The sequence below is a fragment of the Lactuca serriola genome, chromosome 1 (genome assembly GCF_051521515.1).
Source record: "Lactuca serriola cultivar US96UC23 chromosome 1, Lser_US96UC23_V15, whole genome shotgun sequence".
Taxonomy (NCBI): Eukaryota; Viridiplantae; Streptophyta; class Magnoliopsida; order Asterales; family Asteraceae; genus Lactuca; species Lactuca serriola.
The window spans coordinates 81,896,599-81,968,687 of NC_136408.1; the positions used below are offsets into that span (position 1 = coordinate 81,896,599).

The 72,089-nt window shown below is 33.9% G+C and overlaps 4 protein-coding genes across 7 annotated transcripts; all 4 read left to right on the forward strand.

The window, feature by feature from the left end:
* Positions 1 to 12,483: 12,483 nt before the first annotated feature.
* On the forward strand, positions 12,484 to 22,136 carry LOC145093415 (uncharacterized). Of its 4 annotated transcripts, none has more exons than XM_079031544.1 (13): positions 12,484 to 12,684; positions 13,178 to 13,696; positions 14,058 to 14,364; positions 15,262 to 15,349; positions 15,454 to 15,663; positions 17,431 to 17,601; positions 17,689 to 18,580; positions 18,655 to 18,746; positions 18,823 to 18,927; positions 19,007 to 20,197; positions 20,303 to 20,722; positions 20,799 to 21,021; positions 21,104 to 22,136. In XM_079031544.1, the coding sequence occupies exons 2-13, from the start codon at positions 13,186 to 13,188 to the stop codon at positions 21,907 to 21,909; spliced, it is 5,016 nt and encodes a 1,671-aa protein (XP_078887670.1). In that variant the 5' UTR covers positions 12,484 to 12,684; positions 13,178 to 13,185; the 3' UTR covers positions 21,910 to 22,136. The 4 variants fall into 4 exon arrangements, with proteins under 4 accessions (XP_078887670.1, XP_078887684.1, XP_078887677.1 ...); XM_079031558.1 differs by having other exon boundaries at positions 14,061 to 14,364; XM_079031551.1 differs by having other exon boundaries at positions 12,484 to 12,648.
* A 3,004-nt stretch (positions 22,137 to 25,140) lies between these two features.
* On the forward strand, positions 25,141 to 27,361 carry LOC145093445 (vacuolar protein-sorting-associated protein 37 homolog 1-like). Its single transcript, XM_079031577.1, has 7 exons — positions 25,141 to 25,330; positions 25,771 to 25,983; positions 26,079 to 26,166; positions 26,399 to 26,438; positions 26,525 to 26,571; positions 26,807 to 26,924; positions 27,016 to 27,361. The coding sequence occupies exons 1-7, from the start codon at positions 25,317 to 25,319 to the stop codon at positions 27,177 to 27,179; spliced, it is 684 nt and encodes a 227-aa protein (XP_078887703.1). The 5' UTR covers positions 25,141 to 25,316; the 3' UTR covers positions 27,180 to 27,361.
* A 2,348-nt stretch (positions 27,362 to 29,709) lies between these two features.
* LOC145069686 (uncharacterized) lies at positions 29,710 to 33,187 on the forward strand. Its single transcript, XM_079016637.1, has 14 exons — positions 29,710 to 29,965; positions 30,532 to 30,687; positions 30,770 to 30,881; positions 30,944 to 31,162; positions 31,258 to 31,341; positions 31,412 to 31,527; positions 31,612 to 31,713; positions 31,799 to 31,912; positions 32,016 to 32,072; positions 32,158 to 32,224; positions 32,419 to 32,472; positions 32,624 to 32,698; positions 32,778 to 32,813; positions 32,923 to 33,187. Exons 2-14 carry the CDS (start codon positions 30,668 to 30,670, stop codon positions 33,013 to 33,015), a joined length of 1,149 nt encoding a protein of 382 aa, XP_078872763.1. The 5' UTR covers positions 29,710 to 29,965; positions 30,532 to 30,667; the 3' UTR covers positions 33,016 to 33,187.
* Positions 33,188 to 43,759: 10,572 nt separating this feature from the next.
* Positions 43,760 to 49,051, forward strand: LOC145093453 (protein ENHANCED DISEASE RESISTANCE 2-like). Its single transcript, XM_079031586.1, has 16 exons — positions 43,760 to 44,001; positions 44,364 to 44,438; positions 44,540 to 44,593; positions 44,673 to 44,738; positions 44,819 to 44,909; positions 44,999 to 45,140; positions 45,262 to 45,357; positions 45,460 to 45,524; positions 46,414 to 46,485; positions 46,661 to 46,810; positions 46,904 to 47,223; positions 47,319 to 47,471; positions 47,559 to 47,702; positions 48,030 to 48,122; positions 48,324 to 48,425; positions 48,675 to 49,051. Exons 1-16 carry the CDS (start codon positions 43,840 to 43,842, stop codon positions 48,765 to 48,767), a joined length of 1,878 nt encoding a protein of 625 aa, XP_078887712.1. The 5' UTR covers positions 43,760 to 43,839; the 3' UTR covers positions 48,768 to 49,051.
* The last annotated feature ends 23,038 nt before the right edge of the window (positions 49,052 to 72,089 follow it).

Below are 72,089 nucleotides of genomic sequence, written 5' to 3' on the forward strand. Positions count from 1 at the left end.
TTATTTCACAATTGGAATATTCTAAGCTTATTGGTAGCTTGATGTATACAATGACAAGTACGAGGCCTATTATTGCTTATGTAGTGGGAAAGTTGAGCAAGTACACTAGTAATCCTAGTGCTCAACATTGGCAAGCGGTGTAACACCTCGAATTCAGAAGACCTAAAAAGGAAAGAAAAACCTCAAAATCAGGAAGTGACTCGTCGAGTTGATGGGATGACTCGACGAGTAGGAGCGTGTTTTGGGTCGCGGGTAAAGTGACCTACTCAACGAGTTAGAGGACTGACTCGGCGAGTTGGTCAAGGTTTGGGAAACCCTAAATACGGTCCTTGTACTCTATTTAAAGGACATTATAACACTCAATCAACCTCCTTAATGCTCTCTTAAGACCAAAATGGAACCCTAGTGCCTTCCATGAGTTTGTGAGCCATTGTGAGAATTTTTGAGTGTTGTGAAGCTTGAAGAAGAAGGTGAAGCCTTGGGGATATAAGAAGAGATTAGTAGATCCAAAAACCTCTTGCATTCTCCTCCATTTTCTGGTAAGAAAGCTTCCACCTTGATCATTATGCATGTAGATCTCTTCTTTGTCACTTTTGGGGTTTTTTGGTCCAAGAACCCTAGCATGAGAGGAATGGACGTCCCAAGGGTTTGAGTTTTTAGATCTAACACCACTAAGGGTTGTTATGGCATAAAGGTGCAAGCTTTATGCCATAGGAATCCCCATGCAGGTATATGAGGTGTTATTTTGGCCTTTTTAGCTCAAAAGGCCATGAATGGAGGAAAAAGGCAGTAACTTTGCATGGTTATGAGGTGGTTGGGTCCAGATCTATGTTTTGGATGCTTTGAGACCCTCAGAAATCATCTGAATAGATTGGGACGTAGAGGGACTCGGCGAGTCACTTATGGGACTCGGCGAGTCAGACCGTTTTCTTGCCCCAAAACCCTTATGTTAAAGCATATGAGTTGAGTTCGTAAGGACTCAGCCAATCTGGGTCCATAGTGGACATGAAAATCATCATACTCGACGAGTTCAAGGAGGAACTCGGCGAGTCTAAGGAAATCTCCTTAATTTATGAAGGTGGACTCAACAAGTTCAAAGAGGAACTCAACGAGTCAGATGAAGGAGGGTCCCGATGTGCTGAAGGTGCACTCGACGAGTTCATGGAGAACTCAACGCGTAGGATCGAAGTCCAGAGCTTTGTGTGGACTGCGGGACTCGGCGAGTTGGTGGGTCAACTCGGCGAGTTGGGTTAACTCGGAGCATTGACTTTGACCAAGTTTAATATGGTTTGACTTTTGAGGGTATTGTGGTCTAAGTGTTATTTTGGGTATTGACAGTTCGGGAAGCCGAAGGATCAATAGTTCAGGAGTTGTCGGATAGCAGTCAGAAGTGCTCAACTAGTCTTCAACAGTGCAAGGTGAGTCTCCTCACTATTTGTATGGGTCTGAGGCACCAATTGATGGGTTTTGGTCATAAGACATCCTATGTGCTCATACAAACCCTAAAGCTCGGATCTAGGTTTCTCTATTGTACATGCTTTGAATCCAAGACTATAAACCCTAATTCTAGCATATGGAAATCAGAATTCACATGTAAATAGGTTTAAGAACATACGTTGATTGTTATATAGCAATAACAATCCAATTCCTCCTTGAATTGACCTTGGAAAGCTGAGAGTCACAAGTGTCACTCCTCTAATGGCTTACAAACACCATAAGCAAGTGGAGAAGGTATAAAGAGAGAGGATGGAGGTTAGAATTCGTCCTTAGATCCTCTTGGGAAGAAGTACACGAATTCTAAGGCCTTGGGGGTCTTTATATAGGGTTAGAATTAGGTTTTCAGTCCTTATCCTTATCTAGTTGCTTGTCCACCAAGCAACCATAAGATAACTCTTAGAAACCCTTATCCTAGTCGAATTCTAAGTGATTATCACCTCAAATTCGTTCACCATATATAAGATAATCCTTACCTTATTTTGTAACTATCACATAATTACAATTCAGCCCTCTAGTTTAATTAATTACACTTGATCACAAAATTAATTCTTAATTAATTATTGACCAATATTAATTAAACAAATATGATTTCTCCTTTAATATATTATTCTTATAACATATTAATAAATCATAATAACCTCTCTCTCTTTATTTATTTCTCTAATCAAGTTTCTTTGGTGAAGGCAACCCAAAAGGACCATGCACCATCGGGTCAAGTACATACCAAAATAGTTATGGACTTAGACATTAATCCAACAGTCTCCCACTTGGATAAGTCTAATAACTATTCTGCGTATGACTTCGGATCCCGATCTGCAATCGTAGCTTTCCAAAGCCGCTGTCAACTCTGATCATATCAAATACGCGTGTCCTTAGATAAGGGATCATATATTCCTCCATTCTAGATATCGTATGAGATATGATTTCAAATCATTCTCTTTGTACTATATCTCGATTTCCGATTTATGACGACTGACTAATTGAACAAATCAAATTAGCCCTAGCCCGGCCGAGCATTTACGTTTGTCATCACTAAACCATCGAGGGGCCCAAAGATATCGCTTTTATCCTACTTTGAATAAAAGGAATGGATAAACTTTGATACAATGCTCGCTTGCACTCACGCACCAAATCACACACAACAATATGTTTTATAACACCAAGTTACTAGTGCGTTTACATATTATCAATGTGCAACCGATTCGCAAGATACAACTTACACATCTCGGTTTCAAGAATATAAGATGTTATCGTCTCACCAATCACTTGTGATACAATTTCATGGAGTGATCCAAGTGAGCGTGGGTTTAATCCAATGCTTAAATCATATTCATAAGCACTCATGAACGTTGCAGCAAACATTTGCTTATGTCTAATGCTCTTTAGACAATCCACACACCAATTCACGACAGTCTTCATTCATATCTACTTCCAACATATGAACGACTGCGGCCCGTTCGAATAATTCGATTATTCTTAATAAACTCAATTATTCTGGAAGTCAAAACATGCAAAGTGAAACACAAGAATAATACTAATCCCATATGGCCTCAAACCTTTGAGTATAAATAAAACACCTTTTATTTATCACCATATCGATTACTCATTATTTGTCGTTTCGGTTAATCAACTTCTTACTTGAATTCCAACACTTGTCCCATGCTCCTAGCATGCACACAATGTTTACCTATGGTTCTTACTTTGTGAAATAGATCACATTGAACACATTTCCAATCCTTCTCATTTCACAACTCCAAATCCGTTTTTCATAAGTCAAAGAATATCAAATTCTTGCTACTTATAGAATATGCTAGATTCTAACATTCTATGCAACTATCCTTTCGTAATGTCACTGCACCAAAGTCACAAAGACTATTGCCAATGATATTACAAAGTCCTCTATCGGATATTGTTACAAGACAATTCCATAGACGTGATGTCTCTCACTCAAAGTACATTCTTTGAACATCCTTTTGCATAGAAGTTTCTAATCTAGTCATAGATTTCTCAATATTCAATTCCCAATATGGACACACTTCCATATGTTCCATATGTCAACTCATTCTTAATAGAATCTTATCTATTCGTAATGATGTCGATACGGTCCATCCAATATAGAAACATTTCCATATTTTCCAATACTATACTTCCAACTACTCACAAGCGACCAATCCTCGTCGAACTTTGGGTTGTCCTTTGATAGTTGTTTAATTGTTTTAGTCAAAACCAATTCTAGTCCCTTTTCCCTCTAAATGCGCTCGACATTTGGAAAATTTTAGAATGGTCAAACATTAAAGCATTTGCAATCGATCCTATACCCGAAGCGTATGGGACACGCATAATGTTTTATTTGCTATGTTCTCAAAATTCGAATTGTGAAGAGGGATGCCGTAATCATAATCGAAATTTTAAGAACACACTATGTACCTTTGACTAAATTTATTGACATTTCTCAACCTAATCCTTTAGATTTGAAATGAAGCATAATATTCTCTCCCTTAATTATAGCAAAACAACCTTTCAACTCTTACAACTTTGCAAAGTATGACTCTTGTTTTCTATAATTAATATTGCTAACCTTGCAATACTTTCCTTAATAATCATACAATCATAACTTTTATGCTCCCACTATCTTGATGATTATTATAAAAACATAACACTTATGCTCCCACTAGCTTCGACATGTATTCTTAAACATCTTAACTTTCAGAAAACCAATGCTTATTGAATTTCTTAAGTTCATGTTCCTAATACTTAGTGCTTTGATAATCTTTTATCGAGGCTTTTTGAACTTATACACCTTTGCCTTCGATAGTTCATATGTGTGTCTAAACAATTAAGACTAATTGCCAAACCTCACAATTCAAATTATGGAAAGGGATGTCGTAACCATGATTGAATTTGAGAATGCAATTTTACAATCACTATCTTCTTAAAATCTCTCTTAGTGAAAGCATTTCTTCACAATCATTTTCATGAAGGAGGAAATATTATGACACTTAGATTTGAGCGGTGTATGTGTTCTTATCCATGTGAATTTGTTAAAACTAAAGTTTACGACAAATTCAAACTCATATGGACCGAGCTTTCTTAATCTTGATTTCTTGCCTTATGGTAGCACAGCTGCCCACCATGTCTTCCAAGTAGTTAAGCAGCTCACCTTTTCTTATCAATGTACCTTTCATTGATTAAGGTGCTTTGCCTTTTATGCGTTCAAAATGAGAACTCATAGAACTCTCATGCATAATTAACTCGATTGGATTGGCACATAATCAAAATAATGTCATCACGATAGCTGTAAACCTTAACTCGTGTGCTAGTGATGATCGATAAGGTTTATTTGATTTGTTCTTGAGACCTTTCAAGACCATTAAGACTCCCACTGACTCCTTGACATATAAGGTTCTCTTTTCAATAACCATTTCTTGACAAACAAATATTCAAGAGTTAGTGTAGTTTTTATCAAAACTCCTCATAAATTGGTCCTAGTTGATCTTTGTTTTATCTAAGACATCACAACTTACCACATTTAACGAATGTTTTAAACCTTCTTAATACTTTTCACTCATTGTCACAATCTTAACTCTAAGACTTGTTTTGGAACGAAGTATGATTGACTTCTTGATTTGACCATTTCTTCAATCTTTGATTCCTCTTCTTGGACATACAATTGTACCAAGACTCACTTAGAGGATCAATTGAAATATGGTTCTTAATCATTAAGACCTATCATAAAGCATAAAAGGCACTCTCCCTTCTTCTTAGAATGGAAAAACTTTTATCTTTTTGCCTAATTGATTCTTCTTATTCGTTTGCAATTGATTTAAACCTTTTTAATCAATTCCGAATTACACTTAATCTTATAAGTATGATCATATTTACTAAACCTTTAGTAAATCATGACGAATATCTCGTTACTCTTATGGTGGACTTTGATCAACACACAACTTTGTGTACTCGATCTCCTAGTCCTTCACTTGACACTTTGTCAATGAATTAGTCTAATTTCCAAATACGAAATTTCTCATTCATCGTGCATCCACGTTGCATGATTCCAAGTTTCTGTCCAATTGAAACTTGGGCGATGAGAAACTCTCCCTATTTGGTAAATTCTCGAATTTCCATAAATAACATAATAAGAACCAAATCCATTATTGCTAATAATAGAACCATTTTAACATCAATTTTTCATACACGCCATTGTAAGGATAAATAAATAAAATTTAAAATCAAAATTTATTTTATTGCGGAAAAAATTTGTCCTTACAATGTAACTCATTTGAAAACTTATGCTAATACATCTTTCTTAGCAATCTAATTCTAACTCTAAGTAGTAGCTCAAGAATCTAATCTTTGAGAAATGCAATCGAAATCCATTCCTTTACGGTTAGATTTTGCTCACTTCTTCCCTTAAGATCCCTTTCTTTTCTTCGATCCTACAAAACATCAATTGTAATCTTATTACATTATGTATTAAGAATCTAGAATAGAAGCTTAAAAGAGTTAGTAAATGGATTTTACCTATATTTGAGCCATACGTTTCGACTCTCCCATCTCTTAGATCTCTTAGGTAAATGGGGGAGCTTCGTCTCCAATGCCCCTTCTCTTGGCAATAAAGGCAAATCGACTCTTTTGGAACAGGACATGCAACTACTTCAGACATCGCCTTTCTCTTATGATCAAACTTTTCGATCATAGCATGTCTTTCTTTGCCATTGTCTATATCCATAGAGGTCTCGAAGGTAGATTCACCAATCAACTTTGCTTTTCTATTGCGCCAAATCATTGCAGATTCAGCAGCAATAAGCATATAGGTGAGATCTATAAGGGTCACGTCGTAGTCCATCATATAGTACTCTCTTATGAACTCACTATATGAGTTGGGAAGTGACTGAAGAACCCAATCAACAGCCATTTCCTTACAGACAACGGATCCCAACATTCTTAACTTATCAATGTGTGACTTCATCCCTAGGACGTGTGCACACACAAACTTTCCTTCTTTATGTTTACTTGCCAAAAGGGCTTGAGTGATCTTGAACTTTTCAAGCCTTTGAACTTGTGGGTTAGGGAGAATAATTGGAGGAGGAGGAGGAAGTGAAGCATGATCTCTTGTTCCTCGATCGAATCGTGGAATATCATCTTCATGTGGAATGCTTGTTCCACGGGATTTGAGAAGACCATAGTTGTCGAACTTTGACATCTACAAAACGGGAGAAAAACAAATTCAAGTTAGTTGATTGATTGAGTCCTTAGTAAATCACCCAAATGAAATACTAAGGCTAGGACCCAACACAATATTCTACAACTCGGGAGAGGGATGCCGTAACCCTAATTGCAGAATATTTGAAGGTAAGTGAATGACGATTCACTAATTTCCACCATGAAAAACGAAAAAGAAATTTAAGTTTTAAATCTATGAAAACTCCTAGATCCTTTGAGATACATTGAACTTTCAATGGCATGTTTATATCTCGATATGCCCCTCTTATTTGTGACTGGGATGCCGAGGATCACAAAGCGGGTGTGAATAACCATGCAAATTTACATGGTGCCCTCACATGTTACAGTCACCTATTCGATGTGCCGGTAAACCACACACGCTCCACCGAACTATGACAAACATTGAGTCACCCTTTGCTACCTTTGCTTAGAACCATTTAGTGTGCCGGTAAACCACACACGCTCCACTAACGTCTTCGCAAGGGCACAAAGTGTAATTTCATGGAATTGCATCAATTCACTTTTGCCTAAGTAACTAAGATTGGGAATTTTATGAAAACATTTAGTTACTTTATTATACTTATAATGGAAGGTTTCGTCCTATCCTACCCGTTCGGCTAACGACCCTCCACTAGTCAAGAGTGCGGTGGGTAAGAGTGGATACCCATTCAATCGCCATTTTATAGGCAATTTCCTTAAACACCCCTTATAGACTAGCTTCGTGAATGAGGCCTACTAACGGTAAGACTGACTTTTACTCATACATATATATAATGTTAGACTTTTAATGTTATATATAGTATAGGGTGTATTTTATACTTTTAAAATACTAGGTGGTGTAATTTAACAATTATACTTTTAATTCAATTAAATTGCAAACCTAAACTTTTATGGATTTATTAAACCTCTTTTAATTATACACCTTAATTAATAAAACCATAAGGGTGTGATTTGAACCTTTTCAAAACTATGCTAGGGTTTTAGAATTTAACATTCCTAATTAACCTTTTAATCATCTTTTAAATTCCAAAACTTGAGGGCAAGTTTTGAAACATTTCAACACATTAGGGTTTCAACTATTTAAATTTCAAAACTACAAAACTATTGGGTTCAAATTTAAACTATAAAACCTAAAGGGCAAAATATGAAACTTTTCATAACAACAAGGATCAAATAACAAATAATCTAAACTAACATTTAATTACATAATTATCCATATTTGATTTGTTTAATGATTTCTTGCAAAACAATTTATCAATTTACTCAAAATAATTAATCAATTATCTTATAAGGAAACGATTATCTTAATAATTGATAAATATCTTCGATTAGATCAAAAATATAGTCAAATATATCATATAATCGGATTAATATTGATCTAACATGATAAGGTAACTATCCCAATGCAAAAACAGCACGAAATCCCGAGATAAGCTCTATCTGACGAGTTGACTCGTCGAGTCAAGCCTGGACTCGTCGAGTCACCTTGGACTCGGCGAGTTCAGCTATGGACTCGGTGAGTCCAGCCTCCAAAACACCAAAAATCGAATTGTTCAGTTACAACAAGCATCAATACAATAGAAACCAATCAAGGCTCTGATACCACTGATGGGTTTTGGTCATAAGACATCCTATGTGCTCATACAAACCCTAAAGCTCGGATCTAGGTTTCTCTATTGTACATGCTTTGAATCCAAGACTATAAACCCTAATTCTAGCATATGGAAATCAGAATTCACATGTAAATAGGTTTAAGAACATACGTTGATTGTTATATAGCAATAACAATCCAATTCCTCCTTGAATTGACCTTGGAAAGCTGAGAGTCACAAGTGTCACTCCTCTAATGGCTTACAAACACCATAAGCAAGTGGAGAAGGTATAAAGAGAGAGGAGGGAGGTTAGAATTCGTCCTTAGATCCTCTTGGGAAGAAGTACACGAATTCTAAGGCCTTAGGGGTCTTTATATAGGGTTAGAATTAGGTTTTCAGTCCTTATCCTTATCTAGTTGCTTGTCCACCAAGCAACCATAAGATAACTCTTAGAAACCCTTATCCTAGTCGAATTCTAAGTGATTATCACCTCAAATTCGTTCACCATATATATAAGATAATCCTTACCTTATTTTGTAACTATCACATAATTACAATTCAGCCCCTCTAGTTTAATTAATTACACTTGATCACAAAATTAATTCTTAATTAATTATTGACCAATATTAATTAAACAAATATGATTTCTCCTTTAATATATTATTATTATAACATATTAATAAATCATAATAACCTCTCTCTCGTTATTTATTTCTCCAATCAAGTTGCTTTGGTGAAGGCAACCCAAAAGGACCATGCACCATCGGGTCAAGTACATACCAAAATAGTTATGGACTTAGACACTAATCCAACACCAATGTCTGCCCATTATGTTATGATTATGTATAGTAGGAAGACCCGGGGGTTAGCCCCAGGCACTTATTGTATATGTCCCGGGTTTCGACCTGATGCCAGGCGAGGCCCGAGGAAGGTTAGAATGCTAGAGGTGCTTGTGATTCTTGCATGAATAGGTATGATTGGTTTAGGACCAAGGGTCCGATGTCGGGGTAAGCCCGTAGTACGATAGATGATAGTATGTTTCCGGACCAAGGTCCAATGTCGGGCGGGTGCCCGAGGAATTTTTGCATGAAGGATTATACTTGTTGTCTGTGTGATACTTGTATGTGCCTGGTAGGGAGGTGAGTGTGGGCGAGGTCCCGCATCTCACCATTAGCAGAGTATGGACGGGGTTCCGTATCTCATTAGTAGTGGAGCAGGGGCGAGGCTCGAGTTAAGAGGGAGGTGAGTGTGGGCGGGGGCCTTTATCTCACTACCAGTAGGAGTGTGGACGGGGTTCCATGACTCATCAGTATCAAAACAGGGGCGAGGCCCAAGTTAGGCGAGGCCTTAAATCAGGAGTATAGTAGAGTATGTTTAGCTTATTGTTATGTGTTATCTTATATGTTGTATATGCTTAGCGGGCGAGGCCCGGAGACATGCATGGCTTAAGAGAAACAAATCTGTATACCGAGTGGGGCTCGATACCAGGTGGGACCTGATGCCAGGCAGGGGCCCAGTACATGGTTATGTGTTCATGGTTATGCGTATCTGGTTTGTGGTAGGTTTGGGAACTCACTAAGCTTTGTGCTTACAGTTTCAGCATCGGTTTCAGGTACTTCCGGTAGCGGAGGGAAGAGCTCGGGGTGATCGCATGACACACACACCAAAGAAGTTTTAGCCGGGGATTGTTTACTCTAATAAAACGAACAAGTGTTTTGAAATGATACTCTGTTGTGTTGAATAATCCTGTAGTGATGGTTGAAATGACTTAATACTTATGGTTTATTAATGTTTTAAAAAGAAATTTTTGGTCATGACTTCTGGGATGTTTCAAGTTGGTATCAGAGCCTTGGTTTGAGGGATTCGGGTACACTCTTGGGTGTGTCCGGACTCAAACTGAGGACTTGGTCAAAGCCAATAGCACCTATATATATATATATATATCCTTTGTGATCATGCAACCGCTTTAGCTAAGGCTCACAACCAAGTTTATAATGGAAAGTGTAGACACTTAGATGTTAGACATAGTATGATTAGAGAACTAATCATAAAATGGTGTGATTTCGGTAGAGTTTGTGAAATTGCAACAAAATTTGGCAGATCACTTGACTAAAGGTCTGACAAGAGCCTTAGTGCACAAGTTTGTTATAGGGATGAGATTCAAGTCCATTTAATTCTATAATGGTGAGACACCCAATTACCTTCTAATATGACATTAGGAGTTGAATTCAATGTGAAAAGCTCACACTTATAGATTGGAACACATGAAGTATACATCCCTGGTATGTGTTTGGTTTTACAAGTTGGCCAGCCTGAAGTACAACTTCTTAATAATTCCTTTGATAAAATGTATATGCATATACATGAAATAAAGGAATTACCTATGTGATTGTGAAGTGTAGCCGCATTTCAAAAAGTTGGGGACTTGGCCTTGATACAATCATGAGAGAATTAGGACACACAACTTTATAATAGTGTCAAGTTGTATTTCATTAGAATGTTCAATAAACTAGTATGTATTTTACTTTCATGTATTTAGTTGGGCTGAAGGGTTCAATTTTTAGAACACATTGATTCTCAAGTATTTAAATTGTTTGATACTAAAATGGGAATTTAATCGTTTCGATATTTTCATTTATGTATTGGTTTGGGTTATTTAGATAATTTTATGTTAGTTAATGGGTTACACTGAAATAAGAGATGATTGTTGGTGATTTTAGTGTCACCTGACATTTTGTGTAATTGGAACTGCGTGTGAGCCAAGGGGCTTATCGTTTGTACTCTATATTATATGTTTGGTGAATGCGACATGTATCTATAAGATCGAGTTTTAAACAGGCACGACATAATTAGTTACATTATGAAAAATCCGAATTCTAATAGGTAATTATGGTAAAACTGACAAATCTTGTCAATTTTGATAACAATTGATTATGCCATTAATTTCTAGATTTGTAGTAATTATGGTAAAATTAACTAATCTCGTCAATTTTGGTAACCATTAATTATGTCATTAATCTCGAGATTTGTAATAAATATGATAAAATTGACAATCTTGTTAATTTTGGTAACCATTGATTATGTCATTAATTTCGAGATTTATATAACTAATTTAGAGGATTTACCCTAATCAGTCAAGGATAAATACGACTCATTTATTGAGCCTCAGACCCTTCTCAACTTTTCTTCTTCTATACGAACTCAAAACTCTCTGACGATTTGGATTGTGTTTATGTGTCTAGATGCACAAGTGTCATCTTGAATTATCTTAGACTCGATTTCTGTAAGCCAGACATAGGGTGAAAATAACGATCCAAGAGAAATTCGGTTCTCCACCATCATCCTATTCAAATATCATCCAACAATCCTTCCTCTGGCTGCTCAAGTCCAACTAGGTTTCTTCAAGAAGCCTTCTAATCGATTTCGTTCGGTCTCTCTCCAAAGGTGTTAATGTTTTATGTTCTTGATGTAAGAAGTCAATGGGTACGACACTATTAGACGGTTATGGTTTGAATGCATCTTCACTAGTTTTCATTACAAGGTAATTCTAAACTTTTCTTGTGGGTTAATAAAATTTGTTTTTAATACGTGAATAATGTCATCAGACTTGATTATGGTGCTTAATCTATGTTTGCTTCCCCTACTTGTATTAATTATGTTATTGCAAATTAACATAACAACCCAACAAAAAAAGATTAAGAATATAAAAAAATTTATACCTTAAATAGGGGTCCACAACATGCCCATTATATATTTTTCTCAACCCATGAACATATTTTCAATCAAAGATATGATACGACATTTTTTATGTGGAAAAATAATATTTTGTTTGTCAAAAAAACATAATTTTTTACAGATAAGTGAACATTTTTTTATAGGCATTTATTTATAAAATTTGGGGCTATTTTGGTTCATCACCTATTTTTTTTTATTACATATTGGATAATGGTTAATGAATTGGTGTGATTTGTTTTTCTTTTTTTTTTTTTTTTTTTTTTTATAAAAGATAATTACAAATTATATTTATTTAACGAAAAATTAGTCTGTGTTGGATTTTTAATAGTGTGAAAAGTTGTATTGGATTGGATCCTGTGTAGTTAGTTGGGATAGAGAGAAATTAATTTTGTTTAATTGAAAAGTTGGGTTGGATCGGTTTCATATCCAATTAAGTACAGTGGCAAAATTGTAATTTGAAAATCCTCTGCTACTTTCCTGCAGAAGCTGAAGACGTTTTCTGATTTCCGGCATCTTCCTCCGCTTCCCTCGTTTTCTATCGTCGGAGAACCATTTCCACGCCGTAGAATCTTCACTCCAGATGAAAAAATAATCGATGCATGTACGATCGTCTAAACCCCTAATCTGAGAATTCCAGGTTTGCATCTCATCGTCGAAATTAGATATATATGCCCTAGCTTTCTGGATGTTATCAACCATCTAACTTTCTATAATTTTAATGGAGCTTGAATTAGTTCTTCGTTACATGTATTTACTGAGTTTCGTGCCTCTTCGAAGGACTTATACTTCACATGTGTAAGTCACTTGGTTTTTTCGCTCATTTCAGTGGTACCTAGTTAAACATGTTGTATCATGTATGTTAGATTTCCCGTGTTTATTTACTGCATTTTTGGGCTGTGCATTGTCTCTAACTCTGCATACAATATTGGGGATTTTAATCGATGAGTATCTCACCATTCTGTTTACAAATTCACCGGATTCTTAATAAACTAATAGTTAGAAGCGTAGAGAAAGGTTACCGATGATACTTCTACTATGCTGTAACTTCTTGTTTGGTCGTGCAACTCATGTACTGGATTTTGCGTGTATTTGTTGTTTATAATCGTGTTGATGGATCTTTGCATTTGCAGTTGCCACAATGGCAAAGGAAGATGGAAATACAAAGTCAAAGAGGAAAGATGCATCTTCTGCTTCACTCTCAGGATCAGCTGATGCCTCTGGTTTAAGAAGATCAGGCAGAGAAACACCATCAAAGAAACAAGCAACAGCAAGTCCTTCGTCTAATGCTCGTAGGTCTGAACGAATTGAGAACCATGCAACACCAAGTTCTTCTCCAATCAAGAAGAAACAAGATAAAATTGAAGAACAGATGGGGCCAAGTCCTTTGAGAAGGTCTGATAGAAGTAAGAAACAAGTTTCACCAGATTCTTCAGGATCAAAGAAGTTAACTGAGGTGACTGCTTCACAAAACATCAAGAAGAAAGAGATAATTGCAAGCAGTTCAAAAGAAGATCAAGATGCAGAGGATGTTAGTGTAGATAACAAAAATGAAAGACAGGATCCAGATGTGGGTGGTAGGAAAAGGAAGAGGATGACTGTTCGTGGTTATAAAGCTTTATTCAAACCTCAGCGTTTAAGAATTGAAGCAGGTGCATAAGTTTATACATCTTTTTTTTTTTTTTTTTAATGTTTTATCATGATAACTTGTTGTCATTAGTAGCTGTCCATAGTTTCTTTCTTTAGATGACAATTTGATTACTTATATTTCTCTTTATACAATCTCCCAAATTTACAAAGACCCAAAACTTGTTTTGATCTATCTTTTAATAGTAATTACACTCTAATGACAAATGGACCACACCCTTAATTTACTATAGGGCTTTCGGTATGTAAGTTTTTTCATGAGAGCAGTCTCATTTTATAGGTAACCTTCTTAGTTTATGTTTCTTCTGTATGCTTATGAGATTCTGAATGAATTGGTCTGACACTTTTTTCTTTATTGGCACACAGAAGATGGCCATGATTCAGATGTGCAACACACACCAGCTGAAAGTGGTAGGACTACTGAAAGTGGGAATGGGGAAAAACAAATTGGTGGCAAATGCTCACAAGATGATAATACTACTGAAAGTGGGAATGGGGAAAAACAAATTGGTGGCAAATGCTCACAAGATGATAATGGAAAAATGTCGACACAATATATTGATGTTGATGCTTGTGAAGATAATGATAACCAAATCTCCCCCAAATCACCATCATCAGGGTGCAAGAAGCATGGTGATGATGAAACTTCCCTTGCATGCTCAAAAGAGCAAAGGTATGAGTACTTATCACATTCGCCCCTTTCCTTTTTGGGTTAGAATATGTGCTGAATTCATGTATTCTATTAGATTCTTTTTCACGTATGAAACCGAGTGTTTAACATCTGCGCATTAGTTATCTGGTCATTCCATTGAGGTCTTGGAAATTCATAGAGCTATCCTGTATACTGCTGATTAGCAGTATTGTTTTTATTCCTTTTTTCAATATAGAGATTACGGAATACGAGTCTATTATGCCTACATTAGCTAGTGAAGGGTAATTTTGGTATTTTATAGCTAGTGAATGGGGATTGAGTTGGGCATGCTTACTCTTGTCCCCTCATTACTTTCAGCTTATATTGCTATTATCTGCTTTCTACTTTATTTTGCAAGTATTTGCTTGGGAAACCAAAAGCCATATTCAATGCTTTTAGTAAAAGTTTAAGCTTTATAGCTTTTAGGTTGTTTTAATTTTTTAGGAAGTTGAAGAGTCTAGTATTTATTGTACTTTAAGTGGCTTTACTATTTAGGAAGTTGAAAAGTCTAGTCTTTATGACTTTTAAAATCTTTTTATTTCAGGTTAGTTGAAGAGTCTAATCTTAATGGATTTCCTAATTGTTAAGTCATTTATCTTTTACCTACCTATTAAAGGAGAGAGAGACCATGTAATGACAAAAAACATGAAAATTTGAATTTAGAAATCTAGTCAGTTTCCTTATCACTCTTTAATCCTGATTCTAGGCCAAAAGATTTTTACATCATTCATGGTGACTTTATATTTATATAATTGGTTGGTGATCTTCAATTCTTTTCCTTCTCCAATCCTTTCTTTCCTTCAAATTCATTCCATAAATGATTAATGATAAAACTAAATACATTCAACAAAGTGATGTTAGTTACTCTTTATGATGCAGGATCAACAATGATTCAAAGAATCAACAGGAACTTGAGTCTCATGACAAGACATGTGACAAAGATTTACAAGGGACATCTACTTCCAAGGTGAGTGAATACTACAATCCATGTTGTTTTCATGTATTGTCTGTAAATGTAAAGCCACCCTTGGAACATTATTTGGAAATTTGTTATGTTAATGTTTGTACTAGGTTAGAAAGACATGCCAAGAAGGTGGTGTTATGGAGGATACAGAACACAATAATGCAAAGTTTGTAGAATTTTGGGTTCCTGTTCAGATATCAAACTTGCAGCTTGAACAGTATTGCTCTACTCTACTTTCTGATGGAATGGCTCTTCGTTCAGGCTCAAAAACTGATAGTGTTGAGGCTCTTCATAACATTCTTAAATCCAACCGCAAGGTATTCTTTTCTTTCATTAATTCAATATTTTTATTTCTCTCATTTACAGATTAGCATCATTATGCCTTTTATCTGATATGATATAGTTTAAGACTTATGAACTTTATAGAAAACAATTTGGAATAATGATTTCACCATCTTCCTGCACATTTAAGATTGTGACACTTGTCATATTTAATAGAATTAATAATTTTTTATTACACTTATCATCATCTGAAAATGGTAGGAGGAAAAAGTAGGAGGATATTTTATTTCTCTATAAGTATATAATTGATGTCATTTTACTTGAACCATATTCATTTAAAACTCCCTTAACTTTTCAACTTATCTTTTAACTACTACATTAAACTCCTTTATTATTCTAAATTTATATGCCAACTCTTGAATTTTCACCCTAATATACATAGTTTATTTATTTAAATTGTGTGTAAAACAGTATATTTTTAATGTTACCACTTTATAATATTTATCTAACATATGTAATTTGTTAGTTTAAAATTATATCTGGTGTTAAATTTAAAACATAAGTTAAAATATTAAATAAAGTTTAAAATAATTGTCCAAAGACTATTTTTTTTATTATAACATTTTAAATGTAAAACCTAAATCAACATGCCAAATTCACAAAATGTTGACCGAAAACTAGAGGTGGCAATCGTGTCGTGTCGTGTCGAAACACTAAACGGGTTGAATGACCCTAACCCGACCCATTTAATTAACGTGTCGTGTCAACCCGTTTATTTTCGTGTTGAGTTCGTGTCGGGTTTCGGGTTAGGGTTATAGCTCGAAATATGTCGTGTCATGTGAGGTTAAAAGATTGAGCATGTTGAAAGAGTAGGAGTTAGGTAGGCAGAAAGGAAAAGCTAATACTTTGGAGACATAATAGTTGAAGTCATAGCAAGTTCAGATGAAAAAATTAAAAGAGTGGGAGTTGGGGAGGCGAATGATAAAGGTCATGAGGATACGAGAGTGGTGAAAGAGACTGGGTAGTTTGGGAGAGAATGAAAAATTGAAATGAAGTCTTGATCTAGATGGCTAAGTCATTTCAACATTACAAAACAATTTAATTCGAAGGCTTTCTTTTACTTATGGTTTTGATTTTGTATCTCTCTAGTTTATTTAAATAATTCAAAATACTTGCATATAAATAAACGGGTCATTTTCGAGTTGAAATTCTCAACCCTAACCTTACCCATTTAATTTTCTTGTCGTGTCGTGTCAACCCGTTTATTTAAACGGGTTGAAATATCTTACCCAAACCCGTTTATTTCGTGTCGGGTTTCGTGTCGTGTCAATTTTTGCCACCTCTACCGAAAACTATATTTTTTTATAATGAAAGTTTACAGTGAATTGATTTTTTAATTAATTAAAAATTATATTAAGTTACCTTCTAACCTTGAAAACAATAACTGATACCAATTTTTTATTTTCATTTATAATAACCAAAATTTACAAAGAATTAATTTTTAATTAATCAAAAATAATAATAGTTGTAAGTAAATAAAAAAAAAACATAAGTTACCTTGAAAAAAATAAATGATATTTAAAATAATAATCATGATCAAGATAAAAAAAAGACCAAATAAATTGTTTTTAAATTATATAACCATTACAATAGTTTATTATCTATCTTTTAGTTAACCCATATGAGAATTTTTCTATCTAGATATTGTGTGTGCCAACTGTCAATGAATAAAGTTTTAAAATTCTTTTGATTATCAGATGTATGTATTAACTATTTAATGAATCTTATTTTTCATGTTGAAGTGTTGTAATCACCCATACACAGCAGATAAAGATCTTCAAAAATCCATCACAAAGGATCAACCAACTATGATTTATGACATTGGTCTTAAAGCAAGTGGCAAACTTCACTTTCTTGACCTAATTCTCCCCGAGGTCAAAAAACGCCAACTAAGAGTTGTCATCCTTTTTCAGGTACAAATTAAATAATTTCACTTATTATTATTATTATTTAAAAAAAATATATATTGACATTTACATTTTCTTCCAACAAACAAACAGCCTACAGTTCCTGAAAGAGTTACCACCGAAAGCAATACTCCTCCCGTTACACTTGGCGACATTTTGGACGATTTTGTCCATCAAAGATTTGGTGAAGACTCTTACGAACGCGTGGACGGGGCCCGCATGGCTCAAAAATCAAAACAAGCAGCTTTTAACAGCTTCAACAATAATCCAAATAAATTCATCTTTTTACTAGAACGATCCAGTCAACCAAGCATCAAATTATCATCAGTTGACATTGTAATCATATTCGATAGTGATCTCAATCCAGCAAACGATATTCGAAAATTATCAATCGATTCCGATTCACAACAAAAACAGACAATGATTTTTCGTTTGTATTCCAAGAACACACTTGAAGAAAAGATATTAAAACTCGCTCAACAGAATGTTGCTGTTGATAGTAAGCGGAGTAGGTTGACTTGTGATGCTTTGTTAATGTGGGGAGCCAAAGATTTGTTTCAAAACTTGGAGAAGTTTCATGGTGAATCTGGAAAGGATATTTCATCTCAAGGAAACTTGTTGAAGGATGTAATGGAGGAGTTTTTGTATATACTTTCCAACAAAGGTAAAAATAAGGATGGAGAAAAGTCAATCATCACCAAAGTTCAAACCTGTGGGTATTATGGGAATAGAAATATGCCCTGTGGTGAGATTAAAAATCAGTTGCCTGATGGAGAACAGCCGCATGTTTTTTGGAGAAATTTATTGGAAGGAAAATACCCTCAATGGAAATTTGTACATGTCTCAACTTCAAGACAAAGGAAAAGAACACATTATTATGGTGAATCATCGGACACAATTGCCCCTGTTGCTGATGCTGTAAAGAAGCGGAAGAAGTCTCCTGCTTCAAGGCCTGTAGAATGGGGGACTGGAGGGGCATATGAAGGTAAATTAACAATTTTTTTTTAAAAAAAAAAAAAATTTATGTGCATTGATTTTTATCGTAAGTAAATAATTCAGATCTTGTTTCAGGTGCCAATAACGAGTCTCAATCATCTCCTGAGCTTCTACATCCCAATGTGCATGAGCTTTGTAAAATCCTAAAGTTTCCGGTATGTTACTTTTTCACAATAATGCAAATGTAACATTTTTAATTATATTTTCTTGGCTTAAAAAATAAAAATACAGGAGGATGTCAAGAACAAAGTGGATGGATTTCTTGATTTTGTTCTCAAGAATTATAATGTCAGTAGGGAGGATAAAACTACTCTACAGGCATTCATGATATCATTGGTATGAACTTTTTTTTTAAATCCCTAATTTTTCACATTATTAATGTATTTAATTTTAATCATGTCGTTCATCATTTCAGTGTTGGATTGGGGCTTCTCTTGCAAAACATAAAATTGATAGAAAGGAGTCTTTTGACCTTGCAAAAAAGCAATTGAATTTTGATTGTAAGGAAGAACAGGTGAATTCTGTTCACTTGAAGCTTGAAGAAGCTAAAGAGGATTTCTTAAACCAAACAGAAACACAAGAGAAACATGTTGAAATAAAAGATTTGAAATCGCCACCTCAAGCTATCTGCACAGAGTCAAAGTCAACCGACCAGAAAATGTCAACTGAAAGTCAACAGAATCAAAATGTTGAAGTATCAGTTGCAGAAAATTTAGAATCTACCGAAAAGCTAAGTGAAGAGATGGAGGAGTTTAATAGGGAATGGGATGACAGAAGGGCATGTTTGGAAAATGAGTACAAAGTGGAGAAAGCTATTATTCGTACTGTGCATAAGAACCCTTCCAAAAGAACAGAGAAGTTAAGATTATTAGACAAAGAATTTGCAAAAAAAATTGAAGAACATGAAAGAGATAAAGATATTCACCTCAAAGAGCTCAAGGCAACACTCCTGGCTGATAACATGGATGCTGATGTGGCAGCTAAACCTGAAACATCAGTTTCTATTGGGAATCCGGGTGATAAAATGACTGAAACGCCCTTGGAATTGGATGGCGGTAGGGTTCAGGATCAGTCCAAAGAAAGGGGTAGTTTGGGCATAGGTGATGACATCGAGTCAACAGGTTCGCATACCTCGGAAAAACAAATGGTTGATGCAACGGTGTTGTCGTCAAGTGTAGTAGAAGCAGAAGTAGAAGTAGAAGTTCCGCCATGTCAGCATGAGACTGTTGATGACGTGGCGGGGGTAGTAAATGAAGAAATTCCAGCTCAGGAAGGTGGTGATGGAATTGGCAATGATGTTGAATCTGTGGAAGCTGATGTGAACCAAGAGAATAATAGTAAAGGAGAGGGTAGTGGCGCTGAGGTGGCAGATCGTGTTGATGACACTGGTGAAACGGGGGTGCCAGGTGGCGATGAAATCAGAGAACATGAGGAAGATAGGACCAGAAAACATGATGAAGCACATGCTGTTGAAGAGCAAGAGCAGAATGATTCGTGTGGTTCGAGTAGCAGCAATCAACCGTCTGCAGGTGTACCACATGACGATACACCCTCAGTTCAGTTGGTTGCTTCTCAACCTCCAGATCCTCCAATGCCAACAGTTTTGGTAAGTTGATCACATGATCAAGTCTTTCAAATTCAACTTTAGACAGAAGGGTAAAATGGTCATTTTTTTTTTCTAAAAAACAAAAACTTTGTTTGGTTTTGTCAGGAAACTGAAAACGAGTCTGTTTTAGAACAACTATTAGACCTTGGAGTTCAAGAGAAAGAAGGGCAAGGTGATCCTAATTCAGAAGAGCAGCAGCAGCCTCATGATGATCCAATGGCTGAGAATCAAACCGATACGCAGCCAGCCAATGAAACCACTTGTGAAAATGACGTAAACGCCCCTGATACAGTAAACAACCAAGAAACTGGGCAACAAGAAGAACAAGTTTCTACACAGAATTCAAACCCACCAGAAATCACAAATCAGAACACATCACAGGCACAGCCTGTAATAAACCTGTTTGATCTTCCTAACCAAGCGGCAGTGGCTCCACGGATACCACATCATGGGGATCCACTTCAAGCTGAACTGGAGCGGTTATTTGCTCATAGAGATAATGTTACAAAGTTTTATGAAGATACGGTTAGTCTCCAAATTTTAATTTATAATATATTTTATTTTTTTGGTATTTCATGTTTTTGGGTGTGTATACATACAGAAACAAAGGATGAAATCTGAATGTGAGAAGGAAATAGCAGACATGATTGCTCAAATAAATCTAAAATATGAAGCAAAGTTTAAAGGAGCAGAAGAAGCTTTTCAGTTAAGAAAGAAGGAACTTGATACAACGGTTAACAGAGTTATGATGAATAGAATTTTAGCCGAGGCTTTTAGGGCCAAGTGTCAAGATCACAATCATTCTGGGCCAGGAATGCAGAAAGGTATGCCTATCCCCTCATAATTATATAATTTCTTTTTTCTTCCATATTTACCCTTTTGTTTTTTTTTTTTTTTTCTTTCCAGTCTCTCAACCTGGATTAATGCAACAACTCCATAGATTCTCAGTAAGACCTTCCGTTTCCGTTGGTGTTGTTTCATCTTCACCTGGCCAATCATCTGGACGACAGCAGACACCACCGCCACCGCCACCGCCATCATCATCACCGCCGCCTCCTCCACCACCGCCACCGCCACTTCAAATAGTTCACCAACCGGCGGCTCTTTTCTCCAACACAGTAATCAGACCACCAACACCTACCATCAACCCAGTGACCCCGGTTAGCAGACCACCACCTAACATCAACCCAAACACTAGACCGCCGCCTACAATCACCCCAGTCACCCCCACCACCGCCACCAGACCACCACCCAACATCACCCCGGTCACCCCATCAGCAGGAAGTCTACGTGGCCCGGCCCCACATCTTCGTCCTTTAGTAAACAGTGATATTCGCTCCCCAGCCCCACATATTCGACCTTTGGTAAACAGTGATATCCGAGCCCCGGCCCCACATCTTCGACCGTATAAACCTTCCACGTCAGCATCTCCTGAATTGACACCCTATCGGAGGATGGTCCCGGTGCCAGTGCCAGTGCCAGGTCAGCACGTCACAACCCCCCCAAATACCCAACCGCCACTCCCACCGGATGCTTCTTATGTTCCACCACCACCACCACCAAGTGGAGGAGGGGCTCAGTATAACTTAGTGGACCTAACTGATATCTTCCACGAGGATAATGAAAATGCACCACCACAACCACCACCACCACCACCACCAAGTGGAGGAGGAGTGGGTCATGAGCTGGTTTGCTTGTCGGATGATGACTAGACTAACTATATTTATATATATCTTTTGTAAAGAATGTGCATGCATGCATGCAGTCGTATAGTTGTAACGGGCAATGGCCAATTCTATTCTAGAGGAGTTCAAATCAAATGTTGTAATTTTTTTTTTTGAAATTTTGTTTTGGCCCTTTGCTTGAGCTTGTTAACCACGGGTTCTTTGTAGACTTTCATGGTTTTCTAGTTATTGGACGTTGATATTTGAGAGGAAAACTATGATCACCTTTGAGAATTGTTCAAATGCTAGAGTGCTACATGGAACTAATGGTAGGATTACGAAACGAATGCTGGTTTTATGGTGTGATTACAAGGTTATGTTATGTTGATATTCTTGTAGATCAGATGGTTTTTCTATAAACTTAAAACATGCAATAGTTATGTCATTTAACTTTATTTTGATATCGTTTAACTCCTTTTTCAGTTAAATATTCATCAAAAAAAAACACCACACCATTTTTATAATTGAATTTGTAAATGATAAAAATCGGTTAGAAGGAGTTAATTGAGGTCAAGATGATAGGTGAATAGATTGAAATTTTATCTAAACTAGGTGTGAGATCTATGTATTACATGACTTTATTTAAATTAAAAATTAAACATAAAATTCTAAATATTTAAAAAGTTTGAATTTATAAGAAAAGTGAAAAAAATATTAAATTATAAAAACTAAAGTGTGTTTTTTTTCTCTTTTAAATTTAAACAAATAATTTAGATAAGTAAATAAAATAAATTAATAAAACTTTAACTTGGTAATTTTGAAATTAAAAGGAAAATTCATTAATGAAATTGATATACATTTATTAGTACATTTTATATTATGTGAAATTTAATAAAATAGAAAAACCATAAAATGACATGTGGAATAAAAAATAATTTAAAATTACAATAAAATTACATGTAGCAAAATGAATGAAAATGTGACATGTGGCAAAAATATTTTTATTTATTAGAGTAGATGATATAAGTAACAAAATATGAGATATAACGTTTGTAATAAACAAATAAATTACTTTAATATTATTTTGGAACATGTTTTCTCAAACCTGAATACCCAAAAACCCGAATTACAATATAAGTCGGGTATCAGGTATTTTTTTTCTAAGGAAATACCGGTTCTACCCGAAACCCGAAAATTTTACCCGTTCGACACCCCTAGATAAGGTTTGTTGGGCATTCACCCGTTCGACCAATCCTTTGGCATAATGTACCTTACTATCTTGTATAAGATTCTCTTTGGCTAATGATTGATTTTGTTGGACATATAAGTTTTTTAGAAGATCCAGACATTTACTCGTCTTCTTATTCTTTTATATATCAGTAAATCTATTGCTTTTGAGACTATGACTTTTGATTTCTTTGCTATATTAGACTATTAGTTATATCATATATGTCAAGAGAAAATTACACGGATGGTCCCTGTGGTTATGGGTTACTTGCATACTTGGTCCCTAAAAAGATTTTTTTAATTCGGACCATCCCTGAAACTTTAATTTGTTACCCGCCCAGTCCCTCTATTAACTTCTCCGTTTGTTTAGCTGTTAGCAACCCCCACATTAGGGGCATTTTTGTCCTTTCATCTTTGGATAGGCTTAAATGTAACTTTTTTTAAAAATATTAAAACGAAAATGAGATAGCAAGGTCAGTTAATCGGTTTGACCAAAATTTTCAAAATTTGACCAATATAAACATCGCATCTACTTCTCAATTTTCTTCAATTAAAACACACACCCATCAAATTTGTATTATCAATTTATCATCAAAGCATCAAATCCATTTCGATTCCCATTAAAACTACAATTTTAAACAAACAAGAACTCCATCTCCATTGAGATCAAATCGATTAAGCATACAAACACACTCATCTACACTTCTCGACTCACCGAGTCGATTCAACATCATGTTTAAGCTCTAGGGAGTGGTGCAATCGATTCCATCCATTTCATACATACCGAAGGTTGTCCTCAAGCTTCTCATCTTCAAACCCTAAATTTTCGTGGTTTTTATTTGGCAATTCATCAACAACTTCAACCTCTTTGAGTATAATTTCTTCATCTCAAATCAATCTGACACAATGCAACTTTGATGAAGAGATCATACCATTTCCTTATCTATCGAAGTGATTGAATACACCTTATTAAGACCTTGAATCCGTCATGATACTGGAGTTCTTGTGAGTGGTTTTATGATATGTGTTGGATCGATTATGTAAATAAACAAGTAACTGATGATTTTTGAGGATCGATGTTCTGGGGTGAATTTGGTATGAGTTGTATAGATACCCATTATAAACGTTGATTTCAGAAATTTTGAATGAATGTAAAAGTTGAATTTGATGTTGAAACTATACGTAATCGTTTTTTTGGTAAAATTTTAACTGGTTTCTCCATGTATCTCATGTCTTGGGACGAAATCGATTTTTGGGTAAAATTTCAATCGGTTTATCCATTGAATGACAATCGGATGAAGCTCTACCTCTTCCTCAAGTCTGTTCAAGATCGAGTTCAACGAAACTGTTTCCATCGAAACTCAAATTCGATCATCAATCTGATTTCGAAATCCTCATTTGATTCACTAACGAAATCATATAACTATTCATGTTCCAACAATATCGTCAACATCGAAAACAACTTCAAACCGTCTATGCTAAAAAAACGAAAATCAGCTAAGAAACCCAATCAACAATCATATCCTAAACATCAACACCACAAAAGATTTTCAAATCAAACACTACATTCAAAGAACCATTATCAACACAAGGGTAGAACCGGAAATATGAAGAACATGAAGATGAAGGATGAACCCTAAAATCCTCCATTAATGAATGGTTTTTTCCAAAAAAAAAAATAAGGGGAAGACGAAGGGGAAGGGTTTTTAAGTTGTTGCAAAGGTGAAAGGACAAAAATGTCCCCGATGTGGGGGCTGTTAACAGCTAAACAAACGGAGAAGTTAATTGAGGGACTAGGTGGGTAACAAATTAAAGTTTTAGGGATGGTCTGAGTTAAAAAATCTTTCTAGGGACCAAGCGTGCAAGTAACCCATAACCACAGGGACCATCCGTGCATCAATGGTAAAATATTTGACTACAAATGTAAACTTTTGAGGGGCAAAACTGAAAAAAAGAAAGTACAGGGTTGAAAGTTGTAACTCCGAAGTTGACGACGAAAATGTCGCTTTGACTATTCTCTCCATCTTCGTAGTATAAATCAGCAAACCGGGGAGACATTATCGGAGCACACAATTCCCGTAACCCCAAATTTTACATCCGTCAGTTTTATTCCTCCGGCGATCGCTTCTCTTCCTTGTATCTCATTGTGTTGGAGTGTTGGTTTCGTTTTCTCAGCGTGAGCTCTTTTACCACTGCAACAATTGGAAGATCAACGGCCTCTGACAGATATGTTCAAGTTCTGGTAATCATTATTTTCCCCTATCTTCTAATTCAATCTAAGGATGCTTTTAGGTTTTGGTGTTTAGATAGAATGATCGGTATTAGGTAGTGCATTTTGTTGCTTGGATTCAAGGTCTGGTGTTGAATCCTATTTAGTTGAGGGTTTTTAACTGATTTTGCTCCAATCGGAATTTCAAACCATGTAGTTGCACTCGATGGTGCTTAATTTTTTGATTTACCAGTAGTTTTGGATTAGACGGATGACATCGAATTAGAGCTTTAGAGATTTTAGCTGCACATCCATAATTGTAAAGTTTCTAATCAAATTATGTTCTTTCTTATGCTTCGATTTGGTTATGAAAAACGAAATAATCACAATTAACCTAGTTTTTCAACTGTTTGTAACTTTAATGTTACTATGATCCATACACCATCAAAGTAATGATTGCTTCTAACTTTCAGGGGTTCTCCTCAAGAGCAACAAGTTTCTTCTCCAAGGCCACAGGAAAGTACTACCAATTCATGGTATCCTCCATCTGTTAGTCCACCAAGTTCATCCGGCTCTCCTATTCCTAATGACATCAATTCCAACACTTACACTGAAAGACCTGAAGATCGATCTCACTTATCATCTCATGAAACTCAATCTCCAGTTGTATATCTGCAAGACAAAAGGTACCCTTCCTTTCAAACATGTTAACATTCTTCAACCATCATTACTTTTTTTGAATTTTTGTGTATTTAATCTTTGCATTATATGATTGGTGTAGTATTGATGAGTTACGGAGGCTTTTATCTGACCAAGGAGCCTATCAACAGTTCTTGCTTTCAATTGATCCTGTAAGAACTCAGAATAATGTAAGCAACAAACTTTTCTCTTTTTAATCACAAGTTCTTAAACTCTTGATGTTTTCATTTAGTCTCCCAGTTATTTTTATCTTTTATATATTGGACAAATAGTGAGAAATAACAATGCCTATATTAGTAAAAAGATCAAGTATAACATTGCTAATTCCTGTAACTTTCTCTTACATATATTTGTTTTTTTTTTTTTTTTTTTTTTTTTTTTTTTTTTTTTTTTTTAAACCAGGTACGAGATGAGCTTAAGAAAGAAACCCTGCAACTTGCTAGTAAGTTTTAGCCTTTTTATCAAATTAGTAACCTGAATATTTAACCATGGATTTATTTACCAAATGTCTAAAATACCCTTATGCAGGAGAAAACTTGGAAAAAGAACCCCAGATAACTGAATTAAGGAACCAGGTGAGTTTTTCAGGGCACTTAAAACTCATATAACTGGAATTCCAGACTCCATTCCATCATGGCATATATTTGTTTGCTAAATCAATAGAAATCAGTTCCATTCTTTTTTTTTTATTATTATTAAAAGACCAAAATACCCTCGTTATAACCAACCAAAACACATTTCCTTTTTCCCTGAAATTCCAATTCCATTCCGATTCCTTTTTGATAACTTCATGTGGTGTTACACTTACAGTGCATGATCATACGAACAATGGAATTAGCATCTGCTCAAGAAAAGCTACATGACCTCAAGAAAAAAACCCAACTCCTTCAATGTTACTCCCCGGATTCCTTGCTAAACAAGCTACAAGGTATAAATAAAATAAATATTTAAAATTGATTATTTGTCATTTTTGGGAATTGATCTGATGATATATATATTAATGGTGATTTTACTTTCAGAGTGTATGAATAAAACAGATGAGGAATCAGAAATGCTACATGAACAGCTTCTTGGAAAGGAGATTGATGTTGTGACTTTTACTAAAAAGTATAAACAACTTCGGATTAATTACCATAAACAGTCTCTCGCTTATCTTGCAGCCAAGACTAGTGTTGTTGGTTGATCCTATTTTTAACAGGTTTAAATGTCATAAACTGGAAACCAATTATTTACTTTTTTGTTCACAAAACACTGTTGAAAACTATTAAAATGTTGGTGTATTTTGTAAACACAAAGTTTCAGTTATTTGAAGGAAAAACCAATGGTGATTTGTCAAGAAAAAATAAAATGGTTTTGACTTGTTTATGAGATTAAAAAGCAAAATTCCAAGATTCTTGTGTGTTGAAATTGTTGTTATGGAATTTTAGGGGATTTTTTTTCTCTTTCTCCCCAAGTAATGTATGGGTAAAGTATTGGATAACAAAGGCTTTTCTTTTTTGGTTTAATTAAAAATATGAAGAAAAAAAAATGATTGTTGTACCATTTTGTTTAAAAATGATTCTAAATGTTAGTTAACTGTTTATTTGAGAATTATTATAAACTGAAATTGTGAATGAAATAAGATGAGCACGTAAAAGAAGTGTTTTTTGAAAAATCAAAGTGAGAAGACATGGTGTAAGGTTATCAAATCTTAAATCTATGGTCGATTAGTTAATGCCATTTAAATATACACATAGTTTTTTCATGGTTTTTATGAAAGTTACAATATTTTTTTATGGAAACTTCATATAAAAAATTACTTATCTATTCCTTGTTATTGTCACAAAAAGATTTGTATTATGGTGTAAAATAAGCAAATAAATAAATAAATAACACTAAGGCTGCGTTTAGCGTGCTAGCTGAAAAGTTAGTTGATAGCTAGCTGATGGTTAAAATGCTAGTTGCTAGCTGATAAGTTAGTTGTAAAAAAAAGCGTTTGGTAAAAACTAGTTGATAAGTTAGATGAAAGATATAAAATTACATAAAAGGGTATTTTCCAAAATAAGTTTTCCATAATTAATTAAGGGTATATTTGGAATGTCTGTAAAAAAAGCTCTTAAAAAGCTAGCTTTTTGGCTTATCAAACATAATAACCTAAAAAAGCTCGAAAAATAAACAAGTTTTTCAGCTAGCTGTGGCACGCCAAACGCAGCTTAAGGCTTGCTCTTGTGAGAAGAAAGAAGAGGTGCAATTTTTGGTACCTAAGAATCTAAACTTTCTCATAGGCCGAGTCTTGGTGTGGACTGAGTCCCAATAGTTTAGAAGTAATATCAAACATGCCAAATTGGGTTTTTTGGACCAAGCCCCTCTTTAGATTCGGTTAGAACCCACATCAAACACACCTTAACTTCACACAATATTTACCACATGTCCACCACCATATCTTCCTTTTTGCTACTTTATCTCCCTCTGATGTTTTTTCTTGCTCGACCATCATTCAGATCCTTATATCATAGCCAACACAAAGAGACACCATATAAAATTTACTATTCAGTTTCAATGGACTTTCTTGTCATACAAGTCTTTCATGGTCAGTCTCTAAAATAAGTCGTGGAGCCAATAAGTTTGATATGAAGATACAAACATTGTCGATATTCAAAGTAGTATTTGCAAAGAGTTGGTTTATATTTAAAGCCGAAAATTTGAATCCCCCAAGTCCTCATTAAGCTACCAACATTCACTTGGATTTAATTTTTGATAAATAGGAAAAGAAAATATCCTTATGAGTTATGTAGTTATCTTATCTCAATGCTAAACATCGTAGAATCCCTTTAGTTGGAGAGCTAAAGGGATATAATAACATAAAACATGTTTAAAAATAAATTATATATATATATATATATATATATATATATATATATATATATATATATATAATAAAAAATATATATGTTTTTTGGGATCTTATAGTATTCCAACGTCTCTTATAATTTCCCAACTAATCTTCACTTTAACCAACCAAATGAACTTTATACAATAAGTTACATAGACACCACATATTTATAATAAATTGTTATTGAATAACGTACTCTTTTATTTGATTATATATTCATAAATGTTTCAAAGTATTTAAAATATAGATCAACAAAAAAAAAAGTACAGGCCTAAGGAATGTAGTTAGAGCATCTACACCAGTGCAAGTTTAACATCTTGCAAAAAGGAGCGACATATGGTTTGGTAGATTAAAATAATATTATAAACCCACTTGCAACTTGCAAGTCTTTCAAATATTCAAAGATGGAGTCCTAAGTGGCAATCTATATACGGTGCCTTAGGCGATCTCCAATGGATTAAACTTTATAGAGTTGTATGGATTGCCAAGTAGGAAAGAGAATATACACATTTACTTTAATTCTTAAAAAATTCATAAATTTTCAATTACAATTCCATTATACTCTTAGTGACGTTGCAAAATTTCTTTGAAAGACCCTATATGTGGATGATCTTGGTTTCACTATGAATTTTAAAAATCATGATATCTTTTTATAACCAAATAAAAAAACCCAATTAAAAAAATAAAAATTACATTATTATAAACTTCTATCATTAGTTTTAAAACTTAAATTTCAAATGTAACCGACTTAAATCATGTTTCTATTTCAAATAATATTTATAGCGTATTTGTATATTTAATTTCTCTTATAAAAATCCAAATACCTTTTCGCGCCCGCACATCGGCCATTACCCATTGCCTATTCCAAAAAAAAAATGGCGATCAATCTTCACGAAGAACGTTAATGGAGGCACCACATACCCAATATCATGATGTAAGCAAATTATGATACATTATCAAGTTAAAACCAAAACATTTTCAAAATCCCTGGAAATTTTCCTTCCAAAACCATACCAATATCTCACAGGAAGACGACGTATCTCTCTCTCTCTCTCTCTCTCTCTCTCTCTCCCTATCATCGTGGAGACCTCAGACCTGTAAGCATCTTCTAACTCGAAATTTCTTTGAATTCGCATGCGTTATATCATTGATTGTATGAATGTTTCATACAATCGTTTCAAATGAACGGTGCAAGTTCCTCCACAATATTTCATATGATCGATTTCTGTTACACCAACAGGATGTGATTAGGGTTTGTACGTGATATACAAAAACGCTTGGTTGTTTTCCATGATGTTATTGTGTTTCTTCAACTTTAAATTACTATAATTGGAAGTTGAAGCTTAAATTTTCGATTAAACATATCAAAAGGGGAAAAGCAAATACGATTCATGCTAGTTTTAAAATAGGGAAGTTCCAGACATGAATTTTGAACTCAAAAGAGGACACTTGATTTGAGTTCGATGAAATGGTGCTAATCTATATGCAGAAACAAGACAATCGTTTTCTGTTTATAAACCTTGTTGTTTGCTTATTTGAGAAAAAAAATTCTTTCTTCTTCCATCTTTTGTTGGTTTAACAAAGGATAAAAACTTCCTATAAACTTTGAATCATATGCAAATTGCAAACCAATACTGACTTTTTCCTAATCATGTTTTTTCAGGTATTTCCATTCATAGTAACACTGTTTCACACTCTTATATCTTTGGGAACTTGCTGTATGTTCTTTAGAAACTCTTCATGCTATTGGATTTCCCTTGTGTTTTCTTTAACCCTAAATCTGGCCTTTCTTTACCACAATGAAAAACATTCATCGAGGGTAAAGCCTAAATACTTTTTCCAAACTTTGGTTCAAAATTTCAAATCTTGTTGGTTTGTTTATAATTAAATTTTTTATACAGAAACATTGTAAAGAAGCCAAATGATAATGCAAGATTAATTATAACTTCAATTATGGGAGTAATCTTTGGATACTTAATTGGGGTTCATTTTCCATATGTTGCTCTTACCAAGGTTAGCTTACTTTAATTTAAAATTAAAATCTTGGATATTGATTTTCCTTTGTTAATTTACAGATTAACTTACCTTCAAGCAGTCGTTTGTCAATGATGAATGACTATCAATCAATGGCTTTTGACCATATTGCCCTTGAACATCTCGACTCGTTTAATAAACCTGTAAAACCTCAGATTTATGCTCCTAAAAATCCACGTGGTGCTGAGTCATTACCTCCAGGAATTGTGGTCCCACAAACAGATTTATACTTAAGAAGATTATGGGGTGATCCTGGTGAGGTATAAGAAAAAAAGCATAATGACAATTTTACCCTTAGTTTGACATTCATTAATTGTTACTTACTTACTTATTTATAATGTGTTGGATTTATAAGGATATAAAGAAGAAGCCAAAATACTTGGTAACTTTCACTGTTGGTTGGGATCAAAGAGATAACATTGATGCTTCAGTAAAAAAGGTTTTACTAATCACTTTTTATTTTATTGGGTTTAATGTGTCAAGGCTAATTTGGGAATAATGTTTTTTAGTTTTCAGATGATTTCCAAATCTTGCTTTTTCACTATGATGGTCGAACAACAGAATGGGATCAATTTGAGTGGTCAAAGGATGCAATTCATGTCAGTGTAAAAGGACAAACCAAATGGTATGTAATTTTCATTAAAAGAAAAAAAATTACATTTTTTGTTTTTTGTTTTTTTTTTAAATAAAATAATAAGTTTTTGTATAGGTGGTATGCAAAGAGGTTTATGCATCCAGATATTGTGGCAGCTTATGAATATATATTTATATGGGATGAAGATCTTGGTGTAGAACATTTTAATGGGGACAAGTATTTTATTTATTTATTTTTAAATTTTGGCTGATAAATGATTTTTATTATATTTATAGTAATATGAAATTGTTGATTGTTGAAGGTATATGGAGTTAGTTAAAAAACATGGTTTGGAGATTTCTCAACCTGGGCTTGAACCCAATGATGGATTAACATGGCAAATGACAAAAAGAAGAGGTGATAAAGAAGTTCACAAGTATGTTCCTTCACCATTTTTTTTTTTTTTTTTTAATTTTTTAATTTCCTAATTTTTTTATTATAAATATTATAATATTGTTTTTCTTTTTGGATGTCAACAGGGATACAAAAGAGAGACCTGGATGGTGCATTGATCCTCATTTACCCCCATGTGCAGCGTAATCTCTCTCTCTCTCTCTCTCTCTCTCTCTCTCTCTCTCATTATCACTAGTTTTTCTATTTTTTTATTTATTTTAAATTCAGATTTGTAGAGATTATGGCTCCGGTTTTCTCTAGGGAAGCTTGGTGGTGTGTGTGGCATATGATTCAGGTAAATTTTTTTTTTTTTTTTTTTACTGATAATAGCAATATGAAACAATTAAAGAAGGCAAATCTATGTACATTACTATTTTTGGTAAAATTGCTATTATTAGTAAAGAAATGTAAGTATGTTGCTATTTCAAGATATTTTATAAATGTTGTTGTAATATATACTAATATTGGGGTTTTTTTATGGACATGGAGAATGATTTGGTGCATGGATGGGGTTTGGATTTTGCTCTTAGAAGATGTGTAGAGGTTTGTTAATTCCTTTTTTGCCCTTTCCATGCATTTTTCCTTTTCATGTAAAGTGTTGTCTGGATAAATAATATTTGGAAAAATGACAACACACGAATGAAAAAAATAAATAAATATATATTTATTAATATATAATTGGTTGTTGTGATAGCCTGCACATGAGAAAATTGGTGTGGTAGATTCACAATGGATCGTTCATCAAGTCATTCCTACACTTGGAATTCAGGTGAAATTCATTTTTTTGAGATATAAGGGTAAAATTGTCATTTAATCTCATTTTAATGTGGTCGGTTGTGTGTTTTTAGGGTCAAATTGTGAATGGGAAATATGGATGGCAAAGGGTAAGTAAATATATAATTTTTTTTTGTTACATATTTAACATGTTTAAGGTAATGATATTATAGTGAAGAATATTTTTCATGGTTTTTGTTTGAAAAATAATAATGATAGGTAAGAAATAGGTGCAAAAGAGAGTGGATCCAATTCCATAATCGGCTTGTGAAGGCAGATAGAGCTCATCTTAAGATGACAAGAGAAAGATAGATAAATATTTACAAAAAAAAAAAAAAGGTTAATTAAATATATTTTGTAATTAATGTAGATATAGGCGGCATTATGCGATGTAGTATTAGGTGAGGATAGATGTGCATATATAGTTTGTGTTTACAAATACCAAATCTTAGATTTAGCAAACATGTTGTATTTTTTTATATGTAATGCATTATTCATATATATGAAATGTATAATTATATGTTTTTTTAGAACAACTGAATTTTATTACTAAATTACAACGAATTAAACTCAACATGTGTTTTTTTTTTTTTTTTTTTTGTAATTAATCCATTGAACGTGTTTTCTACGGAAATAAATGCAACGTAATGTTATCAAAAGAGTATGTGTAATACGTCCAATTTGAGGTTAAGCGTTTCAACCTTTATCTATTTAATATTTGTATATATAATAAGTCGTTCAATATTTAAAACGAACTTCATATACTCACCCAGTGATTTTCTCATTAATTTGTCATTCCCTTGACTTGTTTTCAAAACAACCCATGACGGCCAACCCTCAAATGAAACCCTACTTATCGTTTTCTATTTAAACGACTCTCATCTTGAGGAGAAAATATGACATTTTTAGCTCTCGTTTTCTTCATACGAACTCAGAATCTTCTAACAATTTGGTTTATATTTTCTGTGCCTAGATTCGTAAGTGTTAACTTGGGATTATCCTAGATTGAGTTTCTTATAACTCGGGCATAAAGTATAAATATCAGTTTGAAAAATATTTACACAATTCAAAGGGTATCCACTATCCAGATCTCCACTATAACCCTACCCAATTTTCTAAGATAGATTGTTTTTATTTCTCCAACGAGGCAACCACCCATATGTATTTGTGGGTGAGGGTACTAATTATGTTTTTTTTTTTTTTTTTTTTTTTTATCGATTATACTAAAAAATATCTTTCGATTTGTTTCAACGATTACAATAGAATTTCTAAAACACAAAATAGAATTTTATTTAATTTTAAAAAATAAAGCGAATAATTGAAAGAATCGGAACAAAAAGTTATATCATCCGCGAAATTCGATCAAACATCACATGGAATATGATTTATTTTAAAAAAACAGGTTAGTTTTATGTCTCTATCCATTGATAATCCGAAATTTCAGGACCAATTTTTACTTTTCGCACATGACATTCAAAATCAACGAACCAAACTTGCCTTTAAGGAAATCTTTTAGCAAATAAATTAAATTTTGTCGTAAATAAATAACTATAATTAATTAAAATGTTTATTTAACAGTTGATTATCAATCTATCACAAATAAAAAGCTTTTACATTCTCAAATCCATCATATCTTAATAGAGAAAGCAAAATAGATAGCCTTGTACAAGTTAAAGAGACATCTTGAGGTTTTAAATTGTTATGTTTCCTTTATCATGATTTTTTTAGTTTTTTTCTTTGAATGAAACTTGAGGTTACCGTTTTTAGGTTGATTTTGTCTTTGTTCTATTTTACAAGTTAATTTTAAAAATAAAAAGTTACGACCTCAATTGATCATATTTATTTTAAAACAAAGGTAACGCATAACGTGAAGAAACCAATGATAGCTTTTTTTTTAAAATGCTCTCATAAAATTTACATACATAACAATTCCATCAAATCGCATATTTTAAAATCAACATGTGTATAACATATGATTTGTTCTTGAATATATAATTCTCAAACGGAACAACCACAAAAATCAAACTAAACCAAACAATTAGGTTACACATGTGGTAGCTAAAAGATTTCAAACCATTAAACCAAAAATGATATTCAAAATAAAAGTAACCAAATTTATAATTAAACCTACCTTTTTTGTTTTATAGCAATATATTTTATTTCTTTAACAAATTTGAGATTCACATGTCAATATCTACTATCGTAAATATCCAAAATTTATGACACCCGGTTTTGAACATCACCACCTCCAAACATATATATTTCTTAACGTTTCAAATAAACAACAAATAACATACAAAATTAACCTATTTTTATTCAATTTATATTTTAGAATATGTTGACATGCAACATATATATTTCTTAACATTTCAAATAAACAATAAGTATCATACAAAATTAACCTATTTTTATTCAATTTATATTTTAGAATATGTTGACATGCACTTAGCTCTTAATCATCTGTCTCCCCCCGTATAGTTTATCTTTTTGTTTTATAAATCAATTTTTATTTCACTACTTGAATATATTATTATTACTATAATCTAGAACGGAATTCAATATATTATATTATTTAATGAATCAATATTTTATACAAGGTAGAATTATGATCAATTTATGATGAAGCGTTAAAGGGCAGGCAATGAATGAACATGGTTATCTGCCGTTGCTACGTGTTACTTGTGACTTGTGACCATCTGAATCTGAAGTTGGTGTCGGCGGCGAAAAGTACAAATCAGCCCATGCACAGCCGCCGTGTTTGGGCGGATGGCCAGCTGTAACATGGCTAACACATCATATGAATTATGATATCAGATTCTTGTGATATTAAATTCAAAGTTGCATGGGGCAGATTTATGAAACTTTAAACTTCTGTGCTGTGCTGCACATTTAATTTAATGGATATGATGGTATGGGAGGTTTGTTGATTGTTGACTGTTGATGCACACCCATACTTTAATGCAATCCGTTTCAACTTTCAATTACACCTCCGTTTTTGTTTATATCTAAATGAAAATAACTTTCAAAAACGAACCATTTGTCAGATAAAATGGTTGTTTATATATGTTTTGTTCGTATATATGTTTTTTCTTTTTTTTTTTTGACAAATTGCAAGGAAAAAAAATTGAGAACAAGGTTTAAATTCCAATAACATAATTTTCCACATCCAAAGGACCAGAAAAATCATTGTTTTTTTTTTGAACAAATTGCAAGATAGTCATTATATTACCACAAAGTTTTGATTTTTATACCAAGTTTTTTTCTCAATTATGTTATTATATTTACAATATTGTTTCAATATCAACCAAATGACTAATTCTCTATGTTATCATGATAATCATTTTTTCCGAATTGCAATATAGTCACTAAGTTTATCAAAATTTCGAATTTTACATAAAGTTTCAAATTGAAAAGAAAGTCACTATATTACCATATAATCGCGATTTTGATATCGAGTTTTTTTTTCCTCAATCATGTCATTATATTTACAATTTTATTATAATGTCAACCAATTGAACAATTCAGGAGATTCCAACAAAATTGTAAATGTAATGACATAATTGAAAAAAAAAAACTCGATGTTAAAATCAAATTTTGTTGTAATATAGTGACTTTCATACAATTTTAAATTCGGTGTCAAAATCAAAATTTTGATAAACTTAGTTACTTTATTGCAATACAAGAAAATTGATTACCAGAAGAACATGGAAAGCCGGTCAAAATTATAAATATGATGACATAATTAAGTAAAACAATGGTGTCAAAATCAAAATTATATGATAATATAATGACTTTATTGTAAATTGCTTTTTTTTTTCTACACTTTGTATTATTGAAAAAACCAAAATACCAAAATTAATGAGTAATTTATATATAAATAGATATTTATGTTGATATAGTTTCTTCATATAATACATCTGTTTATTATTTTACTTCATATATTTTCATGTGTATTATTCAATTTGAATAAACAATATATATGATTTCAGTTGACAGGAAGGTCAATGGAAGGTTTTGATGTGGTGGTGCTAATTTCTTTTTAGAGCTTGCGGAATTACCGAAACTTTGTGCTTTTTGGGTCTACTACTCCTACAATTTTTTATTTGTATGATATCTAATGTTGTTGATATGTCGTATTTATGGATCGGTAATAAGAGTAGAAAAGCTAAAAATAATTGGAGTGCTACATAACTTAGTTTTAGCTTGCATTGGTTTGCAATATTTTCTTTCTTGCATTTGGCTAGAGCTCATCATTTAATATAATTTACCACCCTTCAAAAAAATATTCATATTTAACAAATATTTAGTGTCTGTTGAGATCCTAATTAAGTCTATACACATGAGTGTATGTAGGGAAAACCTAAACATAAACATCGTCTAGCAATCTAGATTTATAAATGTGCTAATGTACTCACCCTTTGTGATTGTGTGTGTATGATATATTAAGGCCCTACAAAGTTGAATGAAATAATAAAATCATAAATTTTAGCGTTTTGATGTTGTTATGTCCGTTTGGATAACAAGGATGCACTTACACTTCCAGCATTGTGGTGCACGGATTTGGTTTCGGATTTCCATCGCTTTTGAAGGTTGGCACACCCTCTTGGCCTCTTTTATTGTCTTTGATTTTGCTTGTATCCCTTTTGTTTGTATGTTTTTGTTGCATGTATATATGTCATGTGAAAACAGAATAGTAACATTTGCTGGTTTTATTTAAAAATGGTTAATGATTTCTTTATTTATTTAATGAAGTAATATGTCATGTTAAAACAGAATAGTAACATTTGCTGGTTCCTATATATTGAACTCACTTTGAATTAACCGGGGGTCAAAATAATAATTTGGGCAGCACTTCGGCTCTAAATATGACTTTCGTCGTTGAAAATCGGGCTCTGCGAAGGTAGAGCTTCGAAACCGAAAAGATAAATTTTCCGGGCTTCTCGGGAATTTCGGGGCGTGTTTCGGGTGCTAAAAATGATATCGGGGCTTCGGGGGATGTCAAAATAACAAAAATATTGATTTTGGGGTTAAAAATGGCAAAAGTCTAAAATTCCTCGGCAAGGCTCGCAGGCCTTGTATTTATAGGGAGGAGATCCGAAGGCTCGGATCCAAGGCAATGAGAAGCGAGCACGTGGACCGCATGCGAGGTTCGGCCGAGAAGGGTGACTCAGCGAAGCAGCGAGGTGGCAGCGAGGGAGAGAGACACGCGAAGGGGGAAGGCGAGTCAGCAACGAGGCTCGGAACAGGTGGCGGCTTCGGCGAGGCTCGGACTAGCTCTAGCGATGCGAGGCGTGTCGTATGCGCATTGTGCCGAAGATCTGGGCGAATCGGAAGGCAACACGCGTCAGATCCGGGTAGAGCGGCTATTGTTCATGCGAGGTGACGTGGCAACACTTTCATGCGAAATTTCTCGATTTTTGTGCCAAATCTTGTAAAATCCATAAATTTCGCATACGAGCTCCGTTTTTGACGTTCTTTATATGCACGCATAGCTAAAATTATACTCTACAACTTTCGTTTAGATTTCGTCGGCTAATTTTGACTTTAATTTTAATATTATTATTTTTAACAGACCGGGACAGGAAAATCCGTTAACAAATCATAACTTCTTCATCCGACATCCGTTTTCATCAGAATTTTTACCATTGTACTACTAATGACGAGACCTTCAATTCTCGTTTAGGTTGTGTCGGCTAAAAATCACTCGATCTAAAATTTGAGTTTTTAGTTGTTTACTGCTAAGCTGAAACTTCGAAAAATCATGACTTCTTCATACGAAGTCAGATTTTGGCGTTCTTTTTATCGAACTTCTCGGTTTAACGAATACTACGACTTTAATTTAGATTACTAAGGCTAAAAATTAGTTTATCAAAAACTCACTTGTCACATCATTCGGCGTCGTGCCGGTTTTGTCGTGGATCTTCGATTGGTCATAACTTCTTCGTTACAACTCGGATTTCGACGAGGTTTTCGCCTAAACACTTCTAACGAGATTCTCTACAACATCAAATAATAAAAGTTTACTTATTTCTAATTTTATATTTTCGCTAAATTTTCATTATTTGGCTATTAATTGGAATCTCATAAGACTTCCAATATTTTATGAGTGATTCTAAACATAGTTTTACTTCATTTCTAGTAAAAACTATCTGTTAGAACTCAACACTCAATTTTATTCACTTTTAATAATAACAATACACAATTTCAGAATGTGTATGTTACAGTTTGAGTTCATGTCTTGGGGAAAGGTTCTTAATGGGTAAAGTTGGAAACTTTAACCTTTTAGACGTATTTCCAGCTTGAATCCAAAAGATAGGGCCTTGATTTGAAGAATAGGGACTTAATGCATTAAGAAAGTTGACAGACTGAAGAACTCATCGAGTTCATAAGAGAACTCGACGAGTTGTACTGGAAGTGTCCCGACTCTATTGGAAAAAAAGAGGGACTCGACGAGGTGTAAGAGAAACTCGACGAGTCAACTCGGGATATCGCGATTCTGTGAGTCAAGGAGGAACTTGGCGAGTTGGAGGAAAACTCAACGAGTTGGATCGTGATTCCATGATTTTATGATTCTTGAGAACTCAGCGAGTTAAAGGTCAAACTCGACGAGTCCAGTCAACTCGGAGCGTTGACTTTGACTTTGACAAAAGTTGACCCATAAGGGATTATGAGTATGAAAGGGTAATTAAGGAAATCTTTCATGTTTAGGAGCTTGATTTTGGTTGACATTTGGAGTCGAGGATTTTCAGCTACATTCCAATTTTCGAGATAAGTTACCTTCCTGTATGAGTGGGTCGAAGGCACCAATGCCGACCCACTAGTAGTTATTGTAGTAGAGATGATTTTCTTTGTGATAATTGTCTGATATGCCACTATATGTTATGTTTTATGTGCTCATTTGCTATGTTATTATGTGGTAGCGGTAGGGGAAAAATAGACCCTGTAACTGGTTGGAATACACTGAAGGGTAGGTCGGGTACCCAGATATGTCTGACAATATGTTTATGATATGTTATTATGTGGTAGTAGTAGTAGTAGGGGTGAAATAGACCCCATAACCGGTTGAAATATATTGGAGGGTAGGTCGGGCACCCAGATATGCTTGACATGGTAGGTCGGGCACCCATATATGTTTGGCAGTATGTGATTATGTGGTATGATGGGGAAATCACTAAACTTTGTGCTTACGGTTTTCAGTTTTTGTTTCAGGTACTTCTTCTTCGAAAGGAAAGGACTTAGTATGATTGCAGCGCATCACACCATGATTTCCGCACATGAGATCTTTGAGAGTTATACTATGATGTTGTTTTATTATGACATGTTTTGATTATTGACATATTGGTTTTGACATGGGATGACACTATGGATGTTTTAGACTATTGGTTTTATAATCACTTAACTAAAAATGAAATTTTTGATCTTGAATTTTGAGATGTTACAATGGATGTAAGAATATTGAGAAATAGAAGTGTTTGTGTGAAGTTGTTGTGTACAAAATGTTAAATTAGGTTGTTATTTATATATGAAAATTTGTAAAAATAAAAATAAAAATAAATTTCTAACTTTCAAAATGAAAGGACAAAAGGTCGAATTTTCTCCCATTATGGAATGTTACGGGGACAACAACATGTAACATAACACGTAGGGGAGGCGTGTTCACATGTGGTAACGTATGCCACGTGGGTATAACACGCCCCATGTTACTGGTTATCACATAACCTGACTACTAATTTTTTATGATTATTGGTCAGTTCTTTATTTTTTGTATTTTTTATTGTTGATCTAATATATTATCCTATAAATATCAGTCAATGTTGGATAATAGGAGAGCTACGAATTGAAAGCATGAATTTAGATACATACGACAATCTTGCTTTGGGGGCATTTATGAGTGGCTTAAATGTGAATGAACATTTGAGAAATTTCAAAATGGACTCTTTGTAACTGTAGATGGCAACGACTATCGGATGAATGCATGTTTACCATGTTGACCTATCACTATAAATTTTGTGTGGATTGAGCGTTTGTCTCAATAAGCGGGACCCTAATGAGTTTCTTTGTATGTTTTTAGAGTAGTTGATGTTAGATTGTCCTTTGATTACACTAACTACAACATAAACACTCGCTATGACTTTTCATTATAAGATGACTTGTATTTATTGGAAATCTTTTTCAAAGGGTAGTGACTTGTATACAATATTTTTTAGTCATACATAAAAATTTAAGCATTATATGGTTGTACTATATAATTATATAAAACATAAATTGTTGTGTATGACAAAAAAATGTTGTGCATGGATCATCATACTTTTTCAAATCCTATTTTATTATGATAGTTGTTGTGTATAAAATTTATGTGTATAAAACACATGTGCAATATATATTTCAAGGTTTTAAATAAAGTTAGGCGTGACTTGGCGGCAATGTCAAGCCTCGAGTTTTTTTGAGTCATGGCGAGCTACGTCGTTTATAAAGCGTGACGGAAGGCGGCAATTTTGCATATATATATATATATATATATATATATATATATATATATATATATATATATATATATATATTCTATTATTCAATTTTATATAGATATATGACTTAAGGCGACAGTTTGTTAAAACTTTGCGGCAAATACAAGCGTTGGAGTCATGACACACCATGACGAAGCCATAACAAACTTTTTAGGACTTTGATATATTTTCATTGATTACTTTTTATACTTTGCACAAAAAAAATGAAATTTTCATAAATGGTACTAATCTTAATTTTCATCACTTAAACCGTAATGATTTAAAACGATAGAATAACATTGCAAACATATTACAAACATATTACACTATCATTACATTGATTACAAACTTATTTTTGACAAATATATCAGGAATCTGTAACGGATACAATGCTTTTTCGCATTCAATAAAATGTTTTCTAATTCTAACGTCTGCATGACAGTTCTGTTATACCTTATGCCTGTTAATCTTCATATCTGAACCATCAATCCAATTTTCTACAACTTTTGGTTTTTTCTTAGTATCAACTACCCATTCTTTATTTTTCTTCCATATTGAGAGAACGTCGCTACATTCATTAAGTATCATGCTCTTTTCTGAGTCCTTTCAGTTGGCTTCTTCGGCCTGTGTCATCACTTCAAATATATAATCAACCATCTTAGTTGGTAATGATTCATTCGGGCCACCAGAAACTGCGTTTCTCTTTGCAATGCCAAACACCAACTTTAGAGTAAGTCGTTTTAAAATGAATTAGAAAATTTTATGATTAAAACATTTTATATAGTACTAAATAAAATCATAGGTGATAAGTAAATATTGTTTGTTGCATTTACAAATAAAATCGTAGGTGATAAATAAATATTGTTTGTTGCATTTACAAATAATATGGTAGGTTGAAAGTAATTATTGCCTAGTTAACGGAAGTTGTCCTAAAAATATCCATCTTTTCACAAATAGCACCTATCACATTTCAAATTACATTTTGTGAAATTTATGGCTAGTTTGATGATTTAACGAATTTTTGATTGTTTTATTGAAAAATGGTTAATGAGAGAATATATATATATATATATATATATATATATATATATATATATATATATATATATATATATATATATATATATATATATATATATATAGGGGCGGACCCAAGAATTTTCCAAAGAGGGGGCAATTTTTTTTATAACTTTTTTTATGGGGGGCAAATTTTTTTGATGAGTCAAAATATATACTTTTGAATGGTTAAAATATATTTTTTTGAAAAAAACCTATTTTTTAATGAATTTTTTTGTTGTGGGGGCAATTGCCCCCATTCTAGGACCGCCCATATATATATATATATATATATATATATATATATATATATATATATATATATATATATATATATATATATATATATATATATATATATATATATATAAAGCAATATAGGGCGTGTTCGGCAAAATTAACGTGTAGCGGGTAGCTTGTAGCGTTTTGTTAAATGCTACATGAAGTAACATTTGGAATTGGAGCGTTCTGTTTAAACTAAACGCTGGAAACTTGTAGTGCCAAACAATATTTTCTGTTAAAAAACGGAACGTTTTGTTAAACGCTAGAAGCTAGAAGCTCTTAAACGATCCCAAACGTTTCGTGTTGAACACACCCATAATGTTTTGCTCTGTTTGTCTCCCACATCTCCTTTTCAACCAAAGAAATTACTTAAATATGTGATTGTCTTCCTTTACCTTTACCTTGTGGAGATATAAATCAATTGTTTAATGAAATGTCCCAAAAAAAAAAGTGGTTGTATTTTTAAAAGTAAATGTCACTAATAGTCTTATACTACTTGATGGAGGCTTAAATTATCTTACTTCTTTCTTTGATTCATCCCCCACATGATTTTTCATTAATTGTTACACACATATTATTAGAGATAAAGAATGATGCATGTGATTACACATGTTTTTATGGTTGTTATGGCAAGTAAACAAATAACAAAGACCATCAATTGGTACACATATATTGTAGAGATGATAACATAAAAGTAAATAAATTAAGATAACATAAGGGATAAACAACAACATTAATTGGTACACACATGTTCAATAGAGAGTTTTATCATCTTCTAAGAGCCACATCATATTAATTGGTATACACATGTTCTAGAGGGTTTTATCATCTTCTAAGAGCCACATCACATCCACAGAGAGCAGGGTTGACAAGTGAAACCGAAAAACCGATTCAAACCTGTTCAAATAGTTAAATGATGATAAAATCAAAAAATTTAAGACTTAATTAGCATGACTAAAGCTTGATTTCGAGACTTCCATGATAAAAAGAAAGTCACACTTCTAAATAAAAACTACTACCAAAATTATAATTCACTCGATATATTTTATCCGAATACATGTTACGGTCAAAATTAAAGACGTTGACTTTCTTTGTGAATTAAGTCCTTATGGCAGGACAATGGGCCCACACAAAAGTTATCACAATCGGATCCAACACCGGGTATATAATGTCACTTAATGGCTTCCTTCCACTTCCATATATGATCAGACTGGGAAGGACAACTCTGCAGAAAACAGAGTTGCTCTGTTTTTCAACAACTTGAAAATTCAGACACACACGACTACTCCATCTCATGGATGGGTCATCGAAAGATGATGAAATCAGAATCATGGAAGGTTGGCTGTATCGCATTCGCTCCAACAAATTCGGATTTCAATACTCGAGGAAACGATACTACGTTCTTCAAAATCACCTTCTGAAAAGCTTCACTTCTGTCCCAATTTCCATCCATAATGTTCGTATCCCTTTCTCGTTATCTCATTCTAAGTTTTCTTGTTTTCAAATGGATTCAAGGCGCGAAGAAATTGAAACCGCCTTTTTCTAGTAGAAGAGAGCAAAACGATGATCATTCAAGGAATTTCTGATTACTTTTATGCCTGATTGTATAAATCATTGCTCTAGTCTCTATTTTGTTTTGGGTTTTGTTAATTTTTTGTTTTTCCTCCAAAACCAAGCATCAAAAAGAAAACCCTACTCCCTCTGTTCATGTTATTTGCTGAATTATGCATTTCACACAAAGTTTTTAACAATTTATTTTCCATATCTGCAAACTCAGAATCTTCAAAACTTACAGAGGAATTTGGTTTGTTGTTCCAGGATCCTGTTAGAACTGCCTTTGTAAATTCCTGTAGTTGTGTAATGGAGAGTGGGAAAAAGAGCATTCGAGGAAGGGTAGTTAAATCCTTTTTTTTTTAATTAGATCAAAGAAATTTGTAAAAAGTTAAATTTAATTGAAAGCCTCATGTTCTTGATTTTCTTTACTATGTTTGCAGGTTTTCTTTATTTTCACTCTTTGTGGAATTTCTAGCAATGGGGTTAGTGTTAAGGTACATAAAGTCGATAACTTTTTTAAAAATTCTTTTTTATAAATCCTACGAATTCTAATTGTTAAACTTTATATAATAGTTAGGAGCAAGAAACCCTGAAGAAGCTGCAAAATGGGTTGAAGCCTTTCAGAAAGTATCTCTAAAGGTAAAAAAAAAAAAAAAAGTTCAAAATAAAATCCCTACTAATTATTTTCACTAATCACTAATATCTTCCATCAAATACAGATGACCCAAAATCCTCTCTCTTTAGTCTCAATTAAAGATCATAAAGCAGCTGACGTGGCATCTTACTGGACAATCTTTGGTTGTCACAATGGTAAACTTAACAAAATTAAATCTTTTTTTTTTTTAATTATATTTATGATCTCTTACTTTCCATGGTTAAAAGTTGTTTTCTTGATTAAGGTCTCAGACTATTTAAAGAAACAAGAAACGAATATGATCAAAATAAAGTTGTTCATCCCGCAATAGCTGCCATGAGTGTGATTGATGGAGCTCCAGAAGTTGTATTCCAAATACTTATGTCTCTTGGTTCTACAAGATTAGAGTAAGCGGTTCTTTTTTTATTTTTATTTTTATTTTTTTATTAAGTCATGTATGCATAAAGTGTTATATACATGAAGAATGTTTCTTAATGAAAAGTGTGATTATTTGTATATATGTTGTAGGTGGGACTTTTATTTGAAGAAGGGTAGTGTGATTGAAAGTATAGATGGTCAAACTGATATTATTCATAAGCATTTGAATGGTGATTGGTTACCTTGGTATGTAGTCTTTTTATTTGTAGCATTTGTTTTTTTTTTTTTTTTGGTTATTAGGGTTTATATGTGACATAAATAAATTTATTCGTGAATGTTTACATTTAGGGGGATGAAACCAAGAGATTTATTGTTGCAAAGATATTGGAGTAGGGAGGAGGATGGAACATATGGTATGAGACTATATGTTTAATTAAAGGGTTAATGTCTTTTATATAAACAAAAAAAAACACTAATTTAAAATTTGAAAGTATGCTGTTATTTTATGACTTTAAACTTAAAATCTCAAAATAAACAATAAAAATGGGCAAGTCACTACAATAACCAAGACTAGGAAGGTTGTATCCCAAATGGCTCATCTTTTGAACATTTATCACAAAATGACCATATATCATCAAATACTTTTAATTTTTTTTTTTACAAAATTGCTTTATCAATGGTCTCCACTACCACAAAAAAAAATTAAAAAAAATAACATCATTTTTCATGAAAATTATTTAATTTTGTGAAAATAAAAATATTAACAGACTTTTTTATAGATTTTTCAGGTGTGGACTCTAGATATAGAAATTTTGTTTTGAAAAAATATATTAAAAAACTTACTCCCTATTGTAAGAGTTTTTTTTTTTTTTTTTTTTTTTTTTCTACGAAAGCTTGTAAATTAACAATCCATTGCATTGAATTTTATGGTGGGTCCCATAGATTTTCAACCCGTTGTTAAATAGTCAACTTATACAAAAATAAATGATACAAATAAAATTGGTGGGCCCAATAGTAAATTTATGAAAAAATGGATTGATGACATATGTGTCATAAAAAGCTTAACAAATAAGCTCTCCAGTTGAGGATATGGATGCCTTATCTAATGACTTAAAATAGAACAAATTTTGAAAATATATGAAAAAAGATTGACATATCTAGGACAATTTAAAAAAATAAATAATACCTTTCTATTTTGAACCTTTTTTAGTGCCAAGAATGCCCCCCACTTTCTAAGATAACTTATGCTCAACTTCTATAAATGGAAATAACTCTTTTTTGTGTACTTTGTTTTTTTTGCAGTTATCCTTTATCATTCTGTACTTCACAAAAAGTGTCCCCCTCAAAAAGGCTACGTCCGTGCATGCCTTAAAAGTAATGTATGATGATATTTTTTTTACACGACAACAAACAACCACTCTCTTTTATCATGTCAAAACTTCCTTATATATAATTATATATAATTAATAAAAACACTTATCCCTTTTACAAAAGATACATCCACAAATACTTAAAATGGCAAATAATAATCTAATAATTCTATTTTCAGGTGGAGGATACGTAATATCACCTATTGATCATCAACATAAACAATCAGTAGTCAGACACATGCTTGATATTGACTGGAAACTTTGGAGATCTTATAAATATTTACAAAAATCTCAATCTCTTTCAGTTCACATGCTTGGAAGACTTGCTGGTTTGTTTCTTTATTATTATTATTAATTATTTTTTATTTTAATCATCATTATATATTCTACCTTATTTAATTTCCATCTATATATCTATGTAGCTTTGAGGGAATTCTTCAAAACAAACATATCGAGTTACTTATCTGAAAGAAAGGATTTAAAGAACGAAAACGAAGATTTATTTTTAGAAATGGAGGATGAAGAATCAGAATTATCAGATGAATTCTTTGATTTTCCAGAACCTTTTGACGATGATCAATTAGAAAGTAAGGAAATGGTAGCTCGAGAAGATGGGTTTTTATGTAATTACAAATTTACCCTTCCAAAAGATGAAAATGGTGATCTACCAAACAGTTGGTCAGTTCCAGAACCTTCGTTGTTTCAAATACGTGGTGAAACTTACTTCAAAGACCATAAGAAGGTATAGACTATAGAGAATTATATTCACTTATTACGTTTTACATTTTTTTTAATGTTATTTATTATGTTTATTTGCATATGGGTTTTAATTTCAAGATTCATGCAAAAACCACGTTGATGCAAACTATTGCTGTGGATTGGTTGAGATCAGATAAACGGGAAGATAATCTTGCTGCCCGATCGGGCAGCATTGTTCAGAAATTTGCAGCCCGTGGCTGCCCGGAATTTTTCTTCATTGTTAACTTTCAGGTCATTCTTGATTACTTTTATACTATATTACAAAAAAAGAAAGACTTTTGACACAATTGTAATTTTACTTTTGTGATTAATGATCAGATTCCAGGTTCAACAACTTATAATATTGCTTGTTACTATATGACAAATACTCCTCTCAAAGATTTGCCATTACTAAAGAAATTTGTAGAAGGAGATGATGCATTTAGGAATTCAAGATTTAAGCTCTTACCTCATGTAACTAAGGTAAGTTTTAAGTTTTAAGTTTTAAGTTTAAGTCACTTTTATTATCATTTCAACACTTTTTCATTGTTGATTGAGCAAATCACAAGAATGGTCCCTCTGCTTGACATGAAATCGCAAATTTGGTACTTTTTTTTAAATCTTTCCAACTTCACTACTATCTTTAGTTTAAAAAAGGTCATTTTTCATTATTCATGAACTAACATTGAAACAAGAAATAAAGTTGGGGGCAATATTGGGATGATTTAAAAAAATAGACCAAAGTTGCGATCTTGTGTAAAACATAAGGACCGTTTTTGTAATTTATCCGATGTTGATTTGGACTACTAGGGGCCATGGATTGTGAAGCAAAGTGCTAGTAGAGCCAGTCTCGTGGGCCAGTTGCTTAAAGTTAACTACATACGTGGGATCAACTACATCGAGGTAAAAAAATTAAAATACGAAGTCAATTTTATTATATGGTAATCTTTTTTTGTATAAGCTTATAATCAAATAAAGTATCAATCAATTAGTCAATTCTTATTTGGGTAATTGGGGATTATATACTTATAACATAGACTCTGTTGATTTTGAAAATACGTTTCCTAAAATAAAAATTTAATGAAAATGTGTTACTCATTTTAGGCTGATATTGATGTTGGATCATCTACACTTGCAAGGGGGGTTGCTAGCACTTGTCTGAGTTATTTTAGTAGTTTGATATCTGAAACAGCGTTTGTGATACAGGTAAATTAGTTTTTGCTATTGATTAATGTCTTAAATGGGTAACGAATTATTATTATTATTTTTGTTTACAAAATACTATTGTTTTAAAAAAGTATCATCATAAGGTAATCAATTGGAACTTTTATATTATAAAATACTAATATTTTAATGGTATTTTTGTCCAAAAAACAAATAATTATTTGTATTTTATAGTAAAATAAATAATTCGTTACATGTTTATGACATTAACATTTTATAAAACTTATGCAGGCAAATACACAAGATGAGCTTCCGGAACATCTTTATGGTGCATCTAGACTAAACTATCTTGATGTTTCAAAAGCTTTCTGGGCAAATCCTTGATCTAAATGCTTACCTATTGTAATTAAACAATTACAATATGGATTTTCATCATTGCATTGGAATTTGAAATCCAAATTGGAAACTGGTAAATTGCATATAGAGTAAATAGGTATATGATTGTGATCAATTCTGTGAAGATTTGAAATGGTAATTCAACTTTGTGTTTTTGTAACACTTTGACTTGTATCAGTTAAAGGTTTTCTTAAAAGAGAAAACCATGGATATAAGTGTGGACTTCTTCGGTATTCTTATTTCACCTCTAATAAAGTCTCTCTCTCTCTCTCTCTCTCTCTCTCTCTCATATTTTTCCATTGAACTTGTTGAACTGTTCAAAAAACATCCTTATGACCTGCTATCGGATGTTTAGTCGGTTTCCGACGAACTTGTGAGCTCTGGTGCCTCCGGTCATCTTCTCCAGCGAGGCTCCGGCCAAAAACACCAAAAAACTTAGATTTATGTGTTTTTCCTCTAGAAAGTCTTCAACCTCGTCACCCAGATTAAACATCTTCAAGAACAACGATCAAAAAACAAGTTCATTAGAAATGATTTCAGATTTGCGTTTGAGTGTGTGTGTGTGTGTGTGTGTTAGATCTGAACAAATTTCGAACATAATCCCATATGAAGACTTTCTTCGTCTTTTGGTTTTACAGACCCATTTGATGTCCTTTCTATCGTTGTCGAGCCGTTGTTTGATTAATGTCTGAAGAAACTTTGAAATTCTGATCTGGTCAAACGTTTATGTATATGAAGCAACAAACTTCAATCAGATCATCACAAGTTCATCTTAATTCTACATTTTTCGAATCAATAAAAAAAATCGACTGTATCAAAATACGAGTTATGTTCTTAGTTGTTTTCAGAGTTTTATTAACTAGCAAAATCCAAAAGTAATCTCGTGAATTAACTAATATGTCTAATATTAAAAGCCTAAAAATCGAATCATCAACCGGAAGATAAACAATATTGAAGAAAACTCATATAGGAAATCATTGGAATGGGAAAAAAAGAAAGAAGAATCAAACTTGGGGAACTTGATAGATGAGGAAAACGATGAGACCTAGAAAAGGGGCATTGAAGGAATCATCAATGTTTCGAACATAATCCCATATGGGTGTTCGATTTTCAAATTCAAGAACTCAAATCTAGAAATCAATTCTTCATTTTCATCTTTTTCTGTTCAAACTTAAGAACTCAAACCAGAAATCAATTGTTCATCTTCTTTAATCTAAAATCCCAGATCCACCAAGAGCTTTTGATGGGTTTGTTCATCGTGTTCTTGCTAGATCTGTCATGGATGAAATCGTTTTGCTCAAGAAATCGTTTATGGGGTTTTATTCTTCAAATAACCAAAGTTTCTGGGGTTTTATTCTTCAGAAACCGAGTTTTGCTCAATAAATGGTTTCATCTTTTCTTTAAGAACACCATGAACGGAGGTTAAAGACGATTAATATTGATATGATGTTTATGTATGCATATGTTCATAACATATCTGATGTATGTTTTGGAGTTCTTGAGTTCATGAGAAAGGAGAAGAAAGAGACATAATGATTGAATAGACCCAAAATCTTGAGTTCACCCGAAAAATCATGAACGGATAAGACTCCTCGGAGAAGATGACCGAAGCCTCGTCAGATCTCACAAGAACGCTGGAAACCGGCTAAACCTCTGATAGCATGTCATGAGGATGTTTTTTGAACAGTTCAACAAGTTCAATGGGAAAATGTAGAAAAACAAATTTGTGAGTATTCTCTATGGGAGAGATCTTGACCTCTTAAATGCCAAGAAAATCTTGTAATTGTTTATGTCATTCAACCAGTTCTCAATTCAATTTTGCAATTAAACATTAAAGCACAACAATTGCTCATTGAGATCTTGACCTCTCAAATGTCAAGAAAATCTTGTAATTTTCTTTTGATTCAATTATACAATAATTAGACTATTATGCCTTGCAACTCTACCTTAGTTCTTATCATAGGTGTAGTATAATTTTACCATTTAGTTCATTCATAATTGCTACATAATACTAGTAATATTTATATTGGTATGTAGAAAGTAATATAACTCTAAGATTGCATATATTTAATTTATAATTACGCTTTAGATGTTGTTAGCGTCTCACACATTAGTGTCACATGGTCATATATGTCTTTATATATGTTGGAGTTTCCCCACTCTCCAAAAGGAATCTCATGGAGGTAAGTAGGGAATCCATATATAGAGAGCCATATAAGACCATGTCATACTGATATGAGATACATTAACACTCTCCTCAAAGACGGATGTTCAATGAGGATAGACAAAAATTGATGAGGATAACACATGTCAGCAAATCAAACCCGACTGGTCGTTCAGGAAGGCATTCTTGAATCTGGACATCAAGTTGGTGAACTGCCTAATGTCGGGAGAGATCAAAGATTGAGAATAATACATATGGTGGTCGGTTTGACCACGAGGCTAAACTTCTCATCACAGTTATCTTCTTTCTCCATAAGGGCTCTTTTGAAGAGTAAATTAAGGGCTACATATATCTTACGGATGCATCATATACCAAATCAAACAACACATAAGGGTTCGTTCATGTGACATTCATAATGTTATGTATTGTATTATGAAAATATTTCACAATGTTATATGTTATATTATGAAATGAGAAGCTTACTCTTCAAAAGAGCCCTTATGGAGAAAGAAGATAACTATGATGAGAAGTTTAGCCTCGTGGTCAAACCGACCACCATATGTATTATTCTCAATCTTTGATCTTTCCCGACATTAGGCAGTTCACCAACTTGATGTCAAGATTCTAGAATGCATCATATACCAAATCAAACAACACATAAGGGTTCGTTCATGTGACATTCATAATGTTATGTATTGTATTATGAAAATATTTCACAATGTTATATGTTATATTATGAAATGAGAATCTTTGTCTCCTGTAATACAAATTCTAAATAGATGAAAGTTTATTTCACTTGTGTTAATGTATTTATTATTTTCTATTAAGCTTGGTGTAACATATTCTCAAACTAAACAGACTAAATTTATCAATTATATTCAGAGTAAGAAATAAGTTTATTTTACTTCCATGTCTACAACGGAGGAGCGTCCATAAACTTATGCTGGAAAATAGAAGTTGATATGAAATATAAAACTTAATAGGAACATCATTAGCAATATTTTAGACAAACAACAATTACTGTCTTATTCTTCCAGACAAACAACAATTACTATCTTACTCTTTAGGGGTAAAAGAGTTTCATTGCCAACATCATGAGAAATATTTTAGAAAAATCAACAATTACCTTTTAGATATATGTTAGCAACTTATATTTTCTATCTATTATTAGCATGCTTTTCTAATAATTCATATATCAACAAAATCGGAACTCAGCAAACATAACAAATATGGGTATTCTGGGAACCACTTTCCTGTTCGGTCTCTAGCTGACTGTACATACTGCATCTTCCTGAAAAACCAAAGTTAACTTAAGGTCGACATTCCTGATCCCAAGCCAACAATTAAACAAGAACATGATAAGAGACCGATCCCATGTCCCTAACCCCACCCTATTATTATAAATTCTTTTTCAAAAACCTACTACAAAAACTCTCATATCCTAGTTTGAGACTGGATTCACATAAGTGTCCCATTAATTCGCTTAAACCAGGGCTCTGATACCTACTTGTAACGTCCCTCTTTTCACAACCCAAAATTTTCATTTCTATTAAGGTAAAAATTCCCAATTTATAAATCCACTATTAAGAAAGTTGTTTATTCCAAATTACACTTATTAAAAGTCAGAGTATCATGGAAAACGTGGAATCCTCAATGCTGCTGATGAGTGTGTACAGTCCCGCCTCCGCCTTCCCACGATCATTGATAAAACCTCCAAAACATAAATAACTAAGTAAGAACAAATCTTAGTGAGTTTCCCTAAAATACTTCATACGATAAACATACAAGTATGCATTGGGTCCAATCAGCCATCGGGCTGAAATACCCAGGGTTTGTTAGCCTACCGCCTCAACCTAACCGCTCCTACTGAGCCTTCGTGCCTACGACTTACAGCCGACCCACACCAGGTCTCTTGGCCTACAACACAAAGTAGGACCACCTCAACCCACTACCATTATATGTCGACATATAAACAATCAAACAATCAAGTAGGCACATAATACATGCAACCAACAATCATAGAGCTCACTACCACCTACTAGTCTTCACACTGTACACTGCCCTGTTACCAGCTATCCTCCATGAAATGCGTAACCATAAGTAACTAGAGGTGTGATAACCACCCAAATAGATGATCCTACTCTAGAGCCACAACCAAACAAGGAACATGCAAGAAAGCCTATATCAAAAGTTCTCAGGCTATCTTACATGACCACATACAATCACTAGGGCACTCCACTAGATGATAACCAGCAAGTACAAGTAGACATATGGATCTACAGATCACTACCGCTCTAACATCCCAAAAATACAGTAACAAAATTTCATTTTAATTCATTAATAAAAACCATAAGTATCAAAAGGTCATAAATAGTGTATCTCAAAAATATCATGACATCTGTCAATATATCAAAATCATATGTCAAAACATCAGAGTAAATCCTCCCAGGCTAAAGTTGTGGTGTGTGCCATTAAGACATCCCGAGCTCTTCCCCTTACTAGCTGAAGTATCTGAAACCAAAACTATAAATTGTAAGCACGAAGCTTAGTGAGTCTCCCCAAACTACCACATATCATACACATAATCACATAATAGCATACATTAGGCCTTGCCTACTACATTGGGCCCCGCTCGGCATCGGACTGAAGTCCAGCATCGAGCCTCGCCCAATATCGGATCGAAGTTTGGTATACATATAACATATCAACAAGAATATAACAAAAACACATAACATAAACATATAAACATTCCTCAGGCTTGCCCCGGCATCGGACCAAAGTCTGGGAACACATAACATATAAGTTAAACATTCCTCGGGCTTGCCCCGACATCTAACCGAAGTCCGGAACAAATAACACATAACATATAAGCTAAAAGTTCCTCGGGCTTTCCCCAAGATCAGACCAAACCCCGAAACATATAAACAAACACATGCAAGAATCACAAAGACATCAAGCATACAAACATTCCTCGGGCTTGCCCCGACATTGGACCGATGTTCGGAAACATATAATCTACATCGGGCTAACCCCGACATCGGACCTAAGTCCGACATACGCTAACATACATAAACAGGCCGGCATTGGTGCCTTTGACCCGTTCCTACCAGATGAAAACTCACCTCAAACTGCTGAAGTCACACGAATAAATCTATAACTGTTGGATGACAGATTCCCGAACTGTCAACATCAAAACAACACCCAATTAATAATTGAGTTCCAATACATAACCATAAGTCCATGCTTGGGGTAAAAGACTATTTTACCCCCATCTTAGCTTGATTCAAGTCCAAGGCACAATCCAAAGGCCCAAAAGTCAAAGTATGAACCAAATCCCAACATATAGTACAATTTTCCAAATTGGGCCCAAACCTTTACATGGTCTTACCGTAAAGCCCAACCATTGATTCTTGGTCCAACACTTGGCATTCTGATGGTCTAATATCTCATAATCATCAAGGCCCAAATATGGCCCACCAATGGCCTAATTTTCGAAATTGGGCCTAAACCCCTCACATGGGCCTTACCTTAAAGCCCATCCAAATATTCTAGTCCATGTGCTTGTTCGTGGATAAACAATCAGTAGCCCAATAGAAAGGACCAACTCAAGGCCCAAGCCAAATTAGGGTTTTCACATAAAACTACGATTAGGGTTAAGTGTTTCTTACTTAACCCATTAAGGACTTAATCCATTAAGTCCATCACTCTACTAGATAAATCATATGGTGTGATCAGGTGTAATTCATACTTCTATTCCAATTACCCAAAACGCGAGTCGCGATAAGTCCAAACCAACAAACCCAAAATTAAGGTTTTCTAACACTAATTAGGGCTTCGAACCCAATCACGTTCTAATTAATCCATTTGTTAAGTTTTTGGGTAAATTAATTATTAATTAAGTTGGGCACCACCCACTTGTTGGGTTTTGGTATACTATAACATCCTATGGTGCACATACAACCCTAAAAGCTTTGGATCTATGTTTTCTCTAGTTATACATGCAATATTGTTTCTAAAGCTTTAAGCCTAACTAACATACAATTGATATAAACTACATAGAATTGAGTTATTGAGTTACCTCTTAGTTTTAGCTTGTAGTTTTGGCCTTTAAGAACTTAGTGCCCCAAATGTTGCACCTCAAATGGTTCACAACACACCTTGGACAAAGAATGACTTTTGAGAGAGTATTTCTTGCACCAAAATCGGCTCATGAACCCCAAGAACATGTGGTGTCGATTTTGGCTATGGAGTAACATATTTATATGTAGGATTCCAAGGTCATGGGTAAACCCTAATCCATACCCATAGGTTTATGATCCATGGTTCATGTGGCCCAACTCTTTATGTATCCTTACATAAACTTAGTCCAACATGGATCAATAGCCCAATCGATATGTTTCACTAATTACCATAATTAGTCCCCATAGTTTTAATTAGTCTCTTTTGATCACTAAATTAATTGCAAATTAATTCTTGATCAATACTAATTAGATCATATGATTTCATATTAATATATTAGAACTTATAATATTTTGATAAATCATAAATAACCTTTTCTCAAAAGTCCATCTTATCAAATTGTCCTGGTGATATGTAACCCACATGGACCATGCTACTCTCGGTTCAAGTACATACCAATTATAGTTATGGGCTTAGACACCTAATCCAACAGTCTCCCACTTGGATAATTCTAATAACTATTATTGCAACTATGACTCCAAAATCCTAACTAGCAATCGTAGCTCTTAAAAGCTGATGTCGAACTCTGACCTAGTCAATGACGCGTCCATTAGATAAGGGATCATATATTCTTCCATTCTAGATATCATATGGACATGAGACATGGATTATAATCATTCTCTCCGTCCATCTTTTGTTTCCCGAATTTCGATTTAAGATGAATGACTAATTGAACAAATCAAATCAGTCCAGGCTTGGCTAAGCGCTTAGCGTTTGTCATCACTAAATCATCGAGGGGCCCACATATATCGCTTTTATCCCTCTAAGGGTAAAAGGAATGGATAAACTTTGACTCATCAGATCACACACAACAATATGTTTTATAACACCAAGTTACTGGTGCGTTTACATACATAAATGTGCAACCAATTTGTAAACTACAACTCACATGTCTTGGTTTCAAGAATATAAGATATTATCAACTCACAATCACTCGTGATAAAATCCATGAAGTGATTCAGATGAGCGTGGGTTGAATCCAATACTCGAATCTTATTCCAGGAGCACTCATGAACACTGCAACAAACTTGTGCTATGTCTAAAACACCTAGACAAACTATAGACCCATTCATGACAGTCTTGCCTCAATACCTACTTCCAAAGTATGATCGAGTGTGGATGATTTGAATAACCTGGTTATTTGGGAAGTCAAAACATGCAAAGTGAAGCACAAGAATAATACTAATCCTATATGGCCCCAAAACTTTTGAGTGCTATATTGATTACTCATTATTCATTGTATAATGTTTCGAATAATCAACTTAATACTTGAATTAAAACAATACTTGTCCCATGCTCCAAGCATGCACACTATGTTTATCTATGATCCTTACTTTGTGAAATAGATCAATTGACAGCATTTCAATGATGCTCAATTCACAATTCCAAATCCTTACCGTAAATGTAAGAATATCAAATTGTTGACATTAATTGTAATTTGTTAGATTCTAAACTTATATGGAATGATCTTCTTGTAATTACTATGCACAAAAATCACAGAGACTTGGCAACAGATGTTACAAAGCATTGCAATGGAGAGCAATTCCATGGAAACGAAGTCTCAAATTCAAAGTACATTCCTTTGAACATCCTTCTTGAATTAAGTTTCCTAATCTTACATATATTTAAAGAATAGGGAGAATTTCATATATGCCCCTCTTAAACTTCAAAATATCATATTTACCTAGCTTAATTTCTCAATATCATATTTACCCTTAATAAACCTTCAAAATATCATATTTGCCCAAATCCTTTTTTATAATGTTTTTAATATTTTATAATCATTTTTTATACCTTAGAATTATTATAATAATTAAGAATTTTAACAATATCATCCTTACGTCTATGATAATGGAATGTGAAACTTCTAATTTGTTGGAATGCGGCCTCTTGACAGACAAAAAGATTCATCTTCAACCCTTTCTATGAAATATATATTTTGATTGTTTAGTTTTTGTTGTTGTTGATTATTATTATGTTGTAGATGGAGGATACTTTAGATATTACCATTGATATTTGGATGTTTAAAAAGTGCATATACGATATTTTGATATTTAAGAAAGGCATATATGATATTTTGATGTTTAAAAAGGACATATATGATATTTTGAAATTTTATGAAGGGTAAATATGATATTTAGAAATTTTACAAAGGGTAAATATGATATTTAAAAAGTAAGTTGGGTAAATATGATATTTTGGATGTTTAAGAAGGACATATATGAAATTCTCCCTAAAGAATAACTTCCACTTATGAAAACATTTCCACGTTCCCATTTTGACTATCACTTCTGAACAAGACTTGCCTCTTTTCAAAATATGTCAATATGGTCCATCCATTTTTATACTTCCAACTACAAGCGACCAATCATTGGCGAACCTTAGATTGTCTTTAACAATTGTTAACCACTTTAGTCATATCCGGTTCTAGTCCTTTTTCCCTCTTAATGTTATAGGCATTTGGAAAACTTAGAACGGATAAATATTATAGCACATGTAATCGATCTTATACCCAAAACATATTGGACACGATTCATAAAGACATGATACTTAACCAGTGTTTTGCTGCAATATTTCTATTTGCCATATTCTCATAATTCGAATTATGAAGAGGGATGTCGTAATCATAATCAAATTTTGAGAACGCAATTAACATTTCCATATATAGAATTTCCTTATGTCGAACCATTCCAACATAACATTCATATATATATGACTAAATTTGATTAAAAAACTCAATCTAAGTTATTAGATTTTGAAATGAAGTATAATTTACTCTCTCTTAATTATAGCAAAACAACTTTCAAACCTTGCAACTTTGCGATTTGAAACCTTTTGTTTTTTCTATAATTAGCATTGCTAACTTGCAAACCTTTCCATACACTACTAGAAAAACAGACTTTTAAGACGCTCATTGCACGTTGTAAAAGGCTCAGACGACGCGCAAATGCGCCTCAAGGAAGGCCCTGTCATAAAGAGAGACGACGCTCATTTACGACGCGCAATTACGACGCGCGTTTACGACACACAATGCGTATCAAGGAAGGCCCTGTCATAAAGGAAGACGACACGCATCCGCGTGTCGTAACCTTACAACGCGCGTGTTAATGACACGCAATGCGTATCAAGAAAGCCCCTGTCAAGAAAGGCCATATCATAAATGAAGATGACACACATTTTTGCGTATCGTAAATTTAAATGTTTAAAAAAATAAATTTATATATTTATTAATTTTTAAATTAAATTTGCATTTAATTTCTCATAATAGAAATAAAATACCATATACAAAAAATACAATCCATTGCATAATATAAAATAAAATTTCATACTCAAAAAATAAAATAAATTGCACAAATTATAATGTCATACAAAGAATCATTCAAATGTTAAACAAAAATAATACATTGCTAACATGGGTTATACATTCCTATAAAACTAACAAATAATCATACAACTCTGTTTCTTACTGGAAAGGAATGCCAAACATGATTACAAGTCTCCTTTAATCTTGATTACTCACCTGCTTAAGTAGAATGTTGTTGTTGAGAAGGTTACCTAGCAACAGAGAAAAACACAACACCTCTCCCACAATCACAACATCATTTACAGAAAAAGGGTTGTCAATTACTTTCATTAAGACTTCCATTCAATCACAAAAATATTAAATAAAAGCGTGAAAAAAATAACTTACTTTTGATAAGTTGATCTCCCTTAGAGCAAACACAATGAAGTGAAAAGGAACTACTGAGAAATGTGAAAAAAAATAACTTACTTTCATTAAGACTTTCATTCAATGAAGTCCTTAACATCATTGACTTTTTCAGGGCTCAATTCATCATTATCCATCCTCGATTTGTGATTCCAGCTCAGACACGTAACCAATAATAAGCATTGTCATATATAATGTCTAAATGGGTAACCAACGACTAAGACATGCTTGCGAGGGAAGAGTAAGAAGAAAGGAATACAAATGGAAACATAAATGACCTTCTTACCCTTCAAAAAAGATTTGTTTAATAATATATTAATTGTTAACATATTAAATAAAAAATAAAAAATAAAACAAAACAAAATAAAATAAAGTTCACCTCTGGTGGATGCACAATGACTTCTTGACCATCTTCACCTCCAAGTGTACATTCATGCCTTCTAAAAGTTGACAGGGCAGCCAATGCAGCAATATTGGAGGCATCAACCAGATTTCTAATTCATTAGAAAATTTGGCCATTGTAATAAAAATGGGTTTAAATACAAGAAATAGCAATATACTCTTTATTATTTATTTATTATATTTTTCTTATGAAGGTTTCCTTTTCAAGTTGGTTTTATCTTTCACAATTAGGGTTTTAGTGAGAGTTGCTGTGTAAAAGGTTGATGAAATCTGTTAAGAAAATGAGTCCACAAGACTTCGATTCTTTTTCGGGAAGAGTTAACACTGTTTGATGAGCTGTAGTCAATTGATATTAAATCGGCTAGAAACTCAGCAGGGTTGACATGGTCTGGGCAAAGGTACCTGTAAAAAAAACCAAGATAATCAAACACCAAATAAAGTAGAGGATTTGAGTTTTGAGTTTAATTAAGATTTAACACTAAAAATGGTGTTATTCCTGCTTTGGCTATGGATATTGTTTGTTGTTCCATGGCTTCATGTATGGCAACCCTAATATGGAAGGGTGTTGTAGAATATTTGTTAGCCCAGTTGTAGATGAGCCTTTCCCGGAAGAGAGTAATTTCATGGGTTAAAAACAACAAATAGTAAAGTACCTTCATTGATTTACTTAGATTATTAAAATTACAACTCTGTAATAAAAAGAAATGAAAAGAATTTAAGGTTACCTGTGATTTTGCAGTGGATAGGTCTCCCAAGAGCAAAACATTAATATCACCCCTCAATCTTACACCATCAGGTAAAGTCTGTAGAAATAGAGGAAATGAGCTCCTAAATGATTAAGTAAAGACAACAATATTCAAGGGTAAAGTTGGCATTATACCTTCCTTGATCCTCCAAACAGGAGACAAGCCACAACTTTTTTCCTTTAATTCATCATCTAAATTCATTGCCAATATTCGAGTCTCACTAATGAAGTTGAAAACCAAAAATGTGTCACCTCTAAATTCATTAATCACTCAAAATGAACAACAACCCTAGAGAATTGAGAGCCTAGCCTCTCCCAAAGGAATAATTTCTAGTTTTCACACAAATGAAAATATGCCTTCCACTCATTCTCTCTACTCCTATATAGCCACTACATTAACATAAATGCCCAAAATGCCCCTACACTAAAAGATGCTCTTTATTTGTTTAGTTTGCCCACAATACCCTTTCCTATAATAACCTGATGCATAGCATTTACATTGCCAATAAGTTTCCATATCAGTAACAATTTTGAACCATGTAACTTGCTTGACCAAGCTGCCCCTGTACCTCCTTTTCTGTTGTCATCAGATGGAAGAGATGACCTGCTGCATACTTTTATTGAGGAATTTCCCACCATTTGCAACAATGAGTAATGATACTTATTCCAATAAGCTATTGGTACCTCCATTTGTTCAACTTGCAGGATTATCTTGGCTCTTTAGTCTTCAATGAAATGAAATGATGGTTTCACCCTTTCGTAAATTTTCCTAAAATAATGATTGGGGTTAATGATAAATGGCTTATGAAATTACATAAAAATGACTACAGAGGCAGGAAGACCCACACAAGCATGCCACAGTTCAAACTTTCTCCCCTGTAAATGAAATCCCACATCAATAAAATAAGTAAATAACTAATTCCTATATTTATCTAAATGGTAAAAATCTCTGTAACCTATTGGCAGATGAATAATTTGAGAAGCATGCAAAAAGAACAAAGCCCCACCCAAAGTTGCAAAATTCTTTTATCTTGTAGAAAATATTTACCCCTTCAACTTTATCAAGCTGATCATGTCAAAGTACACAAATAAATCATGCAAAAGTCAGAAGCCAGAACAAATTATTTTCTTTAAAAAACTTTTAAGTTTAATTTTAATGTGTTTCTTTGTTTATGGTGGATTAGATAATATTTTTTTACAACTAAAACATCAAACATATGCCCATATTTAGGTTTACCAAAATTGAATTTTAACATATGATTAAATGAGCTACAGTAAAAGAAAATACATGTTATCCCTTACCTGCTGCACTGCTGACAAAATCGTCTTCTGCCACTCTTCCCTTCCCATATTTCCAAATCATCTTCTGTTATAGGGTACACTTGGCCTCCAAGATTTAAGTTAAGACCTCCAACTTCATCATCATCAAGAATCACGTGATTCTTGTTATAATTAGAAATAGAAATATTACTTTATTAACAATAGTTATAATTTATACACACGAATAAAAGAAACACAGATGATTTTTATTTAGCTCAGTTTCACAAGGAAAATTGAAGTTTTCAAACTATGATCTGCATCAGGCAGAAAAAAAAAACCACAAAGCTAAAACAATCGAGAATTGAAGTACCTCTGATTTAGCACCAGTGTATTTCTTAGCAGCATCTGAAGCTTCTGACACCTCAACGGCTGCATCTGAAGATTTGGAGTATATCATTCGCAAAGGCTTCGCTCGCTAGGGTAAAAAAAAACTCGAACAGCCATGTTAATTGCTTTGACCCATTTCTCGATTTCAACATCGTTGTCGGCGTCTTCTAGAGGTTTACTCGAATTCTGTAACCCTAAAAAACCTAATCTCGAGAGGCTTTCTTCCAAAAACTCCCTCCGTCAGGTGCTGTAAGCAAGCGAGCATTGTTTGCCGTAGCCAGCAGCGACCATCCCTTTTGCGATTTCGTGCAGATCGTTGATTGTACTAGACGGAAGCGCCTCGATCGTGATGTTATAGTCCGACACCGGATGATCCACCGGAATCTCCACATCATCGAATCCATTATCTTCATCATCATCAGAATCTAACTAACCACCAACACCACCTCCGACAGCGTATCGGAAGATTCAGCGCCGCTACGTCCGATTAAGTCGCAAAGCTCTTAATCTCCTTGTAAGTTTGACATAGGTATAATGTAACGAGCCCTAAATCATATTCTTGTGAGCGTGAGGAGTCGGAGGTAAAAGGTCTCACCTCGGTGAGGTGAGATGAACTTGAGGTCGCCAGTGGGAAGAGTTGAGCGGAGGTCTCCGGGAGGTAAGAGGTGAGCATAAGTGAGCAGATGTAGCGATCCTTTTGAAAAAACCCTAAATCCCTTACGATTTTATTATAAGATGAACAGTACGCGTAGTTTGAGGCCAGAGGAGGCAACGAGGATTGGAGGCGGTGAATGTGGGTGAGGGTCGGGTTCGGGGTGGAGACAAGGGAGAAGAAGCGGGGGTTTAAAAAATTTGGGGATTTCATTTTCCCTCTAAAGGGAGACGCGCGCTCCTTAAAAAAAATATAAAGAGACATTCATAGAGGACGTAGGTTTTAGATAAAGTGCCCTCCGTGTTTTTTATTTTTTTACAATAGACACTAATTTAAGGGCACGCAATAATGCGTGACTTAAATCCTTAATTTTTTTTGAAGAGATGACACTTTTTTAATGTCACTCTCTTTTGCGTAACATAAATCAACGAGTGTCATGGTTTGCGCATCGTAAAAGGCTATTTTTCTTGTAGTGAAAATAATTATGCTCCCACTAACATAATAATTATTATCTTACTGGCATAACACTTATGCTCCCACTAGCTTTGACATGTATTCAGAAATCAATACTTATTGGCTTCCTTTCCAAAGTTCATATTTCTGATACGAGATGCTTCGATAAGACTTTATCTAGGCTTCTCATGCAAACTCATACACCTTTCCTTAGATAGCTCACATGTGCGTCTAAACAATTTTAGAACTTACAACAATAAGTCGCAATTGTTTAGACCTTTGCCATTTCTCATAATTCGAACTATGAAGAGGGATACCGTAATCATACTCGAATTTGAGAATGCAAATATCACAATTTCTAACTATTAAAATCTACTTAGTGAAAGTGTTTCCTCATAATCATTTTCATGAATTGGAGAGAAACCTTATGACACTTAGATTTTATGGTGTATATGTTCCTATCCATGTGAATTTGTCAACCCATAATCATAAGAAAAGGTTAGTGACAAATCCAAACTCATATGGACTGAATTTGTTTAATCTTAATTTCTCGCCACTTGGTAGCACAAGGGCCTACCATATCTTCCAAGTTGTTAAGCAGCTCACCTTGACTGGTCGGTGAAACTTTCATTGATCCAGGTGCTTTGCTTTATACAAACAATTGAGAACTCATAGAACTCACATGCATAGTTAACTGGAATGAGCACAGAAATAAAAATATGTCAACATGATAGGTTACAAACCTCAAGTCGTGTGCTAGTGATAAATAATTAGGTTTTATTCTTAATTAGACTGTGAAACTTTTCCAAGATCTTTAAGACTCCCAGTGACTTCTTGACATATGAGATTATTTTGTCAAGAGCTATTCCTTGACAAACATATATTCAAGAGTTAGTGCGAATTCTCATCAAGACAAACATTTCACACAAACGGTCTTAGTTGGTCTGTGCTTTATCTAAAACATCACAACTTACCAATTTCAAATGTACAAGAGAAAAAATATTTTACTCTACATTTGATGAGTGTTATAAACCTTTCTTAAGATTACGTCACTCAAGGTTACAATCTTGGAGTATGACTTCAAGACTTGTTTTTAGAATGAAGTATGACTCATTTTCTTGATTTAACCATTTCAACAGTTCATGATTCCTCTTCTTAGCCATGCAAATGCACGAAGATATCTTAAGAGAATCAATTGTGATATGGTTTTCCATAATCATTAAGATTATCATAAAACACGATACTAAGGCACTCTCCTATCTTTTCAGATTAGAGAAAGTTTTATATGTCTGCCTACTTTGATTCTTCTCATTTGTTCTTCCATACATTGAAACTTTTCCAATGTTTCAGAATTATACTTAAACTTGTAAGCATAACCATATTTACTTACTTTTAGTAAATCATGACGAATAGTCTTATCGATCTTTGTGGGGGACCTGACCAGCGCACAGACAAGTGTACCCAATCTCCAGTCCTTCACTTGACTCACATATTCATGTGAACAAGGAATTAGTCTTAATTTCCCAAAGATAAAGGTTCTCATTCACCACACACTAGAATTTGCATGATTCCAAGTTTCTATCCAACTGAAACTTGGGTGATGAGAATCTTTCATTATTTGGCAAATTCTCGACACTACCACAAACGAAAGAATCAAATTCATATTGCTAACATAGAAACATCAATTTTCACAAATGCCATTGCAAGGAGATATAATAAAAATAAAACAAAATTTTATTTATTTATAAAAAGAAAAAAGAAACTTTTCCTTACAATGCAATTACAAATGAAAACTATGTTAATACATATTTCTAAGCAATCTATCATAACTCTTAAGCAGTAGCTCAAAAATCCGTTCATCGAACCATGCGATTGAAATCCATCTTCGAGACCAGATTCACCATACTCTTCCTTTAAGCTTCCTTCCTTTTGCATGATCCTACAAAAAATCAAAATGCAACCTTGTCACATAATGTATTAAGAATCAGCAATTAGGAACTTAATAGAGTTAGAAAGTAGACTTACCTGAAGCAGAGTCAAACTTTTTGATTCTACCTTCTCTCAGATTTTTCAGGTAGTCAGGGCAACTTCGCTTCCAATGTCCCTTCAAATGGCAGTAGAAACAAATGGCTTCTTTTGCAATGGCACATGATACAATCTCAGACTTAACCTTTCTCTTTACCATTTGGTCAACTGGGTTGACTATGGCCGATCCATTTCCATTGGGAAGAGAAATCTTTTCTGGACTTTTAATGTTACCATTGTCAATGTCCATGGAAGTTTGAAAAGTAGATCTTCCAATCAAATTTGTTTTTCCAGTGCGCCAAATCATTGCTGATTCAGCAGCAACAAGCAAATAGGTAAGATCAATAAGGGTCATGTTGTGGTCTGTCACATAGTAGTTCTTAATGAACTCACTATATGACTCGGGAAGCGATTGAAGAACCCAGTCAACAGACAACTTCCTTGAGACAACGACACCCAATACTCTCAACCTGTCACTATGTGACTTCATCTCCAAGACATTAGTACACACAGGTCTTCCATATTGAGGTTTCATTGCAAGTAGGGCTTGAGTGACCTTGAACTTTTCAAGTCGTAGAGCTTGTGGGTTAGGAGAATAATTGGAGGAGGTGGAGGAAGTGAAGTATGATTTCCACTTCCACGATCCAACCGTGGAACATCATCTTCAAGAGGAAAGCTTATTCCAAAAGATTTGGGAAGACCATAGTTGTCTGAAGTAGACATTTACAAGGGAGAAATTCAAGTTAGTTGATTTAAGTCCTTAATACAACACTCAAATGAAATATTAAGGCTAGGACCCAACATAATATTTTACAATTTGGAAGAGGGATGTCGTAATCCAATTGTAAAATATTTCAAGGTAGATAAATTACGATTACCAATTTCCACCATGAAAAACGAAATGATTATTAAGTCTTCATTGGTTTGAAATTCTTAGATCCTTTGAGATTATTTGAACTTTTCAATGGCATGTTTAAATCTCGATTGTGCCCTTCAAGTTTGTGACTAGGATGCCGAGGATCACAAACAAGGTGTGAATAACCATACAAATTAGCTTGGTACACTCAATGTTACAACCACCTAATCAATGTGCCGGTTAACCACACGCGCTCCATTGATCTATGATTAACATCAAGCTACCCTTTGCCACGCACTGTCAGCCCCAGATTAGGGTGTCGGTTAACCACACATGCTCCACTAATGACTTAACAAGGTGAAAAGTGCAATTTCATGGGATAGCACCATATTCAATTTTTCCTAAAGTAACTAAGATTGGGAATTTTAATAAAGTTTAGTTGTTTTATAATTATCATTAACTTATAATGAGAATTAATGTCATATCCTACCCGTTCGGCTAACGACCCTCCACCAGTCAAGGAAGCGGTGGGTGAGAGTGGACACCCATTAAACTGCCATTTTATAGGCAGTAACCTTATACCCCCCCCCCTTATAGACCGACTTCGTAAATGAGGCCTACTAACGGTAAGACTAACTTTGTTCTTATACATATATAAATACTAAACCTATAATATTATAATAGTATAAGGGTTGAATTTTAAACTTTTAAAATTCTAGGGTTTGGAATTAAATGTTTCAAAAGTTAGACTTTACATTTACAAATTACAAAACTTGAGGGCAAGTTTTAAAACCTTTTCAAAACTTTTGGCTTCCATAACTTATGAGTTTGATATTGGTTTTATGAAAAGACTCTTGATTTTCCATAACTTGAGTACAAATTATGGAGTTCATAAAAACATTTATGAAAACCTTTTCATGCTCCATAACTTGAGGACAAGTTATGGAAAGCTTTAAAACCATTGAAGATGACTTTTAAAAATAAGACTTTTCATTTTCCATAACTTGAGGACAAGTTATGGAAAGCTTTAAAACCATTGAAGATGACTTTTAAAAATAAGACTTTTCATTTTCCATAACTTGAGGACAAGTTATGGATATCATCAAAAACATTTTGATTAAATATTCTAACTAACAAAATAAAACAATTTGTCTATGATCTAGTTAAACTCATAAGTCAAGATAATTCATATCAAACACATTTCAATAAATTAGCCTAACATATAAACTAATACAAATCTTGAAACTATGACAATTATCTTTTATTTGGATGGTGAAAATCATTACCATAGCAACAAAATCAAATCTTATGAACAAAAACATTTTGTGGTGATGATCATAATCCAAAACAGGCCAACAAAACTCGAAAATTTGTTGTCTGGACATGCAACTCGTCGAGCCCCATACTAGACTCATCGAGTCCACGCCTAAAACCATCATACTCGTCGAGTTCAAGCATGGACTCGTCGAGTAGGTCTGTCAGACAACTTTTTAGTTTTGGAAAAACAACACATTTGCATCAAATATAATAGAAAAAACCTATGGCTCTGATACCACTGTTGGGTTTTGGTATAATACAACATCATATGGTGCACATACAACCCTAAAAGCTTTGGAGATATGTTTTTTATAATTATACATGCAATATTGTTTCCAAAGATTTAAGCCTACAACTAACATACAATTGATATAAACTGCATAGAATTGAGTTATAGAGTTACCTCTTGGTTGTAGCTTGTAGTTTTGGCCTTTAAGAACTTAATGCCCTAAGAGTTGCACCTCAAATGGTTCACAACACACCTTGGACAAAGAATGACTTTTGAGAGAGTATTTTTAGCACCAAAATCGGCTCATGAACTCCAAGAACATGTGGTGTCGATTTTGGCTATGGAGCAACATATTTATGTGTAGGATTCCAAGGGTCATGGGTAAACCCTAATTCATACCTATGGGTTTATGATCCATGGTTCATGTGGCCCAACTATTTATGTATCCTTACATAAACTTAGTCCAACATGGATCAATAGTCCAATCCATATGTTTCACTAATTACCATAATTAGTCCCCATAGTTTTAATTAGTCTCTTTTGATCACTAAATTAATTCCAAATTAATTCTTGATCAATACTAATTAAATCATATGATTTCATATTAATATATTAGAACTTATAATATATTAATAAATCATAAATAACCTTTTCTCAAAAGTCCATCCTATCAAATTGTCCTGGTGATATGCAACCTAAATGGACCATGCTACTCCCGGGTCAAGTACATACCAATTATAGTTATGGGCTTGGACACTTAATCCAGCACTAGTACCACCTCGGGTAGTGGTGGTCAATGGCGGCTCACAGCGGCGACCTTCCTTAATTATTCTAGTCAAAATACAATATTACACTGAATAATCCAAATAAATGCACACACACAAATTACACATACACACACCAAACCACACTTGTGGTGGCAGACGGTGGTTGGAGGTGGTGGTGGTGGCTTTTCCGTGCATTTCGACTAAACAAAGCATAAACACGCTTCCTATTCGCAACATGAATCCAGCCACCCACCTGGTGGCGTGCGGCAGCGGCGATGGCAGCGGCTAACGGCGGTAGCCACCATGCTTGGCAGCCATGGTGGTTTTCCTCGAGATTTTTTGTCCAGCGAACACCATCTACCCTTCACGGTGGAACAGCAACACATGAACACGACAGCCCTTCGTGGTGGTAACCGATGACCGAAGCAACAAAAACGAGCCATACGATGGCGGCTTTGTCTTCAACTGTTGGAGCGTATTGGCGACAACAATGCAACAGTGGAGTGGGTGTGACAAACGAAGACGGACATGACTCTAGCAGCAACAACAGAGAAAGGGGATGTATGCCGGCTGTCCTTGTCATCGTCAACAAAGGGAGTAGCGACGGTGTTGGACGGCGACTCCCAACGACGCCAATGCTCCTTCGATTCTCCAACTGGTGCAGCTTCGCTTCCCTTTCCTGCTGGTCTTCAATGTCGTTGGCGATAAGAGCCGCTCGATAGTGCTAGGTGGTCAAAGAATGACTAAGTGAATGGTGGCGGTGGCCGGAGGGAGTGGGAGACATAAGGTTGGCAGCTGCATCATTTAGGGTTAGGGTTGGACGAGTGGTGATGGGTTATATACCCCGAGCCTCATAGAACTTCCTTCCATAATGACAAGATTCGTCCTTCCTTTCTCTTTTTCTTTAAAATTAAGTCCATAATTTACCCTTTCTACACTGACTTCGGAAATCCCTTTCAAATCCAATCTGTAATTTACCCAACAACCCTCAGTTCTCAAAATCCTTTCATAATAAGTCCAATACTTACCAAACACCCCCTGTCTTCTAAAAAACTTACAAAATAAATCCCAAAATTACACTTTAACTCTCGAATAATCCAAATTATAACATTGGCTCCCCCAAAACAACACCCTACTAAATATTATGGATTTTAGGGCTACTATTCATTCATCAAATTTATCTATTTATTCGTTTAATAAACGGGATGTTACAACCGCATAACAACATCATATATACCAGAATATAGATCTAAAAGGTTACTACAACATAACAACATCCTATATACCAGGATATAGATCTAACATATCACTACAATATAACAACATCCTATATACTAGGATACAAATCTAATGAAAGACTATAACATAACAACATACTAATTACCAACAATCCAAGGAAATGCATAACCATACATACTCAGAGGTGAGATAGACATCCGGATAGGTGATCCTACTCTAGAGCCACAACCAAACAAGTAACAGTCAAGAAAGCATAAATCAAGAGTCCCCAGTTTATCCTACATGACTATATATAGTCCCTATGGCATCCCTCTACTAAAGATAACCAAAACTAGTGGGCTGACATTAGTGCCTTCTACCCACGGTATAATGAGGCGAAACTCAACTAAATTAAAGAACTCTAAACATTGTGATATGATCCATTTTCGGCACTGCTTGCTCCCATGAATCGACTAACACCAAAACCAAATAGAATCTTAATCAATAGCCCAAACTCCTCAAGTTTGACCCAAAGTCAAAGTTATTCAAACAGTAAATGGTCAACAGTCAACGAAAGTCAAAAGTCAATAGACATTCATGACGTGACCATCTATGGCTCACGTCGTGAGCCACTATAGGAAAAAATAGCCGAGTCTCACAAGCCTCATGACGTGACATGCATCTCCTCACATCATGAGATCCGTCTGAATGCCATTTTGATCCAAAAACTTCTTAATCCACCGATCCATCTTTTCCTGGAGGCTTCTTAACACTCCAAGGATCATAAAAATTGATACTTTAAGGTCTTGTATGTCCAATACAAGACTTGAGATCAAGCTAGGCCATTCATGAAGAAAAAAGGATATAAATTCTCGTGCACGAACTCAAACATCCCCCAAAACTCAGATCCATAACATACAAGTACCAAGAGACCCTAAGGACCTATGAAGTTGCCAACTTTATGGATTCCCAACGCTCTAACCCTTAAAGTCGTGGAAATATGCACAAAACCTTAGATCTAGCAACAAGGAAACATAAAGCTTGGATCTTGGTTACTCACAATGGTCCAGATGTAGCTAGAGGTTACATATGGAACTTCCAAGTTGAAACTATGCTTCAATAGTGATCTCTTCTTCTTCATACCACCAAAAGCTCAAGAATCACAAATAGATACTAGGGCTAGGGTTTTACTGAGATTAGGGACGAATGAGATGTTTATGTACCCTAAAATGAAGTTTATGGGGTTTAAATACGAAAGAAAACCTAAAAGATCATGGGCTTGGGCTGCATCGCATCTCACGTCGTGAGCTCAGCATAATTCAACATCTTCATTTAATTACTCCTCACGTCGTGACCCTTCTATAGTTCACGCCTTGAGCCTTGGTTTTTCCCCAAAACCATTCCTTTGACTCCTTGAGTCCCTAAATCGATCCTATCTGGAAACTAGGTGTTACGAAAGTTGTTCCCTTGTGTCAGATATAAGGTAAGAAACATAACCATCTTTTGTCTCCAATGTGAAACTACTCCCGTTCCCGATAATTGTCCTTAAAGATTTTCCTTCGTTTCTTCTATCCTAATTTTTGCCATAATTGAGTGAATCGCTGAATTACTTTGTTAATTATATTTTTCATCTCTTTCTGTCACTTGCTAGTTAGAGTTTTTATTCTTAATTTTGTGTTGATTATGACTGTACATGTTTTATGCTATTATGTTTGTTTTTTACTCAAATTGTGTTTTTCTATCTATTTCTCACACTCATAAGGTGTTTGAGTGTGTTCTTTACATAACTCCAGGTGACTTTCAAGAATAGGCGAGTAACATGAAAAGATTGAAGATGTATTTTTAAACATTTTAGCTTTTCCCCTCATGTTGACATGTCTTTTCTTGATTCACTTTACGTGATTAGTTAGAACAGGTATGTGAAAAATATGAAATGACTTCTTTTCCTTCTGCAAATCATTATAACATATAAGAGAATGACTTCAATAATGTTATATGTATACCTTTTTAAAAGAGATTTTTAGGCTTCTTCATAGGAACTTGAATGATTTAATGCTATTTGACCATGAATATTGCAGATATGTAGAAGAAGGCCTAGATGTTCAGTTCATTTTATTATGTTGCCTAAATGTTTTTTCTTATATGGTATGGAAAAGGGCATTTTATTCTTTTTACATTTTTCTAAAACTTTTTTTTTCATATGTAGGTATCGCCTTAACGAGGAAAAAGCTAAGTGTATTATATGTCTAACTGATGTAGGTCAGCTAGAGCAGTTTAAAACATTCTTCACTGTAAGTCACTTATACACATGGGTAAAATGGTCCAAGAAAATTGGTGAATCGGATATTGATTTAACATTTTGGGCGTTCTTCTTATGGACACTCTTGGTTTAACATTTTCTATGACTTTTGTTTAGATCGTTAAGGCTAAAAGTCGCTCTATCGTAAATTCACTATTTACACTTCCCGGTGCCGTGCCGGTTCCGTCGCGAAACTTCGACGAGTCATAACTTCTTCGTTATAACTCGGATTTCGGCGCTCTTTATATGTACGTAAACCTTGTAACATATACTACAACTTGGTTAACATTATTTATTCTAAATAATCTTTTGCCGAAAAGTCGTTTTCGACCCCTATTATCTCTAAATTGACTAACCCGAATCTACGGGCGTTACATTGTCAGCTAAGAACGTGATTTTAATTAGGAATGAATGAAATTTACTTTAAAAAATTATGATAATGTTTAAATGAGTTGAATACATTCCTTTTATAAATAACGTTAATATTAAATTAATTAGCCAATCTTTCAAATTTAGTCAATATTAATTTAATTTTATTTTATTTTAGGATGACATCATCAAAATGATCGAAGTGTTGAAATTAATCAA

Bases quoted from the DNA above. Each gene is read 5' to 3' on its own strand.
- LOC145069686 (XM_079016637.1), top strand. From the start codon at position 30,668: ATGAAAAACATTCATCGAGG. The intron at 32,073-32,157 runs GTAATCTCTCTC...TTTTAAATTCAG, and splicing joins CATTTACCCCCATGTGCAGC to ATTTGTAGAGATTATGGCTC. The intron at 32,814-32,922 runs GTAAGTAAATAT...TAATAATGATAG, and splicing joins GGAAATATGGATGGCAAAGG to GTAAGAAATAGGTGCAAAAG.
- LOC145093453 (XM_079031586.1), top strand. From the start codon at position 43,840: ATGGATGGGTCATCGAAAGATGATGAAATCAGAATCATGGAAGGTTGG. The intron at 44,594-44,672 runs GTACATAAAGTC...TTTATATAATAG, and splicing joins GCAATGGGGTTAGTGTTAAG to TTAGGAGCAAGAAACCCTGA. The intron at 48,426-48,674 runs GTAAATTAGTTT...AAACTTATGCAG, and splicing joins AAACAGCGTTTGTGATACAG to GCAAATACACAAGATGAGCT.
- LOC145093415 (XM_079031544.1), top strand. From the start codon at position 13,186: ATGGCAAAGGAAGATGGAAATACAAAGTCAAAGAGGAAAGATGCATCT. The intron at 17,602-17,688 runs GTACAAATTAAA...ACAAACAAACAG, and splicing joins GAGTTGTCATCCTTTTTCAG to CCTACAGTTCCTGAAAGAGT. The intron at 20,723-20,798 runs GTTAGTCTCCAA...GTATACATACAG, and splicing joins CAAAGTTTTATGAAGATACG to AAACAAAGGATGAAATCTGA.
- LOC145093445 (XM_079031577.1), top strand. The intron at 26,572-26,806 runs GTGAGTTTTTCA...TTACACTTACAG, and splicing joins TAACTGAATTAAGGAACCAG to TGCATGATCATACGAACAAT. The intron at 26,925-27,015 runs GTATAAATAAAA...TTTTACTTTCAG, and splicing joins CTTGCTAAACAAGCTACAAG to AGTGTATGAATAAAACAGAT.